Source organism: Mizuhopecten yessoensis, unplaced genomic scaffold, assembly GCF_002113885.1.
Source record: "Mizuhopecten yessoensis strain PY_sf001 unplaced genomic scaffold, ASM211388v2 scaffold10353, whole genome shotgun sequence".
In the NCBI taxonomy this organism is placed as follows: Eukaryota; Metazoa; Mollusca; class Bivalvia; order Pectinida; family Pectinidae; genus Mizuhopecten; species Mizuhopecten yessoensis.
In genome coordinates, this window is record NW_018408504.1 from 22,662 (window position 1) to 94,750 (window position 72,089).

Sequence of the window (72,089 nt, forward strand, 5' to 3'; positions counted from 1 at the left end):
AAATGAGACTTAAATAGCTTTTGTTGTTCACAGAACTAGGAAGGATTTAAGAATCACATACATACAATAATATAAATTCAAAATATTTAATTACTTAAATGTAAATTTAGCATGTCATTTTATTAAGATTGTTAGCTTTCTCAATCAATTCGTATTAAATACTTACCTTTAAATTTGTTTGCTTGTATATTAAGTGAATTGAACAGGGTTCACATACATGTAGGTCGCACAGGGTCAAAAAGGTCAAACAGGGTCAAACAGGGTCGCACAGGGTCATATTGGTCAAACAGAGTCATATATAGTCCACACATATTTGGTCACAGGTTTCACAGGGTCATTTAGATAACACAGGGTCATAAAGTGATATGGGGTCATAGGTCACAGGGCTAAAAATGTCAATAAGGACCAGAGGGTTATGAAATCTCACATAATCCTACCAAGCCACACAGAGTCCTACTGCATTAATTTGAGACACAGTAGCTGAGGAAGTCTAGTTGTAGGACGCCCTGCTCGTGACTGAAGGGTTGGAGGTTCGAGGCACGGAACTTTGTTGTATTCTTGAGCAAGATACTTTACTCTGCTTGTTCCAGTCTACTCAGGTGTGAATGAGTACGTTACATGGTTTGGTATACATATATAGTTCTAGAATTGTTGAATGCTAGCTGTGAGCGCTTGAATGGCAGCACCGGCTGAATGCTCCCTATGGAGTTGAGAAAGGTATTGGCTCGTCGCAAAGGCCCTATAACAACAGATAATAATTTGTGAACTGCTTTGAGATGATTGACCTACAAACTAGGTTGTGATAAAGTGATATATATATAAGAACCTTGAAATATTAATTATTTTTATTAACACATATAGGGTATTACGAGGCTACACAGCTGTGTCACACTGGGTCAAGTAAGTTCATACATTAAGGTGAAATTTCAGTTTATCAATTTTATTAACATGGTGTCCATTTCAGATTTTCTAAGCATATAAAGCCCCGGTCAGTACTGGAGAGTGAATTAGCCACTCTGAAGGAGCACCTGGGAGCCATGGAGTGTCCTATTGTTTATGCACACAATGACCTTCTGGTCGGAAATATCATATACAACGAAAAATCAGGTACTACACTTTCACATTTCAATGTTGTATTGTGTTGCTCATAGGTATTTCTGCTGGAATTAGCTATTCAATGAAGTGTTTTACGATATTTCTTTTTGTCATTTTCAATAATGCACTCAAATAACATGTGGTTTGTGAATGCAACACTTAGAAATGTCCATGCCCTTTGTCAGTGTTCTTGTCCTGACAATGTTTTCCTGTACAATATCTCTTGATATCATACTATAATTTTCTTAAAAAATCAATATATGACTGCCAATAGCCGTCTTTTATTTTATACAGATACATTTCCAGGCAATTCATTTTGAAGAAATTATTGGATATTAATAAATCTTGCCTTTTATACAAACTACCTATACCCAAGTCTGTTACTCAGGTGATCATTGCTCGAATGAATTTGTGCATATTTAATTAATCTGCTGCACTCTGATTGGATAATGTCTCTTGAAACAACTTTTAGACTCGTAACAAAATCCTGTACTAACTACCCATGTCCATTGCCTAAGCTTGGTGTCTGACAAAAATTTATTCCCAAATATTTGATTGGACTTATGTGACCTTATCCAAAATACTACAAAGAAGAGTTTCACTCTCTTCTTCCATCGTAAGTAATTTGAAATCTATCAGCCTTTTACCCTAAGCTGGTTCACACAACATCTGCTTTTGTGGAATTTAATAATCATTTAGTTTCAGGTAATTTGTTAATTTAGATGTTTTTAGAGGCAGAGTTTTTTGAAATGATTGTTACAAATAGTCATTAATTATGTTCCTGATAATATACAGTACCAAACATGCTCACACAGCGTATCGGGGAAAACAATAGCACAGGATCTTCATACACATGACAATCGATCGTTCCTTTTTAAGATTTTCTGATTGCGTTTATATATATTATTATTAACAGACAAAGTGACCTTCATAGACCACGAGTATGGGATGTTCAACTACCAGCCGTTTGACATCGGAAATCACTTCTGTGAATTTGCAGGTTTTGTATTTTTTAATATACTTGACGACACTTTGCATATATTTCAGTTTTTTTAGCTGACCATCATCATATAGTGGGCTGTTCAAATCGCCCTTCGTCCATGGTCAGTTATTCGTCTGTCCTTAAAAAATTCCTGTTATTGCTATTTATCAAAGTCATGGTACTAGACATATGTTTCCTTAACTTTATATGCAGATTCCCTTGGTCCATAGTTTTATATATAAGATAAAGATTATTTGTAAGATATAGCTAACAGGCAGCCATCTTGGATTTTGATTGTTCAAGTTTGTTTTTGCTATTTCTCAAGAAGCACTGATCTTTCTCAAATTTTAAATGTAGGCTCCAGTAAATATGTCAGATGACAACCTCGCTTTAAAAGACACAGCAGAATGAAGGTTTGATTTGAAAATTACCACAAGGTGCATCTATAGTGTTTACACAACTCAATCCAACAGATAAATATAAAGGAGAAAAGATAAATCTTGCATAGAACCTATGAAGATGGAAGGCTCAAGTGAGCAACATTTTAGGTCTCTCTGGGATCACTTTTTTTTTTGTAAGTTATAAGTTTATTGCAGGCCAATTACATGATTTACATACAACTTACACACAGAAACAGTTAACTTGTTCATTGCATTTGTTAAGCGACATATTTCACAAACATTAATACATTTAGCACACCACACTCGCTCAAACAAATTAACTTCCAAATATTTAATGAAATTATATTTATAATAATACTTTAATTAACTAAACTCTGGGGGTATTGAGAGAAGCAACTAGACTCTGAAAATGTCTTCAGCCATGTTACAAAAGAACCATGATTCTTGTGAAATCATTGATATTTTTTCATTATCCCTGTTTGCATCTATAGCATAAAAGACTTTTATCTATAAATGGTTCTTGGTACTTGACACTGCAGGGTTAGATGAAGTGGATTACAACCTATACCCAGACAAGGAGTTCCAGATGGGATGGCTGAGAACCTATTTAAAGGAGTGGAACAAGGCGAACGGCAAATCAGCCGATATACTACAGGCAGAAGTAGAAACACTATATGTTTACGTCAATAAATGTGCCTTGGTAAGGCTTTTTTTGTGTAAAACAATGCCAGTGGATCACTGAAAAAGAAGTGGAATATAAAAAGTATAATGAGAGTCAAATTAATGATCTTCATATCGTAATCTGAGATCACTCATAATATACTAATTATACCTGCCAAATGTATTATTTATCCTGAAAGATGAGTCATTCCATTACTACAGAACCTGTCTAGACTGACTGCTCATTCACCCAGTACAACAGAACATGTCTAAACTGACTGCTCATTCATCCAATACAACAGAACCTGTCTAGACTGACTGCTCATTCACCCAGTATAACATAATCTGTCTAGACTGACTGCTCATTCACCCAGTACAACAGAGCCTGTCTAGACTGACTGCTCATTCACCCATTACAACAGAACCTGTCTAGACCGACTGCTCATTCACCCAGTACAACAGAACATGTCTAAACTGACTGCTCATTCACCCAGTACAACAGAACTTGTCTAGACTATATGCTCATTCACCCAGTACAACAGAACTTGTCTAGACTGAATGCTCATTCACCCAGTACAACAGAACTTGTCTAGACTGACTGCTCATTCACCCAGTATAACACAACCTGTCTAGACTGTATGCTCATTCACCCAGTACAACATAACCTGTCTAGACTGACTGCTCATTCACCCAGTACAACAGAACATCTCTAAACTGACTGCTCATTCATCCAATACAGTAAAATCAAATAATAACTCAAAACAATAAAGTGTCATGATAGACCAAACTGTGATAGTTGTCATATAGTTTTGTTCCCCTATGAAATATTCAATAGATTTAGAATAGATTTTTCTTATTTTGAAAATTTACCTAACTCATTCACCCCTGAAGTTTCATAATGAACTATTCCAACCTATGAATTGGAAGAGTTCAAATGTGTCTTCAGGGGTGAATGAGTTAAATTCAGGTTATTTATTGATATCAAAGTTTTACTTTCTACACAGACAATGTACAATTGTCATATTAAATGTGTCGCGACGTTTCAAGACCGACTGGTCCCTTTGTCAAGATATATGCCATAGCTTGTCAAAGGGACCAGTCGATCTTGAAACGTTGCGACACTTTTAATACGTACATTGTTTGTGTAGAAAGTAAAGTAAAACTTTGATATGAAATTATGAATTATGAATTTGATATATTTCCAAACTGATGAATCTTATTGAAGGTTATTTATTATATTGTTACTTTGTGTTGCAGACTGCTCATTTCTTCTGGGGAGTATGGGCCCTTATACAAGCCAAGTACTCCACCATTGACTTTGATTACCTTGAGTAAGTGGAATTAAAAAGATAGCTTCTCGGTTTTCAATAAGCTTGAAACCTGCTCAACTCATTCACCCCTGAAATTTCATAATGAACTATTCCAACCTTTGAATAGGAAGAGTTCAAATGTGTCTTAAGGGGTGAATGAGTTAATTATGGAAATTACATTTTATCGATGTAACGAGTTCCCAAATTGAAAGATTTTCCTGTGATATACTCTGAACTGAAGTAAATACGTTATTTCTGAATCAAGATACTGCCGTATTTTCAATAATTTGATTTAATGAATTAATATTTGGTTTTAATGTTTTATTGCTAACCAGCAGTTTCTGTTGTCATCTTTATATACTGATATTGAGCTCAAACATTTTTATTTTGTTTTACATTAATTACCTAATTGCTCAATGTAAATTTGTCCTTCTCGCACTATGTTTTTACTAGGTATGGTGTTATAAGATTTGGTGAATACTTCAGACGAAAAGAAGAATTTCTGTCTTTACAAGTACCTAGCAAATAAATTACCCTGAAGGTGAGAATTTGTCACGAATCAATGGTGATTTTATTGTGGCCAACTCGTACATATTTTACACCTTGATGTCATTGTTTACATTTTGCTGGTCATTTGTCCCATGAAGGTAACAGTCAGGACATATCATGCTAGTCATTGAAACGTCACACATAAACATTTCACTGGTTATGCTGTATGAACCTACTGTAACAATAATTGATACTTACCAACGCAAAGAAACTGTTTAGAAATATTTATCTGAATATGTTACAAAATATCGATTGGGCCAGTGGTTTCTATTTTACATATAGGAAGGCTGTATTCTGCCACCCTTGTGGCATGACCTTAAAGGCGGAAAGGGTTTAAATCATTACTAACGATGTGATAAACTCAATATATATTATTGGACACAACTGGGCCATATCATTTGGGAAACAAGCCAGTTTATAGAATAACTACTAATGTTAAAGAAGATTTACCCCAGGATAAAATAATTTGGCCGGTTACACAATAATCCGGTTTGGACAGAGTCCACTGTAGAATCCATTGGCAGAGGGGATTCAGTTAAAGGAGGAAATTTGTAGAAACCCAAATCTGAGGTTGTGAAAATGTAACTGTTATTACATTTTAATCTACAATGTCTAGAAAACCAACAGTTTATCTGATAGCTCATTTAGTTGATAAAAAAATATAACATTTTCTTTGTGTTTATAGCTATTGTTGGTGCGTTCTTCTGAAGAACTGAAAGGTATAGAATCTTTTTATTTGGCTGGTGGCTTCCTGGGATAGAGCCCGACTAAGTTAAAAAACGAAAATGACCTTGACCTACTTTCAAGGTCACAGGAGTCAGATATGTCTAACGCTTAGAACAACTTCTTCTGAAGAACTGGACGGTATAGAACCTTAATATTTGGCTAGTTATTTCCTGGGAAAGAGCCCAACAAAGATTGCGAAAGAAAATGACCTTGACTTACTTTCAAGGTAACAGCATTCAAATATGTCAAATGGTTCAAATTACTTCTTCTGAAGAATTAAAATTCCTAAAATTATAATATTTGGCTGGTGACTTCCTGGGATAGAGCTCACCAAAGTTTGCGAATGAAAATGACCTCAACAACATTTTAAAGGATTTGTTCTCAAGAACTAAAAAGAATGGATTCATAAGATTTGGCTGGTAGCATTTTGGAATAGAGCTAACCAATTTGAGAAGGAAAATGACATTAGCCTACTTACAATGTCACAGGGAAAAATATGTCAAGCAACTTCTGAAGAAGAATAAAAAAGCATAGAATCTTATTTTGCTGGTTGTTTCAACAGATGGAGCCAACAAAGTTTGCGAGGGAAATATTTTTAGTGCAATATAATATTTAATGAGAATATTTTGCTATGACTGCTTAAATATTCAGGTGAGCAATACAGGCCCTCTTGGGCCTCTTGTTTTAATTCATAAGAATAGTTTGGGGTTTTTTTTCAAATTTTTATGTACAATAGGAGTAAAGGACTATTTTGAACTCAGGGTGATCTTTCAAACAGTGAGTGCGACATGGTGCATGCAACCATTCAATAAATAGAATATGACGTCATTTCGTAAATTTTATCACATCCCGCATCATGCTGCAATCGTCAACCAGGATATATGACTCTATGTTGTAATTTCTTTATCACATCCCGCATCAATCGTCTACCAGAATAAATGACTTTATGTCGTAATTTATTTATCATATCACACATCAATTCTCAACCAGGATATATGACTTTATGTCGTAATTTATTTATCATATCTTACATCAATTGTCAACCAGGATATATGACTCTATGTTGTAATTTATTTATCACATCCCACAGCAATTGTCAACCAGGATAAATGACTATGTCGTGATTTATTTATCATATCACACATCAATTGTCAACCAGGATATATGACTTTATGTTGTACTTTATTTATCACATCCCACATCAATTGTCAACCAGGATATATATCTTTATGTCGTAATTTATTTATCACATTCCGCATTATATCTTCAACCAGAATAAATGACTTTATGTCGTAATTTATTTATCATATCACACATCAATTATCAACCAGGATATGATGTCACTGCGTAATATTCTATGACATCCCACATCAATCCTCGACCAATATGAGCTCTGTCAAACGCTCCAGCACAGTGTGTGATATTGAAGATACAATGTACTTTTCTTTTTATATTTAAGGTAGGCTTTCTTTGCTGACATCGGATGTGAATTTCTCTGTTTTGCAGAATAGCTTGATGGATTTGTTGAGAGGCTTTGGGACGGAATGCTGATGTAGTGCCTAAAGTGTTCAAAACGGACATTTGAAGGAGACATGACATTTTATAACAAGATATTCGTATTCACTGTATTTTCAAATCTATATTTTTATTTGACACAAAATTATTTTTATGAATTATATTGTGTATGGAGACAGGAACATTTTTAAAATTTTGTGCTTGGTGCAGGACTTGTTTTATATTTTAGACTCGTATTGAGGGTACACTCGCATAAGCCATCTTCTGGTGAAGGAAAGTGATATAAATGTCAAAACAGATTTTTGTTTTAAAATTGATATGATATTGCTTAGGGTAAGTCCAACATTCAGGTTGTGCTTACAATTATACTCAGGTTTTAGAATTACTTAAATTTTCCAAAGGGTACACTACAAATATATTTTAGTTAAAATACCAAAACCTATGGGACCAAGGCATACGGATGGAGAAAAACTAATGCTGAGCTCAAAATGATCCCATGCCAAGAAAATATCCGCTAATTGCTTATAAATATATATATATATGAAATTGTATAAAGAAAATATAAACATTTCAAAAACTATCTTCGAGAAATAATACCGTGGTTTATAATATTTACATATTTATAAAATGTTAATAGATTTATTGTTGCAATAAAATAATAAAAAAAAGTCTTATCTGTTATTTGCATCCTTTTTTCTGTTAGCAGCTGGTATCATTTACTTTCATACACTTAAAAAGATTTTAAAGTAAAGTTTATGATTTGAGATAACCTGTGTGATAGGGTATCACAATTTCAACGCTAAAACGATTATAATGGGCTTCCCAAAATGACCAATATCTATGAAAAAAGTAAGTATTTAAGATCGACCAACATATTCATGTCCGACACAATTGGAGCTCTACACTGAACGCCAAATCTGCATTTACCTGCAGCAATCTGACACCGTTCGATTCACAAACCTTCAAACCGAGGGTAAGACATTCTGGAAGCTCACACAAAGGTTTGAGATTCCTTGGGCATACCTTCCCTGGGTGATGATTTCCTATCAAGAATATCTTACAAATCAATGGATATCGGTTTCTGTCTCGCCACCACGAAGTGAAAGCGATACTAAGGTGCCGCTTTTCCGGCGGCGTTTAAGTTAGTTTCTCTGAAACCATATGGGCTACACCAACCAAACTTGACTTGTGCATTGATGGTCAAAGTGGGGCATAGGCGAGACATATAAATCCAAGTGGCTTGTTGTAATCTGTTTTCTCTGGAAAACTGATTGGGACGTCATCTTATTGTTCCTTTGAGTTATGACATCACGTCTGTCATATATTTTGTGACAGAAATTGTTCCCCTACCTTGAGGGTGTAATCGAGGACACTGTTACACGTTTAAGGCAGGGAATTATTTTCCCCATCCTGTTATTTCAGTCACATCTTCATCGAAAGTAGTTTCACATGTTGGTCAATAAGAAAAGCATTTGTATGCATATCGCTTTTCACTTATGACCTTACAATTGCAATTTAGTATATTGTATGATGTCATAGTTTAGCGTTTTCTATATTTTGCTCGAGAATATCCCCCTAAGGGATGACAAGTTAATATTTCCCATCTAAATGGGGTAGCACAGGGAATGTGTCTGGCCATGTCTCGGCTGATGAACATAACTTTATGACTTTCACAGTGTATATTAAAATTATCTCTGGTTGAAAACCGTGGTTAATTCATTCATTGAAAAGAATCAAATATAGCTCCTCTGGTCAGGGAAAGTGGGGTGTATCTACCGTTTATACAACGCTGAAAACTGGGTAGTCATCTGGGGGCTCAGGAATGCACCAGAATAACCTCTGTCTCTGATCCCGAAGAAACAGTTTAGTGTCAACCAAAGCGTCTACATGACGATATGAACAGCTATATCATCGTTACGGTTTAGATATTGTTTTATTGATAATGTGAGCTTTGTTCTCGTGGATGCATTTCTCGAATCGAGTGCACAAATCAATGTCGTTATATCTAACTACAGGAAGTAAGGGATGCGACTGCTAAGATCTTGGCATAACGATATTGATCCTGTATGCTAGATGGTTGTCTGACGAAGAGGTTATGAGTGCAAGCTATGTCGATAGAATCGTTATGAATGGAGATACCCTCGTTAAGTCCGAAAAGAAGCGTTATCTGAAATTAAACAATATCAAAGAGAGCTCACTTTGGGTATGGCGGCATGATGTTAAAAGCTTACTACAATGTAGAGGTCTGTGATGTCAGTTGAAGTGTAGCACATTGGGCATAAAAACAAACCAAGAAGTGAAACCGAAGACAAATCCATCGACAATATGAAGTTGGTGATAAGCCCTGGCAGAAGAAACGTGTTTTTTTAAATGAGCGATGAACATTATTTATTACACTGTACCTTCCAACTCTTTTACTATCTTTCTTGAAATGGACCATCCTCGATACTTCAAGGGTTACCTCACTTACGTTCTTGCACCCCTGGAACTTGTCATAGCAAAATCGAAGGCTCAGTATGGATGAGACAGGAGATACGTTTGATCTTCTGATGTGAATCAAAATAATCTCGCGGTTGTCTAATGGTAACATTGACTGGCTTTGAAGTCAGCTGGTGTCGCTCCACTGCAACCTTCAAAGGCCAGGAAAATATGAAGTTGTAGCTAGAAATGTACCACACAATCTGCAATGCACCAGCCGTCAAACTGAAGAGCTATAAAGATAAGCATTAATTTCACAGTAAAAAAAAACGGGAATCAGAAAATTATCTGTGTGAGGCAATCTTAGAGCAACACAAACACAACTTTACGCACAATATATTGGACTCGGTCCGCTCAGATGAAGTCTAACCTTAAAAGCCAGCTCACTTATTCCTGTTTTGGGTTATGGGGCCAATGTGGAAAAGAAGGGAAAGATATAGAAATTATCTCTAAATATACGGGAAAACATGTTCACATAAGATCCATCGATATTACAGCGATAATTGTGACCAAATGATAGCAACACACCAACATTTACCACGCGAGTGGTTTGGTTTTGGGTTTTTAGGGTTTAACGTCCTATCAACAGCTAAGGTAATTGAAAGACGTGCCTCCATGTGTAAAATGTATATCTGCATGTGCTCCGGAGACGGGATGTGTTGGTGTAGTTGCCTCCCTGTGATAGCACGGATCTGATGCCGACTTTATAGTGCTATCTTACTGAAATACCATGCCAAAGGCAACCAGCACAAGATTCCGCCCGGTCACAAAATACTGACAACGTGTTAACCTGTTGTTGCCGTTACCCTAAATACTAAGCAGGGAATAACACCTACAATTTTTAAGGACTTAAGTATGTCCCGGCCTAGCTATAGGGACAGAACCAAATGCCTACCCCACTTGGGCGAACGTTCAATATTAAAGCCAGAAGTGAGATGTTGCAAAGCAAAGAGATAGGAAATAAAAGGAAGTTAGAAAGAAATAGGGAGAAATAGAAAAATCCTAAATGTTGCAGATTCATTTTGGTCGCTTTTGTGTCCTCAAGTAGATTGCAAAAAAGCAAATCCCCATTTCTGCAGGCTGTTACTACATAAGTCGCCTCTTACGTTACTTGCCGTGGACAACAGATGGTGTATTCTTTCTGATGTCCGATCTGCAGGGGTGTCCGCAAGTGGTACGTTTTTGAGAACCACTTGCGGACACCCCGGCAGGTCGGGGATACTAAAGTTGTTGAGAACCTTAAAAATTCGTGTCACGAAAATAATCAAGCTCGAGCAGAAAAATCACAACCTTTGAGCCGCGGAGAACCACTACCAAACATTTGTGTAAGATCAAGAAAACTGACAAGATTACCGATGCTATAAACACGAGTTTGAAATTGTGTTTAGTGTGACTTTAGATACACAACTAGTAAGCTGGAAATAGTACAGTAATTTTAGTGTTGCCTGTATCTGAAACAGTGTAAAACTTGAACGCGTGTTTTTCTAGAGTGAAATAACTCGTACTAGAATACCGTATTCATTTCTTAAGGAGGGTTGTTGCCAATAGATAGCCAATATTAGCTTTGTGTTCCGTTGTTTTAGTTGATGCACTCAGAAACATTGAAACAACGCGTATGTACCATTCTCTTTTGATAATAAGCCTTTCACAGAACAGCTATTTGGCATAATAATCCATACCTGCATTGATGATTGTCAATTATAAATTATATTCGGAAGAAATATAAGAATGCTGTTCCTATTTCATAAGCCTTTTGAAAAAACGTACCCTACAGTAACTCTTTGTCTCTAAGAAAGGTTGAGACTTTACCCATGTCGACGTTGTTTTTGCAACAGGAATGTGTCCGGTTTTATTGTCATAATATCACTCAACAACCAATTCACCCGTAATTAACAATTTATTTGTTTTTCTTTCTTCATACGTTTGAACATTTCATACAAATTTTGATGACAATTTGAATAAATTTGCAAGTTTGATCTTCAAGCCTTTTTTGGAGCAACGGTGAGATGTATAGCTCTTCTTTTTCAAAATCCTCCAGATGACGAGCTTTTTACAGATAGGAATGTCATTTAGATTATACTTCCTGACAGAGCACTTTCGCATTGTGACCGGAAGTCGCTATGGCACATGCAACAGTTGGCAAATGATAGTTGCCCGAACATATCCGCGCACTGCATACACGTCGGCAACAACAGTTTAATATCGTTCATGGAGATATCCCTGTAGTCACAAGGGTAACACGGCATGTCACCATCAGTGTCAATGACGACCTTGCAGAAAGTGTTCTGTATTATGACAGTGAAACAAACCACCGCCAAAATGCTCGATACTTTGCTGTTCATCTTTGGCTTGTGATCTTGTGATGTGATCTTGAGTATCTGAAAAGAAAGCAAAAAATATTAACAACTTTCTCAAGTATTGAGCTCGTCAGATATAAGTACGTGTTGCTTTAGACACCCGTCTGGTTACCAGAACTTAAAGCACACGATAAATGTGTTGAGCTTGTTTCTTCGGTAATGTTTTCTGCTCTTCAAAATGTCATAATTTGCACTACCATTTCAGAATAATTTAGGAAATTAATTTTATAACAATTTGTTGCGATGCGGGTGAAAGTCGGTTCAATAACTAGAATGTAAGATAGGTCTTCCACACGTGAAGGTTTGAGACATTATCTATACTTAAATATACATCTGTATATACGCTACATGACCATTCTTTCAAAAAAGTACATCGGAAATCATTAAAGCCGCCACGGCCGTCATTTATTTATATAGAGAGAATCTTGAATGAGTGTCCATGTCATATTGAATTTATTAAACAAGTTCAATGATTGTATATGACACGAGCCTCATATAAAATCATTGAACGAGTTTAATAAATTTGATAAATGAAACATGACAATGACACGAGTATAAGATTATATTTATTACATGACATTCATAATTTGAAAAAAAACTTTCAACACAATTATGTGTTATCCGCTGTCTCTATAGTGATCAAAACCAAAGTAAAGTACTCCGATCACAGTCTTGTAGTTCCGCGCAGTGCAAAGAAGTGCAACATTTTTATAATAATGATAAGTGTTACGTGCAATGAAAAAAGTGGCAATGCTCGCGCCAATGTGTGGATGCCACTAACACTATCTGCAAGTCGCGTCCTCTTCTTATAATGCTAACATTATCAAATTGTGGTAACTAACAATCTATGTACATGTATTTAGGGTATGGAAATAATTGAAACTGATTATCGTTGTAATTGTTATGTTTCACGGGTGTTAAGTAAATAAACATCCCCAGTGTATGTTTCTCGAAGGCATTACTGATACAAACATATAAATGCCTTTGTTAGATCCTTACCTAAACAACATTAGCAATAAACATTTCCAACAAGAACTACTGCATGTGAAAGTTTGTCAACCGGATTTTTGGTCAGGTCCTTCCAACATAATGCTAGAATCATTGGGGACCAATCATGGCCTGACGTCAAATTCAAATTCCTGACGAAAATTATCAAATAGATTTCGATTGATATTTGTTGGCAAACAGAGCTGGAGGCACGGCTAGCACGACTTTGTTCCTGCAATAACGGCCTTACCCCGATTAGTAAAACAACGTACATAAAGGAATTTAAATGGATCGTTTTAACATGAATTTATAATGGTATTCAACACAGTTACATTTAAACATATTCTCAAAGAAACGTTACTACGAATCCTGGAAAATGTGTTGTAAAAGATAATTAATATTAAAATGTTATATTACAATCCTTAGAAAGAGCACACTATTGATGATGACACGTTATGTGATGAAACAGGTCTACTTCAATGTTTTTGTAATGATTGTTCATTTAACGCATTGATCAGATCAACTGGAACGATCTTCAGAATCATAAATAATTGTGTTTCGTGTTGTTTATACTTTCGCCTTAAGTATCATGTTTGTTTCATAACAAAATCAAAGGAAATATAAATTGGACCTCATTTATATTCTCCACAAACAGAAAATTGTGGTGTCATTTACTATGAATGCTTATATGATCATATTTCATATGTAACGTGCAACATTAAAAGGCTGCAATATAACTATGTTCGATTGTGATTTGTTGAAATGAAGATGTCTATATGACTGGTGTCAAACAACGGAAACAGCGAAGACAATACAGAACTTCTCATTGTACAACACCCCAGCTGTTCGGTAATAATTAGAGAGATTTTGAGAAACCTTGGACTATATCTAAATTATGTGTGTGTGGTTGACAAACTAACTATGTTGTTAAATTATCTTTAAACAATACACAATAATCTTCTATGTAAACAATGCAGCCCTTCACATTCTGGTTGAAAATAATAGGGTTCATTACTGTTGTTTGCTAAAGAGAACAAAAACGTCACCGCCTCCCTTTTAGTGTCTTACTTGTCAAATATTTGTTTTAAGATAACAATTCATTTTTTTTAAAAGCATTATTATGTTGTTGTTGTTTTTATTTAATATTTATTAAAAGATACATTTAAAGAAATTATAATGGTAACTCAGATGAGAGTATATGATAACCTAGTCCGAGTTTCCTCTGGCCCTGACACCAGACTTAGACATTTTGACAGATAAATGTCTGTTCACCAGACATGTATCTGTCAAAATGTCTAAGTCTGGTGTCAGGGCCAAAGGAAACACGGCCTAATGAGTACCCTCCTATAGAGGTGGCGTTACACCTGTATCATTCGTTGTTGCACTATAGTATTACGAATGAAAAAGCAGTAGTTGTGTTTTTTCACAGTGTACAAATAGGCAAGCCAAATGTACAAACATTTAACATAAGCGATGAAAACTGCGACAGTCAACATACAATGTATTTTATGTTGTACGTACCTGCTGAAGTTGTTTCCTTGCTCGGTTCCGTCCTGTGTGAGTCCCAGAGGAAGACTGTGTGTTCGTAATGGTGTTTTATACTTTCGACAGCATCACCTACATGTAAGTTGGCAGTGCCCTTAGACCGCGCCTCAGTCACCTTACGTCAGTCACAGAGAACGTAGGAAGCCTGTCACGTGTTTGGTTTCGCTGGATGACAGCGACAGACTTCTAGATCCCCCTCTAATGGCTAACAATAGCGATGAGCACCCATTCGGCGGATATTGAGCAAGGGACTCGGAACTGTTGACAACCTCTTCAAATACGTCGTATTAAATGAAGACTTATTACTGATTCATATTATCACTCATATTTACATATTCATCTAAGCCTGTGCTTTAGTCTCTTTTTAAGGTTTCCATCGCCTTCCGATGTTTTATTTTTCACCGATGCAAGGTATTTTTAATATGCAAATGTCAAACTCAGACGTAAAACCTATTATCGCTGAAAACAAAAAAAAACTAAAAATAGTGAGAATAAATATTTCTTGCATCATAATATTTTGAAAACATAACACAACAACACAATAATTGAATACAAATACACTTATTCCCTTTGGTATATAATTGTGTTTGAACATGGATGACACGAAAGTGATATCTATGTATTTACCAAGCTCAGACAAAGTGAAAACGTACACAATAGCTACATTGTAGGTGGGTTGATGCACGAACTGTATTAAAGGTCAATTTGACACCTACGAGAGAATTAATAAATGCCTAAATCCCTTACAACACTTTTCATTTGGTATAAAACGTCATGTATTTGTGTCGCTAATATCAGTGATCATATATCTGAAAACAGTTGTGCATTTTTGAAATAAGAATTAGTTTTACATCCTTGGTTGTAAGACTCAATATATGTGGTCTTCAGAATTGGTCAGATTGATGAACATCCAGCAATGGAAACTAAGAAAAACATGAAACATATTTTAGCATAGTTTACCGCTGTTTTTGAAAGCTTAATTCACGTGTCATATAGTTATACACCACTACTTAAGCCAAATTTTACATTCTTTTGACAAATAAAATGATTGTTGTTAATAATACTAATGGTTCGCGCCTAATTCATTTTACAAACTTCATCTATTAACCGATCTTAACCGTCTCGTAACAACAAAGGATGACCCACTGGCACTAAAGACCGTTATGCAGTCGAGAGTGTACCAGTGCCACACAGTCATCCGTAGCTAGCGTCATCGATCTGTTCCCATAAAAATAGAAGACTTCAATGCATGAATGTTTTGTGATAATATCAAACTAACAAATAGTGAATAGTACATAGATTGTATTTCACATATACATCCAAGACTGCATTTTGTATAAACTAGAACCCTCTCCGCACGGTGTCAACTGACACAAAGGAAATCCCAAAACGATATTAAAACGGCGGCTTTGCCGAGGAAAAATTCATAAAATTCGATCTAATCCACAACAATGCATAGTCCATGCTTTTTACAGACTATGGTAAACATATACATCTTTTATTTAAGTACGAAACAAAATTACAACTTTTGCAATTTCGTAATGACACCCTGCGAAACCAATCAATATATAAGTAAAGAAACTACACTTTTTCTGTATGCTTAATGCGACCTTGAGAAAACAAATTCAAATTTCGCTGAAATGAACATATAAATCTTGAAAAATAATGAAAATAGTCCGTTGTTCGTGTATCTGTTTTTGCCCCGAAAAAAATTGTAAACAAATGCACAGGACAAGCGAAGATATTTGTGAATCCACGAGAACACATGCAAGGCTTGCTTTGTTTGTGCTTTGAAATGTCACACCAGGAGGCTTTCTGTCCCTTTAAGATGCATCAGTACACTGAATACGTTTGAAGACATACGAACATAGCCTGTAATCAATAAATCATTTCAGCAGAGATATTCTTTTGTTTGTATGATAGATATTTTGATTCCCAACAGAAAAAAAAAAGATATCTTTAACCGGTTTCATATGTCTTTTTATGTTTTAACGATGAGCGTTACACTCACAAACGCATTGCACCCCTAATATTGATCATGAATGACACTGCACCTTTCAGCTGTTTTGTCTTTCTAGGACTGGTTGGCAATGTAAGGGGCCGAAAATTGGTCAAACCACTTTTCAAAGAGCTAAATAAGTGTCCCTTTATTTCATAAACATAAAAAAATAGTTAAGTTAATGATGACTAAAACTATCACTACTCAAATTTGTTTTCGCTATCAAAGATACAACAAACCCTGGGGACTAATAAATCCATCAGCAGGTTCTACCACTTTGTATCTTGAAAGATGAGCGTAACATACATACACATGCTTGTATGTCTATAATTTGGTATAGCACACATCCATACAGCTGTTTTGTCCTTTTAGAACTCATTGGTGATGATACTAGGGGCCAATTGAAAAGCTGGATATCCAAACTGGTCTAAACGACTGTTGAAACAAAATGGGAGAGGCGTAATATTAATTTCAGTGTAGATTCTATAACAAGTAGTGACATCGGTGGATGGGATCATAGCTGATTACAAGCCTTTTGTTTATTTCGCATATATTTCTCAGTTCAAGTGTCCTCACAACGCCAATGAGAACAAAGTAGTCGATAACAGTTTTTATTCTGGCTATTTATGAGACGTGAATCAACATAAAATACAATACGCATTATTCGTCTCGTCTGGGAAATAAGATGAATGGTTATGACAAACGTAATTATAGAATACTACTGAATCCTGTTAAAGTCAATGGACTGTCATCAATATTGACAGACGTCCACATTCACCATCGAGACATTCACATCAACAATTAACTAGGCAAACCCAATGCTAATATTTCTAGAGCTTTCAAATCATCGAATTAAGTTGACAATACTTTAAACAACTTAGACTTAAACACCGGTAAGAATTCTGGTCAATAAACTGTATGGTCAGTATGCCGTCATCTGTACACAACTGAAACACTAGCTGAGCTTATGATGACAATATCGATAACTATCCTATCATACATGCATATTAGTTACGACAGTAGTTGATCATCCGATCCGAAATGATGAGCGCTATATCGGCACGTAATCCACTCGGCTACTGCAACGCAAACTATCGTTATTTGAACACATGGCAACATCTGACAACAAAATGTCAATACAGAACGATACGATCTATCGGCATTCAACCATAACCAACTAGCATTTAATACAAAACGTAATTATTATCATTTGAACATGTAAAAGTCCTAGTCCTTACGATGTGATTAATAATATTTAAACAAATTTGAACTGAATTATTTATTAGCAGTTACCTGGTATTTGCTAAAATTATAGCATAAACGATAATAACAATAAGCAGACGGAAAAGTGTTCATCTGGAACGCTAATGGTTTGACTCCAGTAGTCCGGACAACTAAACCTGTGATGGTCTGACTTCAATAATCCGGACAACTAAACCTGTGATGGTCTGACATCAGTAGTCCGGACAACTAAATATCTGATGGTCTGACTCCAATAGTCCAGACAACCAAAATCTCTGATGGTCTGACTTTAATGGTCCGGAAAACTAAATATCTGATGGTATGACTTCAAACGTATAGACAACTTAACCTCTGATGGTCAGACTTCAAAAGTCCGGATAACTAAAACTTTAATGGTCTGACTTCAATAGTCCAGACAACTAAACCTCTGGTGGTCTGACATCAATAGTACGTACAACTCAACCCCTGAAAGACTGACATCAATAGTCCGTACAACTCAACCTCTGATAGTCTGACATCAATATAGTCGGTAACTGAAACTCCAATAGTCAGAAAATTTTACTTGCCTAGCACTACCGTTAACTTCTGATGAAAACCTTACCGGTACGTGTACTTACGTGCCCAATGGTAAGTGTGCTGACGTCGTGCTTCAGCTTTCTTTGTTATTCTTTTAACTTCCCATCATATTACACGAGATATATATCACATTCATAGTGTGTCATATGACTGTCGTGTCACATTACTTCCATGTGACATCAATGTATATCTATAATATGATTACAGATTTGTTTAGTTAATACACCATTTTTGTGGCGTATACTTTGTGTAATAACACCAATTGTGACGTCCAACTGAAAACAACAGTCATGAAGTCAGAATGTTGGTATAAATGATGTGACTTTGGTAAGCAAGAATTCTCCGGGTACTCCGGCTTTCCTCCACCACCAAAACCTTGCACGCAAAAAACAAACAAACCAAACCAAACTAAACAATGAACTGGAGCACAAATAACGCAGTCAAATTCATCGAATATGGAAAGGGTGAGTGGAGGTGTTTGAACAATTTACTTAGACAGTGGTCTTTATTTCAGTTTATTTAACTATGACTTGCAAGACTAATCATTAGTTCAGAAGAGGAGGATGAATGGTATGATACACTGTGTCCAAACACAATGAACAGTTTACCACAGCGTCAACACAAATGGACAAAATATACCACAGCGTCAACACAAGGACAAAATATACCACAGCGTCAACACAAGGACAAAATATACCACATCGTCAACACAAATGGACAAAATATACCACAGTGTCAACACAAGGACAAAATATACCACAGCGTCAACACAAATGGACAAAATATACAATATCGTCAACACAAAGACAAAATATACCATAGCGTCAACACAAGGACAAAATATACCACAGCGTCAATGCAAATTGACAAAATATACCACAGCGTCAACGTAAATGGACAAATATACAATAACGTCAACACAAATGGATAAAATATATCACAGCGTCAACACAAATGGACAAAATGTACCACAGCGTTAACACGAGAACAACATATACCACAGCGTCAACGTAAATGGACAAAATAAACCAAATCGTCAACACAAATGGACAAAATATACCACAGCGTCAACACAAGAACAAAATATACCACAGCGTCAACACAAGGACAAAATATACCACAACGTCAAAGCAAATGGACAAAATATACCACATCGTCAACACAAATGGACAAAATGTATCACAGCGTCAACACAAGGACAAAGTATACCACAGTGTCAACGCAAATGGACAAAATATACAATAACGTCAACACAAATGGACAAAATATACCACATCGCCAACACAAGGACAAAATATACCACAGCGTCGACACAAGGACAAATCATACCACAGCGTCAACGCAAATGGACAAATTATACCACATCGTCAACACAAATGGACAAAATGTACCACAGCGTCAACGCAAATGGACAAAATATACAATAACGTCAACACAAATTGACAAAATATATCACAGCGTCACCACAAATGGACAAAATATACCACAGCGCGAATACATGTACATATGAACACAATATACCACAGCGTCAACACACATGGACAACATATATCACAGCGTCAACACAAATTGACAATAATACCACAGCGTCAACACAAGGACAAATTATACCACAGCGTCAACGCAAATGGACAAAATATACCACACCGTCAACACAAACGGATAAAATATACCCCATCGTCAAACACAACGACTTAATCTTAACTTTAAGTCGACATGAAAAACGATACTGAGGAGAAATCAAAAGAAGGAAAGACATGCTGATTATTGATTATATTCTGCAGGATCTTTCCAGGGCAAGGACGTCCTGCATTTGGAGTTTTTGCAGTCACTGATGTGACCTAAAAGGATAAACAAAGGTACACACAAGTGAATACACCTTTAAAATTTAGCAACAGTTTCAGTCTGCCAAAAAACGACTTAGACTGCACCATACAGCTGTTTCGTCTTTCTAAGACTCATCGTTGACGACCAAAAAGGTGTACCTAAACTACTATCGAAACAGACAGGGAAGCACGTGAAACCCTTTTAATATATGAATTGCAAAATGAGAGGGGATTGGTCAGTAATTTCAAAGAGTAAGGTGTGCATCTATCATCCGTGTCACTACTCAAAAGAAATAAGTTGAGTTAAAACCACCCATGAGCAACTTTGAGAAGGCACAAGGAAGAACTTCTTTTTTTTGACGGTTTTCAACGATATGGGTTTTACGATCTGTTGAAAATGGTCATGGCTAATACACATGCATATACAATCAATATACTACATACGATAATTACAGGTGAGATTATTATGGATACCTAACGTAACTTGCATTATTTGATCAAATTGATCAAACTGTCCATTTGTTAGGTGTACTTAAATGTCGTTTTAAACATTCAAATATGTATAAAAATATCATATAAAGAGTACCATGTTAGTTTACGCGTACATTTTTCTTAAAAGATATTACAATTATTTACACAAAATATTGAGCTCAACACGTTTCGAGGATGGCATTGCTATTACTATTGTGCACTATGAAACTAACACTTCTAAATGTTATCATATATACTTCTAAGTGAACTATTTTTAACATTTATAATTGTTTAATCATTCATCCGTTTAAGTTTAGTAGTTTCTCATTGATCTAGTTCAGTTTAAACACGACTCGTTCATCTGTTTATGTTCAGTAAGGACTGGTAATCTGTTTATGTTCAGTAGGGACTGGTAACCTGTTTCTGTTCAGTAAGAACTGTTTATGTGTTTATGTTCAGTAGGGACTGGTAATCTGTTTCTCTTCAGTAGGAACTGTTAATCTGTTTCAGTTCAGTAGGAACTGTTAATCAGTTTCAGTTCAGTAGGAACTGTTAATCTGTTTCTGTTTCAGTAGGGACTGTTAATCTGTGTCTGTTCAGTATCAAATGTTAATCTGTTTCAGTTCAGTAGAGACTGTTAATCTGTTTCAGTTTAGTATGAACTGTTAATCTGTTTCTGTTTAGTAGGAACTGTTGATCTGTTTCTGTTTAGTATGAACTGTTAATCTGTTTCTGTTCAGTATGAACTGTTAATCTGTTTCAGTTCAGTATGAACTATTAATCTGTTTTTGTTCAGTATGAACTGTTAATCTGTTTCTGTTCAGTAGGAACTGTTAATCTGTTTCTGTTTAGTAGGAACTGGTAATCTGTTTCAGTTCAATAGAAACTGCTAATCTAAAATTTCTTTTCACATTCAAAGCTGCTGATTTTCTGTTCAGGTGCAGATGAAGCTATGACAAAATAAGTGGTTATGTTTGTAAATCTTCGCTACCTACACAAAGATGTTTTCTTACCTACACAGCTGATAACATTGATAAAGTAATTCTGACCAGATAACTTTTGCTGAAAAAACAGTTGAGTTGCGTTGAGTCAACCAACCAAAACGACATGCTGTCTTGTCAAGCATGACGTCATTTAATAGAAGATAGTGCCAAAGTTGTTTTTACAGCAACTTTCAAAATATGCAGCAGGTAATCTGATATATCTCAAAACAAGACAAGAGACCATTTCTTAAGAAACAATTTAACATCTGATTAACAAGTTAATATTCGAGAACAATTGCATAGAGATTCCTTACAAAAAACAACACCAGATGAAAACATCTAGAATATGTAAAACAGTTTCTGATTTGATGACTTAAACGTTGTTCGTAGCTTAAGAATAAAATATAGAAATGTCATGGTGATTAGTGTACTTTGAAGTAGAAACACTGTCTGCCAGTCGTAGAGTTTAGCGATGTAGCTGAGGGGTAGTCCCGAGATGAACACACCGGCTACAACAAAACAAATATATAATTTAGAGATATTTTATTAGAGCACAACGTTCTGTATACCAGTTTTGTGTTGATTTAAATGGAATTTCACATAGAAATACTTTTAGTGATTCTTTTTTTAAATGGGTATTCTTGTGGAAGGATAGATTCCATTTCTATTTTCATAAGTTCTCTGAGCTGTCAGTACAACACTGCTGCTGCTGCTGCTGCCCTTGATTGCACTATTCTTTCCTATGTCACCATTTTATCAAATAACACAATTAAATATGCAAATTTAAACTTTTGACTTCAGGAATATAGTGACGTAATCCCCTGATCACTAGACTATTAAGAAGGTGCATTGTTACTTTAGTTCCCCATTAATACAGTTCTTTACAAATACTCAGTGTTTAATTGACCATACTGACCAAAAAATATCTCAGCAGAGAGGGAGAGTGAATAAAAAAGTCTCTTAGAAGAATACGCCCTGATAAACTCTATCTAAAATCTTTACACTGAAATTTCATCAATATAAAGATATGCTATCCATTTGTGCAACTTATTTTAAAATGTTTAAAAAATTAATGTTTTCAAACTAATTTCCAATGATTGATATAATCTTGAAAACAATACTTCATGAATACTTACCATTTGAGAAAAGTCCAAATATTGCATGTAAAGTCCCTGCCCTATTTTCTGGTCCACTCTCTAGGGCTATAACACCAAATATGGCTACAGGCCCATAGACACCAAATCCGGTACAAAATCCCATAATAGTTACCATCAACTGAAAGGACAACAAAAGGTTACTCAGTAAACTTCCATCTTCCTCTAAATAACATAACTGCATAGTTGCTAATATTCACATGGTTTAAAATTTCAGAATGTGTCAAAATTTATGAAATTAAAACCCTCATGAATATTTTGAGAACTTTGCCATATCATCTAGGTGAGATTTACCTGTGAGGTGGAAGAAGATAAGCTGTATGTGATCTAGTGGAGGTTTACCTGTTAGGGGGAGGAAGATAAGTTGTGTGTGATCTAGTGGAGGTTTACCTGTGAGGTGGAAGACGATAAACTGTATGTGATCTAGTGGGGGTTTACCTGTGAGGTAGGGGAAGATAAGTTGTATGTGATCTAGGGGAGGTTTACCTGTGAGGAGGACGAAGATAGGTTTTAAATGATCTAATGGAGGTTTACCTGTGAGGAGGACGAAGATAGGTTTTAAATGATCCAGTGGAGGTTTACCTGTGGGGTAGAGGAAGATAAGTTGTATGTGACCTAGAGGAGGTTTACCTGTGAGGAGGACGAAGATAGGTTTTAAATGATCTAATGGAGGTTTACCTGTGAGGTGGAAGAAGATAAGCTGTATGTGCTCTAGTGGAGGCTGACCTGTGAGGTGGAGGAAGATAAGTTGTATGTGATCTTGTGGAGGTTGACCTGTGAGGGGGAGGAAGATAAGTTGTGTGAGATCTAGTGGAGGTTTACCTGTGAGGAGGAGGAAGATAGGTTTTAAATGATCTAGTGGAGGTTGACCTGTGAGGTGGAGGAAGATAAGTTGTATGTGATCTTGTGGAGGTTTACCTGTGAGGTGGAGGAAGATAAGTTGTATGTGATCTTGTGGAGGTTTACCTGTGAGGTGGAGGAAGATAAATTGTATGTGATCTAGTGGAGGTTTACCTGTGAGGTGGAGAAAGATAAGCTGTATTTGATCTAGTGGAGGTTTACCTGTGAGGTAGAGGAAGATAAACTGTATGTGATCTAGTGGAGGTTTGCCTGTGAGGTGGAGGAAGATAAACTGTATGTGATCTAGAGGAGGTTTACCTGTGAGGTGGAGGAAGATAAGTTGTATGTGATCTAGTGGAGGTTTACCTGTGAGGTGGAGAAAGATAAGCTGTATTTGATCTAGTGGAGGCTTACCTGTGAGGTAGAGGAAGATAAACTGTATGTGATCTAGTGGAGGTTTACCTGTGAGGTGGAGGAAGATTAACTGTATGTGATCTAGAGGAGGTTTACCTGTGAGGTTGAGGAAGATAAACTGTATGTGATCTAGAGGAGGTTTACCTGTGAGGTGGAGGAATATAAGTTGTATGTGATCTAGAGGAGGTTTACCTGTGAGGTGGAAGAGGATAAACTGTATGTGATCCAGTACAATACCCCAGTCAGGAACAGCATAAAATACATAACCACCACCTGCCTCATCAAATGTCTAGCCACGCCTGGGTTCTGGAATGTAAGAGATTGATACATTTATATTATTTCACAGTAGAAAAAATGTTGACTTTCGAAGGCAGACAGGGGATATCAAATATAAAATATATGAAAACAATCATGATGTTTCATCTCAAAGTATGAAATAAAATTATCAAATTTAAAACCAGATGTATTCTTCTCCCCGGTTAGGAAGGCTATGGGTTCTGTCCCCATGCCGGGACATACCAAAGTCCTTAAAAATGGTGTTGTTATTCCCTGCTTAACGTTTAGCACTTGGGGGAATGACAAAAACTTGTTCAAACATTTTCAAAAGAAAGAATAATATTTTAAGCTATTATGTTTTTTTCGTAACTACAAGACATTATATTTTGTGTGTGACATACCTTGCTGATAAGGAAGTCAGACAAGAACCCAGCCACACAGGACCCCACAATCCCTCCTAGTTCTTCACTGCTTACAAAGGCACTGCCTATACAGACAAAACATCACATTTATGTAAAGAAAAGAAGTTTCTTGAGAGAAGCAAGAAAATTATGTCCCCCATCTTAACATGTGTTTCTATGACCAATAAAGTCCATTGTGTAAGGAGTCAATACGTTATTGCAGCTTCCTTGATAAATTCTAAAACGTGAGCAATTTGCCCTATAAATTACATGCTGGGAGGTACTATTTACACACCTACTAGCTAGTCCTACCACATATTTTCAAGTGAAAGATTCTAAAAGGTCCATCACTTCGGAAAGACAAGATTACCTCCCTTTAGATACAAAACCTAAACGCTGCAGAAAAACGTTTGAAAAAAAAGAGTTTTATTAGCTGTTGTATGGGGTAAAAGAATATCAATGTAATACAATAAATTTGAAATTTCTATTATCTAATATAGAAAGAAATAGTGAGTACATACAAATGTGACATGCCATATATGATGACACACTGACATCACCAGTCAACACAGTGACACATGTCACAGCTATAACAACACATTGACATACCTTGTCAACACAATGTGACTTACCTGACATAGGGGTCAGCCCTCTCTCCTGTACCATGTATAGCTGTGTCCAGTTCAATGTGCCGTACTGGACAACAGATGTGGCCATCATACTCAGGCAAACTCCCAGGAAGCCGGGTAGGAACAGGAGCTGCCACCTAGAAAGGTCCTCACCTGTATATCATACACAAAGGGTGTTACATTCGCAAAAATAAATTGGGCAAAACATGTACAATGTTAAAGATAATTTTCAGTCGTTGCATTCGTCAAAGTTACTAACTGACTTTAAGACTGTTGAATTTATAATAATCTTTCTCAGAAAGCATATAGCTGAATTGAGTCGTTTCGGTACATATGACAACTAATTGTACATACGCTTACTGCATAGCCAGATCGACATTGATTTGTGGACAACTCGTACATATATTTTACACCTTTGTGTACATACGCTTCACTGGTTATTTATCTGGTGACAGAATACATACCGTACTAGTCATCGAAACGTGACATAGAAACACACTTTGGTTGTGTTACACAAATCTTTTCACAATATTTCTAATAATTTATTGAAGTGTGAAAACTGAAGTACTTGTATGGTGTTGGGTAACTTTTGCACCCGGGATAGTTTCTGTACACTAATTTTCCAAAATATGTGCAAACTGCACATGGCTCGATCACCCCTTCACTATCTTTTGATCATCGGCATTGAAAGGTGACAAAGGATCATTCATCGATCCCTGTCAATCATCGTCCCATCACTACTGTTACCTGTAACCTACCTTCATTTGGTGACGACTTGTCACGGTTTGGTGAAGTTGGTGTCGTGGAGTTGCTTTTTGGATCAGTCTTCACCAAGAAAAATGTAATACACCCGAAACTGATTGATACAAATCCTGCAGAGAAAAAAAATCAATATTTAGGACTGGTATGCCTAAAACTTATTTTTTAATATACTCGTTACCAAATTAAAATAAGGACTGTCACTTTAATTGTCAGCTGGTCAATCAGGTACTCAATTGAAAGAAAAAGACAAGTAACAAAATTCATTAACCTAAAATCAGACCCATAGCGAGCTCCATCCCAACTTGGGTTGACTCAGCTCCTTTCACTTTTATCCATTGATGAGCAGATGAACAATAATCAATGTACCTTAATTTGTAAATATTTAAATTCTTGTCAAGAAAACAGTAAGATGTTAATGTTACAAAGAGATTTTGTCAACACAATCTAATTAGTCTAGATAGAGAGAGTTAACAAAAGGGAGTTAGAGAGTAAAGGTTTAAATGTCAACTTTTCAAGATAGAACTTAGATTTATGTGGGTATATGAAATATCTAAAGAAATCACCTAAAGATCATACTTTTGAATGATTTCTGTGAAACGATGAAGAAAATGCAAGCACCGATGATTTATTTTGTTTATCAAACTTCCTACAATAATGTTGCTACGTGTGATTTTGATGAGTGATGCTGGCATTGTTTTAGTTATATTTCGTAACATGTTTCATTTTGTTTTGACCATTGTGGTCCAAAAAATATATTAACTTGGGTTACATACACACTTCAGGTGCTGACTGTGTTGGGAGTTTCACTGATGTGAGTAAACTTTTATATTTGTGACAGATTTTAATTGTACATGGGACTACAGTCGCCTACCAACTTTACGCTAGAAGGAATTTCCCATTCGGTAGATTGGTTGGTTAAAGTATACAATTCAATTCAATTCAATTTTATTACCAAATGCACATTGCATATAGGCATATAGAAATATACATATTGAACAATAGTTCATAAATGTCTTGTACAATGGTGGAGAACATATATGCAATATAATCCATTCCAGATATAACAATTACAAATTCATGAAATAGTTGTAAGTTTGGAAAATGTTTGAGCTTTTCCGAAGGAAACTAGCAAACTCTAAAGCATAACTTAATTGTGTTCAAAATTATCAAATAAGCCTTTAGTTAACCAAAATTCTAAGGAAATAACAAAACTTTAAAATTAATCACACAACCTCAACCTGAAGGTAAAATGATTACTATATATTATATAATGAAATTGAGATAATAAACTCTTTGTTAAGTATAAGACATAGATCTCAATCCCATTATACTGTAGCCGAACTGGACTGGGTGATCATCGGCAAACAGGTATGTAGCTCAATTGGTAGAGCTTCCGTCTAGAGTTCGGAGGGTCCTAGGTTTGAAACCCGGTCTGGCCGTTACATCTTTCTCCTGTTACAAAATTGGCAAGCTTAAGCTTGCTAACTCTTGTTTCAAGCATTGGGAGTACACTTAACAAGGGGATACTCAAATTTGGGTTGTAAACAGTTGTGTCTTCAGGGGCGAAGACTTAGAAATAGGAGGGTGGTATATGTAGTGTAAGTGAACTGGGTCATACATCGGTGACAAGGTAGCTCAATTGGTAGAGCGTCCGTCTAGAGTTCGGAGAGTCCAGTGTTCGAGACCCGGTCTGGCCGTTACATTTTCTCTTTCTCCTGTTACGATACAGTAACAAGACGTTTATAACCAAAGATTAATCATAATTAAGGGTTAATTAATCCCAACACTATTTACCAGGCATATCTTATCATTTTGTTTAAAATGTTTAACCCTTTCACCACTGTGGACCATAATTGACTCATCCAGATCAAGGCATGGTAGAGCTTACTTAAGTTACATTGGGTTGAAAGAGTTACAGATTAATTAACAAACTCTGGCTGTGATCAACACTCCTAATGGTGTTATAACTCTGTGTAAACTGATTCACACTCTTTAGTAAATAACATTAAAACAGTTAGGAGTAGGCTTGGGTACTAGAGAAATGGCTAGGATATAAAACGTACATGTGAACAGAAAATATTACTTACTATACTCGTAAATCTGAGAAACACTAGAAAACTATTTCTATTTGATGTTTTAATATTACCAGTATATACATATATGATTAATTGGGTATATTTCCTTTTTTTTATTTGATTTTTTTTACTTCTTGAATTAATTACTGAAAGACAGTAACATTGATGGTTACCACAACTTTCTAGATATTTGCAAAAACAATCATCATTTAAGAATCAAACTTTTGAAAAATCAATCCTTATCTCTTCAAACTTCACTTTTTTTTAAATTGTGGAATCCCGTGATTCTAGATACTAAAGTTTCTGATCAAAAATTTAGAATTGAAAAATTTGGATACAAGGAATGTATACGGTAATTACTTAAAGAATTACTTAAAGAATTTTCTAATGTTTCATTAACAATTTCAGTGGGTCATGTTAACATTTTTATATTAAGATGTCCAGTGAATCATAAACTAGAACAAATTCAAATCTAAAAATAAAACATGTTTTTAATATCCAAACATTTTCTTCAGGTTGGTAAATATAAACATGTAGTATACAAATTCATAATCATATCAAAATCAGTGAAACGTTTTACCAGTAGTGTGATGTTTCACTGACTGGATACTGTATGATATGCTTTCTGTTATCCTTATGAACACTATGGTGTTAAAATGAATCGTGATGAGGGGGCCCATTGACTCTTGTACATCTACAGGTGCTCCAAACCATCAATTTGTTATTTTGTACATTGTATAAATTTGTCATTTTTCTGATGAAGGTGAAAGAATATACATCCTTTACGTCAATGAAACATCGTTCATACTCTTTTCACTGGTTTTGCTATATGAACTTGGATACATAAGAATCTTTTGTCATGTTTTTTTGTTGTTCACAGCAAAAAATACTTTGAATCCAATACATTTATTAGGTGGCATTAGAATTTAAGAGGATATAAAAACCCGAAACAAATGAACTTGGGAATATACTCTGTAAATTGAATTTAATAATAATTTATTGAAACAGAAATGGGTTCAAATATGTATTCCTAACTTATCTCTTTTATTTGATCTATACAGACAAGAAATTATTAAATTTTCAAAAATCAAACTTTCCAAAAGCATTTAAAATGTTCTCTTATCCTTAATACTAGCCAACTAAATTCTTTTGTAATTTTTATTTTTTATACATCTTTACATTATGCAATGTAAGCTATAGAAATAAAACCACTGTCAATGTTCTGGTTACCTGCAAGTTGAATACAAGTCTGCCAGTTTGACTGGGCAATCAGCACTGTGGTCAGCAGAGGCCCAACCATACCGGCCACATTCATTGACGTGGACACCACACTCCACGCTGACCCGAACTGTTCCGGGGCACACAACTACATCAACAGAAAGGTTTTAACTTGAGCAAGAGTAAATCCCCTTAAACGATTTAGATTTTGAATTCAATGTGTATTGGTGTATTACAGATACATCTAAATGCAATATGTTAATTGAGGTTTTATTTCAATAACGAAATGTTAAAACAAATTTAAATTACATAACCTACAAATTACATAATATACAAATTACATAATATACAATGTCATACTCAANCAATAAAAAAGGAAATAAAAACAAAAAATATGTACTGTACATCACTAGAAAGTAACGGTGAGTCCTTATACAAGATGAAAACATTATGACAGGAGTTACAACTGTGATCCTGTAACTAATTTGCGTACATCTGCATAGTGCACATGAGCATTCAAAGGCAAAGAGCTAAATCCCATTTGAAAAATATGGTTTGGAGGATGCAACAGTAAATATATTTAATAAAAAATTGTTTACTGTTGCTAGATATAGTATTTGTATTCTCCTTGATAGCAATTAGATTATATATATACTATGACTCCTGTCTCAAAGTGCTGAACTCTTTAGTAAAGGAGATAATAAAGGTGACATAAACCCTTAAATCATTTATAGGAAACCGCTTACAAGTAAAGGAATGTGTATATGTTTGCTAAAACAAAAGTGGTGGAAGATATTGCAATTGTCTTTAAAGCCTTTTCACCATTTTTTATTAGAAAAGTAAATTTCAATAATCTGTAATTACATGTTTAAGGCAGACAGCTATCGCTGGCCAACCTGGTCCCTGGGCGAGACCATTCAGGAACCATATCGCACTCATTATCACTGCAGATGTGGTTGCTGAAAATTAACAAAATCAGAGTTATTTCAATAATTGCATTTATTGTATTGATAATTAAACCTATATTTTTATAATTCCTGTATATTGCCATAGTGATTCTTGTATATCTTTTACTGATATATATTTTGCACTATGATACATTGAATGACGTTACGATACGTACCACAATACTGTGGTTGCGATAGGATATCTATTACGATACATAATATAGTAACAGTAAAAGCAAAGAGAAAAGATATGTTGTAATTTTTTAATGACACTATTACAACTGGGAATATAAGACTTTATTAAGTTTCTCACAAATCACGTCCTTTGACGCGCATACTGAGCTGGAGGTTTCATTCCCCATGTTGCAACCCATATGATTAAACTAAATTTAGAAACAACAAAATTCTGAAAATATCGTAAGTGTATCGTAACCTCCCGAAACAATGTAGTGTATCGTACCATAATCAAAATATTGTGATATATCGTTGCAGCCCGAATTTGTACCTGTGTTCATTCCATTTTTCATTATAATTATATCAATACCTGCCTTTACTTGCCTTTATTTTTTTGCAATTTACAAATTTGAATATGAATACTTACTTGTGAAACATACTGCTGTTAGTCCGGATAAGATCAAGCCACCTGACAGCAAAATGTTGGGGCTGACAATGTCGGCTAGAATACCACACCCAAACTTACTGATGGTGTAGGCCAGTGACTGACTGCTCAGAATCATACCTGATAAAGTAAATATGTTAATTTTACAAGGATGTAGTTGTTGGTGATTGTTTTTTTTTGTGTTACATTACAATACATTAGCGACCTCTCATGATCATGATATTGATTAGGATTTCTATTTTTAGAATTACCAAGTGAGTTTAAATAACTCTCATATTTGAATTTCGAGCACGTGGATCAAATTTGATGACAAACTAACTGTAATTATACTCCAGTAAATAAAAAGTGGAATTATACTCCAGTAATAAGAAAGTGTAATTATACTCCAGTAAAGAGAAAGTGTAATTATACTTCACTAAATAGAAAGTGTAATTATACTCCAGTAAATAAAAAGTGTAATTATACTACACTAAATAGAAAGTGTAATTTTACTCCAGTAAATAGAAAGTGTAATTATACTCCAGTAAATAAAAAGTGTAATTATACTACACTAAATAGAAAGTGTAACTTTACTCCAGTAAATAGAAAGTGTAATTATACTACACTAAATAAAAAGTGTAATTATACTACACTAAATAGAAAGTGTAATTATACTACACTAAATAGATAGTGTAATTACACTCCAGTAAATAGAAAGTGTAATTATACTACACTAAATAGAAAGTGTAATTATACTACACTAAATAGAAAGTGTAATTATACTCCATTAAATAGAAAGTGTAATTATACTACACGTAATAGAAAGTGTAATTATACTACACTAAATAGAAAGTGTAATTATACTACACTAAATAGAAAGTGTAATTATACTAGGATGCGACAGGTTTTGGTGGTGGAGAAAACAGGATTGCCCAGAAAAAAGCAACTAACATGTGGCCATGCAGTTACCTGGCAACTGCCCTATATAGGCCCTCAACCTGTGACCCAGTCACCAAGGGCTAGCGATCATAGACCGTCAGACGCCTTAACCACACATTACCACCACGTCTCAGCATCAGAACATAGAAGTTCTCCAATGTTTCTAAAGCCTAACTTTTTACATTGAAGGAACCAATAGGCTACTGGTACATATATTTAATGTACATTTTACTTACCTAATTGACTCTTGTCCAGATTAGCAGTCTCCGATACCGTAGGCATGGCAAAGGAGAATGACCGTCGCACGTAAACATAGAGGGCATAGCTCACATACAAGTTGGTCAGCACCACAATCTGTTTCCCAGTCAACACCATGGCTGGTCACTTCTATTCCTAAAATTGATTGATAGTTGCTGGTTATCAACAGTTTTAATGTAATAATACTATTATGTATCTCATATAAATCTGTTCATTATTAAGACTTCATTTTTTATTTCATTTGAGAGATTTCATAATTTAGAGCCAGGACCGTATTAATTAATTAATTTCTCTTTCAATAAACTACATTTAAACCGACTTTTTTTCTTATGTTGTGGCAAAAGAGAATTAATGCTCCTACAAGAGGAATCTGACTGCCATGTTGGAGCTTTGTATACGTAGCTACTGGTTGTAATTTGATATTAATTAATAATTAGACAATTACTTATGAATTTTAGTGAAAAAAAAGGTTGCAGGAATATTAACTACTGTAGAATATTTGTTAATTTATATAAGGCATTTTAAATAATTCCATAAAAATAGCCTTTCTTTGATAAAAAAAAATATTTGGAAATTATTGGATATATATAGTATAGCAACGTTACCTGGATTTATTAAGTTGAGTTTTGATTGTCTTTAACATAGAATAGTCTCTTCTCTAATTCTCTTAACAGTTGCCCTATGTCAGTATGACATCACACGTAAGATCTCTCTAGTCTATGAACATAGAAAAAAAAATTAACAGAGTCATGTAGAATGTTTTTTAATTTAGTCATGAAAGGTACATGTTTTCTTTTAGATTGGTTAACACTAATAATGACCAATTCAGAAATTAATTCTTTCCTATGACTATTAGAACATGGAATTCACTACCTGAACATATAGCATTCAAAACAACTCTGTCTGACTATCAACCCATAACTACCCCCTTCTGCTAGAGCCAAATCTTGTCCGAGCTGTACATAATTTTATCCCCCATTCCCTTCCCTAATACTGGTAGACGACTGTGTAGGTATTGTCGGTGGGGGTTGCCCACTCACTTGCCTTGCCTGCACAAAAATTGCCTTTTGCCAGTATAAAACATATACTTTCTTTTAACCTACATTTGTTGCCATGTATCATTTTCATTTCCAAACAAATCTTTTTAAAAATGTGTTATTTCATAAATGCCACCTCCAAGAACACCTGATTACGGCAATTGCACTGTAACCTATGAGTTCTGTCGCATTTATCAGAAGAAGGAGAAGAAGAACACAGAGTGAGAGATGTATTCTAGACGTATAGATTCATGTAATTTTAAAACTAGATTTTTATGTAAGTAGTTTCATATATGTTTATTGATAACCAGAGACAAATATATCATTATCTAACTGAATAATTATGTTGAAGTTCTAATTTAGTTTTAAAATTACATGAATTATGATCAAATGAATTGATACTATTTGGAACGTACATCTCAAAATAGTGTTGATATCCTGAATTTTATTATATGTTTAATCATCTTGTTTTACACTAAAGTAGTATATCTAATGTTACCTTACGCAAATGGTATCAATTCATATTTATTCGACTTTTAGCTGTCAGTGTAGAATTACAAAGAGATACAACACAACATTTTGCTTGATAATAGAGAGTAAGTGGTGAAATGCACATCAAACCTATCAGAAACATACACTATTTTTATAAACAAACAATTGCCTCCTGTTCTATAAATAATAACAGTTTTCCTATAGTTAAGTCGTATATGAGTGCAGTTACCTTTTTGCAATTATCAATTCTTAGATGCAACTTCATGGGAATGTTCATGTAAATACAGTTACTGTATGTCGGACTTATGTAATAGGATGAGGAATAGTGATAAAGATAGTGCCATTCCTGGGGCTTGACCCGCGACCATTGGCTCTCCAGCCCGATGCTTTACCGCTGAGCTTATAAGGGAATTCCCTACAGCTGACGCACGTACTTGGCAACCTAATTAATCCACATCTTTTACACTTATTACCACAAAAATCTACGATTAAAAAAAATCTTATTTAACTTAAATATACGTATTGTTGTATTTTAGGAACATTTTGTATTTTGCCAGTCACTGCAACATGAATGACATTTCATTATTGACACCGATACCGGACAGGCCCCATTTTTAGAGTAACTACGGTATACACAAACTGATTCTTTTCTTCGAATTGATAACAGTTAGTATCTAGTTATGGCAATAACATGGATCTACAGTTATACATCTTGTAACTTACTAAATCAACATGTTGGCAAGCAGTGGAAAAGCATTCTAACACGTTCATAGCCTGCAAGGAGGATATCGTGTACCGGAAAGGATACGTGCCGTATGTAGATTAACCGGATGTAGAATTAATCGAACGCACCGGAAACTGTTAGCCTGAGATTTTAGGCGCGTATATTTGATTCAGATAATTTGTTCCGTTCAAACACGTCATTTCGTTGAACATTACCAATCTAGTAGACGTGTTACACTTACGAAAATTAGAGGTGAGAGACGTGTATTATACGTCTCTGATTTAACCTAACAACTAGGAATTCCTATGATGTTTGCAGTCCATGGACAGGTGACTGTGGTTGGTATTTCGGTTTTGATTAGCATTACTTTGTATTGCTGATAATTGTAGTCTGAAAGTATTTTTTCACAAGTTTATCGGTTGATCGTAATAAAAAAATTTAATGTTTGATTTTCTTTTTAACCTGGCGTTGTTCTCATTTCATGAAAAGAAAGACATGTTATAATGTTCCAGGTTACGATGTGTACCATGGGTAGATCCGGTATTAAGGAGGGGGGGGGGGGTAGTCTAATCAAGACATGTCGACTTCCACTGCTGTTTACTTACTCGCGTTCGTGTGCGTCTTTGCAATTAGAATACTAGTTAATGTATCCAGTACAATAATGAGGATGGCCAAGAATCATCTTTAAAAAGGATAAACGGTAGAATTTTGATGTAGGCCCTATGTGGTTATAAGTCTAAAAAAGCTGTGTACCTGTAACACTTATTAGGCCTAAAACATATCAAGAGCCGAACGAATATCAAAGAAATTAATAATTACATCATAAAGAAAAACATGCCTTTTATTATTTACTTTTCGAAAACCCTGTTGCTCGTTCAACAATAGATAACTCGAAAGTGAGTGTTTATCACAAATTTCTAATTGTATGTTGCCACTTACTCAAATATCGAGCAGAATTATTGTATAAATATGTTGCATCTGTGTTACTCTTGTGCAAAGCTAGAGATCATGTACTGAACCATTACCTAGACAAGACAAAAATTATATGTATTTCCTGTAACATGTTGGAAAAAATATGGTAGATAGGAAGTAGATCTACTTGTAGGTAACAAGTTTTGGTCTTTTAAATACTTTTATGTGGTTTATATATATAGGAGATTGGTCAGGACTTTAACTGTGCTTCTTTGAAAATTGCCTTAAAAAGTTTAGGATAAGCACAAAAAAATAGAGTAGTTACCAGGGAAAATCCTGGAGTTTGAGAGCAGTTGGCCATTTTCAGCCATTTTTAGACAATATCAAATTTAAGAGGGGCCGGGCCATTCTATGCCGTAAAATTAAAAGAAAATTGAAACAAGGAGGGTCCATTTCAGTTTTGAGGTGTCAAAGGCCCCATGGCCCCTTCCAGGATTATCCCTGAGGTAGTATAGGTTTACCAGAAACACCAAATATTTTAAGTTTGGCCTTATAAGAGATGAAATACATAAGATACCATGACACGTGACATTATTTTGTATTTAGATAGGTGTTTACATACGAGGCGCGTGGCCTGGTGCCATTTTGATACGTAACTGTTAACTGTTAAAGGTACCAAATAGTTACGTTCATAGTAAGGTTTGGTTCGAATCTAAAACCAAGTTTATTATTGGTTCTGCCAAACAAAAGAGAGAACATATCTGACTTTAAAAGTGAGTTGGAAAATATTACACGTTTCCCTGAAATGATGCGAGTTTAATGTTATTATCATACACCAAACATCTCTACATACCAAACCATTTCATTTATATGCACACGAAAAAGTGCAGGGATAATCCTGGAGGGGGCTATGGGGCCACTGATGGGGCCACTGAACCCTCAAAACTGAAACTGACCCCTCCATTTCCCAGTATTCTTTTAATTATACATAGAATGGCCCCTCTTAATTTTGATGTTTACCAAAAATTGCTGAAATGACTCAAATTCTAGGATTGTCCCTGATTAACATAAGTGGATGTAGGTTCTGCGACGCATGCAGACTAAAATTAAACGGTTTAAAAGAAAACGTAGCAAAGCGTCGAATGAATCGACTTATTCCCTGTTAATTATTTAGTTGTTAGAATTGAAAAGCAGGGACGTTCTGCTACCACTAGCCCTCCACCATTGGGTCGCGGGTTCGAGGACAGTTGCCAGGTTCTGGCCGTGGTAGGTCTGTGGGGGGTTTTCCGGGAATTCCGGCTTTCTTTCACCACCAAAACCTGGCAGGTCCTTAAATGACCACAGCTGTTAATAGAACGTAAAACATAAACAAACCAAAACCAAACGAAAAGAAGATTTTTTTTTCAAAATGTACTCGTTAAAAACGTCGTTTCTAAACATCACTAAAACATTAACTAACATTCATCTGTAGAGAAGCTGTTATAAGAATGCCATACTCTTTGTTACCACGAATAATACAAATGTTAGCCGTGTTACAATACACTGTGTAAATATTGTGTAGGAAGCGATATCTGTTTCCGTGACGTGCAACCTATATATACATAGGTCGCATTCGCGTATCCCGGTTGAAACGGATTAGTTGGCGCAGGAATACTCCACTATAAATGAACGAATTTGGACCGAACTGTAGACAGAGCTAAAATTACACAATTTCGGAGAATAAATATCAATACATCAAGATTAATATGTCCTTCTTCCACACGTCCACTAAATTATAAAACGTTTCTTAAAAATCTACATGTGGATTGACCTGGTTTCACAAAGAAATAACGCAAACTAGCAATAGTTAGCATTTTTTTTCGATTAGACATGTCTGGACCCTGCGATCTACACGTGCTGAATATTCCTGACGTCAGCCTCGGTTTATATCACCGCCTGTCGTTTTCTTTCAGGTTAAACCGTTTCAACTGGTTGAACCGATACATGAAAGGGACCCTAGTTGAGTATAGATCGCGGGAGAGCAGACACGGTTCGTCTGGAGTATCCGTGTAAGTTTCCTCAGACACGGTTCGTCTGGAGTATCTGTGTACATTTCCTCGGACCAAGCGTAGTGTTACACCGTACTCAGTGCTAGGTAAGATACCATGTTGTCACAAAATACAAAATGTACTGTTTAATACCATCTAGTCGCTGTTTACTAAATGTACTTCCGCTTTGAGGTAGCCAGGTGCTTGCTCTTATCTATGTACTTTTAATAAATTCTCTCATACTTAGCAATAGTAGTTTTATATCTTTGTTACCTTGCTGTGATATTTTTTCTGATGTTTTGTCGTAATAATAGCTCTTCAGGGCTAATGTTTCTGCTTTCATATACCTGTACGACTATAAATAAAATTTCTTGTATCTTGTACGACCCCGTTGACTATAGCCTGTATTTCTCTCTAGCTGTCAGAGTGTTATAGTGCGTAGTAAACGTGAACTTAACATAGACAGTCCTCGCCGAAATGCTAGCAACAGAAAAAGTATTTGTATACGTACAAACGCCTAGGTGGACATGTAGTATATTGTTTCCAAGTACACCAATGAAGCTTGCCAAGAAGATTGGCTACCAGCCCCTAAGATTTTACTACTAGATTATCTCCCCTTAGTTTAGAACTTAGACCTATAGAATTAGACATTCAAGTGATCAAAATTACTACAGTTATTCTTTCTCTAAATAATTAAACATCTAAATAATATTCTAGAGACGGGGGCCAGTCTACTTACCAGGGTGAAGGGCTATTATATGTGTTCACTTGAACGACCTTGATCAAAATTCAACGTCACATACTCCCCCGAATGTTTGCCAGAGGCATGCTGGGATGAACGGCTACCAAGTTGATTCAAATGCACTTTTAAGGTCACGCGTGTCCAAAGTCATGTTTTAATACTTAGCGGCACTTTAGGACTTCTAGTCTTAATACTTTTCCTGTAACATACTGGGATGAAAGGTTATCAATCGTATGTTTAACATAACGTGATAAAACGGTATCAATTTTTTCTACAACAAAATTATTCTAACCCACTTTAAAGGTCACAGGAGTTATTTATGGGTTAAAGCATTTTCAAAGTCTCCTTGTTAATCAATAGACAGGGTTATGATATCATGACTATAGAATACTGGAGCGTAGACTTGAACAATTTGGAAAGGATTATATATGCATATGCCTCGTAACTTAAGGATTTATCAAAAACATACGAGAGTTGATAAGAACCAAATACGCATGCACCCGCTGCCTGAGCGTGATCCCTAACCCAGAGCAGGTCGAGCGATTTTTATTGCTAGAGAAAGTCAACAACTTGGCACAACTCGCCTTGAAGAAAAACCATGTCTACAATTATGGGTCTGAAATACAATAAGTCTCATTTACAGTCGCCATTTAGTTTTTCGACCTGGCAAAACAAACACTAACGTCGTGATTCGTTTAATATCTTTAATTTTGAATCAAACAAAACCAATCAATCAATATTCTATCGATATCGCTCGTCAAAACATGAAATCTTTCAAGTCATGATACATTTGGCTGAACATTTTTTATTGTGAGCTCAACAGGTTTTCAGTTGATCTTTAGGTAAATCGGAACTTCTTTGTTCATTAGCAAATGTGTAATATGCTAAACACATGCTTGCACTCTTACTCAACAAAGGAAACCAGTCCCATGACTCAGTCGTTTACATTAGTTATACTGGGAGGTTTTGGAAGAGCTTGGCATGACATGTTTTATTGTCCAATTAAACATGGTTAGTTTAAAACAATAACGGTCCTTACATTGCAGATGTGATAGAATCAGTGTTTGTGATTTGCCAGTTTGTTATTGCCCACAGTATTGTTATAGCTTTTCTTGCTCTAGCTCCTATAACATACGAAACAGCTGTATCATGGTGTATATGTAAAGGAACTATTACATGTGTGTGTTATGTTCTTCTTTCCGGACTGACGACACAGAGACTGGTCTTTGATAACTTCATGAGAACCTTTGTGATATGTCCACTGAATTGCTACAGAAATTAAGGAATTGCACGCTTGTTTATGTAAATATGAGAGGAAAATGTATTTGGAATGTTAACTGATTTTATTCTCTGTTTGCATGTATTTACCTATTTTATTATTCATGCTGCGTCATATTTTGTTATCGAAATATAAGGTGAAGTGTGCATTTCTTATGTAACTAAAAGCTGTCTTTTTATCGTGCCTTTAAATAAAGCAGAAAATTAAAAATTAATGAAATGCAACAGTATTAGCTACATTCGATATAATACTACCTTTGTTTGGCATGAAAGATGCAATTCAATGTTCATTGTTTTCAGAATACACTTGACTCATCATGACAGAGAAAGCAGCAGTATTGGAAAAACTAAAGCAGATTGGGAAAAGTGTGGGTAAAGAAAACGTCACCGATGGCCTAGCTCAGATACTGGTAAACGAGTCGGTAAATGGAGGCAATTTGCAAACAGTGCTTATTCAAATTGGCCGTATCGGACTTGGTGTCAAGGATATGTTTGACCCGAACTATGCGAAAAAATTGACAGGACTGATTTCCGTCCTGTCTGCCATTCGTGAGTTAGTTCCCATTTTTGGACCCCCCGCGAGGGAATTTGCTAAGTGTATTACTTCCATTTTAGTGTCTTCAGATCGAGACACACCGTCTGGTAATGTAAGGGGTCCTGACGGTTTTAAGGGGACGAACACCGTTGGTATGTTGGCTAAGGTAATATCGGACGCCCTAGATGCTCACGAAGATGCCATCATCAAAACCAATGCTGACAGTACGTGCCGAGTGTTTGCATTTGCTCACAACGTTCTTATTGGTGTGAATTCTGATTCGGAGAATCGCCCGAACAGAAGTGAAATTTCTGATTTAATTCATCTCATTGACATTAATGCCGGCGTGAAAGCCCTAGGGAAATTAGAGTCAAGGATTTTGGTTTTGATGGAAAACGATCTGGAAACATTGTCAGAGGAAGCTCTTTCCACACACAGCCGGAGAATTATCCAATACATAGACATGTACTGTCACCTGGCTATTCTCCGTGACGCCGTTATGTTGGAACTTTACGCCATGCTCAGATATTCTGGACATTCTGACCGCCTGGCAGAAGGTATCAGAACAGGACTGGAAGGCGAGCACGAGCGAGATAGGAACTTGGTTAAATCTTTGGTGCTTCCTAACCAGACCCAGGTCCGGTTCGCTTCGTTCTTTGACCCTGACCACTGGCCTTTCACCTGCAAATTCATGGAAGATTGCACCAATTTCCACGCACCCGAAAACCTAGATAAAGTGCCGGTAGCCATGAATACTATGAAATGGATGAACTGGTTTGCAACACACGACACAAAACCAGCTGTATGTCTTCGTGCCTCGAAATCCCCTTCAGAAAGATCACTGAACAAAACCAAACACAACTTTGTGTTACTAAAGAAGGCGGATTCCACGTGTTACTATATAAGCCCCCAAGGCCAGAAGGATATGTATGTTGTGATGAGAGGTGGCGATAAGAAGTGGGTGGAAGTGAGGCCGGGCAGGCCTGGTAAGGAAGGCGAGTGGAACATCTTCAATGTCGAGGACAAAGACGCTGTGTATATGCTCTCCACTAGACGGTGGCCAGTCCACTTCATGAGCATGTCAGACACGTGGTTTGGCTGGATACAGGGACGGACAGTGTCTGTCTCAGATCCTTCAGCACATTGGGTCATTCAGTACAACGGATCTAAGGCATAAGATGATGTTTGCAAGTCACGGGTCATATTGATCAACTTGTAAATTATTCTGGTCACTGTATATTATAAAGGATGAATGGTCACAAACCGTCATATGACGGGTGTTCGTGCTAAGGGTCAGAAATGTAATGACATACTGTGCGTTTTGTATGTCAAACCTGTCTTTGTGATAGATGCAGGATTACACCAACTATTCGTATTACTGCTACAGAATAAGCATTGTTTTATCGCAAACTGTGATTCAATACTACAAAAGAACGCTTATTTATCTGCTCAAAGAATGTCGCTATAGAATTTCATTTTGCTAATACTGCTTGACAATATTACTAATATGTTTAAAAAATATTAAACTTTGCAGTACAAACAAGTGTATTGCACTCCATGTTTGCCAAAATGAAAATTAAAACAATTTGCATTACACCTACTAATAAAACAGTTTTATGTTATCTTAATTGCCATTCGCCATACCGTTATTGTGCTTATTATTTCTGGGGGGAGAAAAGAAGAGAGTCAGGACAAAATATATATCATAAGTCCATTACGGTACAAACAATAAAACAAGATTAAATTTGGGGAAAAAATGCACAAGAAATCGCGTTTTTCAAAGTATGGGAAGCTTAATGAGACTTCCAAATTAATTTTCAAAATGTGATTTTTGAGATTTATTCAGACAAAATGCGAAACAAAACTGCAAGTCTTTTTTATGATTCTTGTCATAAAATAATCATGAATCGTTATACATACAATTTTTTTTTAATTTAATATATTGGAAGTATAACTTATTTAAAATTTTGCGTTTAGTTGATGTTAGGCTAACTATACTTTGAACAGCTTGGCCCTAGTACATATACATTGTGTTTCCGTTGACACTGAATTTATCATGATCATGTTCGTTCAAATTCGTAGGTTTTACACCCTTGGGATACAAAGTCTTGGCTTTTGTTAATCAGTTCTCAGAACAAATATATATTTTATCCAATTGAGAAGAAACGAATGAACATTATTGTCAAGATCTAAAGCTGATGAATAGCAGTCTGAAGTTTGTTAGATGCAGTACGCTTTAACATTCATTGTTTTTCAATTGAGAATACGATCGAAACAATTGAAAAAAACCTTGGTTTTTATTTAATGTCACATGGATAACATTTGTTTTCAGACGATTTCTGTAATGTTCCGTCAATTGTAGTTAAATGTATGGTTATGTGTTTCAAAGCAGGGAAGAGCTATCTAGCCTGTTCAAATAAATGAAATAATCCAACATCAATCCAACAGCTTTTTCATTCCCAAAGGACTTTTTTAATCCTTTAACCATTACGTATTTACGAAAGCAACCGATACAGACCTTTGGGCATCTTAATAATATACATTATTGACAAAATTTAATTTTACTTAGTCATCTGTAAAAATATAAACTGTATTCTACCACAATTTTTTTCAACTTATATTACTTAATCTTGTTGGCCTGGTAAGAGTGCACAGAGTGTGTTAATGCAATTGGTTGGTTGTTTGTGTTTACGTCCTATTAACAGCTATGGTCATTTACGGACGTGCCAGGTGGTGGTGGTGGTGGTGGTGGTGGTGGTGGAGGAAAGTCGGAGTTCCCGGAGAAAAAACACCGACGTACGGCCAGTAGCTGGCGACTGCCCTACGTAGGTCTCGAACTCGCGACCCAGTGATGGAGGGCAAGTGGTAGCAGAATGTCAGACGCCTTAACCACGGCCCCTCTATGTTGCAACGAAAATAATATATATATATTTATATTATGTCTCAAATATGAATATGTGAGCCAATCAAATCACACTCTAAACTTTTTATTTTTTCTTAAATCATACCTCATGTATAAAGATTTGTCTTTACTTACAATGAATATAGTAAAATCAATTTCCATCGAGAGACTACATGTTTTAATAGGTGCTTTCTTACTTCGCTTTTCTAGTAATCATTATAATAATGATATCATTGTTATGTTTTAATTATAATATGTGATTTATTTACAAAATACACAACATTTTCCTTGCATATACACGTGTGCCTACGGTATTATTTTTTTTCGTTTCAAATTCATTGTGTGCTATTTGTAAAGTAAAAGTTTTTGTCAACGTTGTGAAGTCTTTATTGTTTTTATGAGCATCAACTGTATCGAGTGTAAGGTTAACTCGCACAAGGCCCTGTATACCGAAGTACAATGTATGCGTGACATATATTTCATAGGTTTGGCCTGATATTACGAACAACAAGTCAACTATACGTTTTATTGTACTAATCAGTAGAGATAGAAATCACAGAGATAAATAACTTTTTCAGTGCGATATTACAACTTATATTAAATACCTATATCGAAGGCAATGTTCTGAATAAATTAAGAAACCAAAAGTTGTATACACATGAAACAATTGTGTAGTTTATACAACATGATCAATAAAAATATATAAAATAAACATATTTTACCACAGGTACAAAATCAACAAGCTTAGCGTCTCGTAAATATCGCTGATAGTGTTCCATCAAATTGAAAAAAAGTTCATAACATACCTTGAGATTCCTTTCTATTAGGTATTAATACCCTTTTAATGAAGGCGATATTTCAATGACAATGCCATGGGCTGATAGAATGGAATTTTATCAAAATACTCTTCATTTTATTTTTTATCGTACGTTATTCGCAGATTGACCATGCTACTAAAAACACAAGGGAGTAATATAATATTATATTTACCACTAGTCTAGGTCCAAAAATATATCCTTGTTGTTTTTTTGTCTTTATAATTGATCATTATATTCTGTTCACATGGTAATACTGTTTACTTAATAATCAGTGTTCTGATTGTCAGTCCAGGTTCAAGGACATGATTCTAAACAAACGTCATGTCATTTATTATTCATTGTTGCCTCATGTGACATATATATGTGCACACAATGTTACCATATATATCCCAAGATACACTAGTTCTTTTATGAAACGGAACATAAACAAGACATACAGGGAAGTATAATCACATCACAAAGTGATTATATAATCACATTGTAACACATGAACCGGAAACATACAGTTTACCACTGGGCTATAATTAGTATGCACATCCTCTTCCGTTTCAGTAGTAGATCATATGACTTTCGATTTCGAACATTTTGGGCCCTTGCATCATCGGCGTGTCTTCAAAAGACGAAGCAACTTTACGGTGCAATGTAATTCATTATTGGCGTAATGTACCTTTTACCAATTTTGATAGGTGCAGTATCACATGGATGCATTACGTTCATATTCAATTTTCCACTAAAAATGTTAACCGGACAATGGCGGGCGTTGAGGATAGAATATCGCCTACTCGGTAACAGAAATACTCACGTTTTAGCATAGGTCATTCCTGTAGATTTTTCACAATATTTACACATGTGGAGTACAAAAATAGACAACATGAAAAGCCAGCTTTTGTTGTGTAGAAACAGATTTGTAAATGCCCAAAACTGTAGTCTCAAACCAAAATCGATTTTTTAAAATTATATTACAGGGGTTATTCATTGGTTAAAAATATCACAAAAAACGAAAGCAAATTTCATTTGGAGATGGGTTTACGCAGTCGCATTGTCATCGATATATATAGCATATCTATAATCGTACACGAAAATGATACGTGCACGTCCAAAGGTAGGCCGTATTTACGATATAGACTTTTTTAATCTTATCGACGATAATAGGACTAGAACTGGTTCAAGGCTGAGCTTTCGAGTGTTTTCATTTAAAGGTGAAGAAAAGAAGGGGAGCCCTTGTTCCAATACAGAAACATACAGTAAGTATATGACATTGTTTAACGGGTGGGCTGTGCTAGATATTTTTTAAGGAAATCATGTATAGTGAAACATACACATTTCAGGGAGGTGTGCACCCCTCCGTCTCGCCCTAGAACACTCGCCTAATATCGAATGCATCAATAGAGAAGTGACAGGCAATTATTTAACAATCTATACACTTAATCCAGACCGGAGAGTTTCTGAGATAAGGCATTGTCATTGTAGTTCACAGTAGTTGTTAAATAGGAAATGGGGGTTCAACGCCACCTTGTCCCTCCTTCTATAGTTAAAGTGAATCCCTCCATGGCGGGATGGATACTTGAGGGATGATGGACTGACCTCATAATAGGTCAGTTGACAGGTGATCTTTCCCATAATATCGTAGGATAGGGTATCCCTTAATAGGAATACGTGACATGATTGAGGGACGAACGGCCATATGTAAAGCGAGTGTTTACGTGAGGTTTATTTTTAGCACAACCAGTCGTAGCCAGTCATGGTGTATATAAAAATGTGCGTAGTAAATTATTGATTCACGTCAACAGCATTTCACATCATCAAACCTTTACATAACTCTTACATGCAGGTTTATACATATTGTTCAGATACAATGTTCGGACACATTGTTTAAATGGATGCAGTATATTTTCATAAGTTGTACAACCTGCTACATAAATACGGGTAGCGTAGTCAATACTGAACGGTTTATAGTCTAACCAATCCTAATAATATGAATCTATTCGTTTTTGTTTGTGTACAATACAATTGATTTTCTTCAGGTTGGTAAGTATGGATTATGAAATGTTCTTTTTTACACAACCAATGAAAATGTTCTTTTTTACACAACCAATGAAATTTTCTATGTGACGTTTCGATGACTAGTACGATATGTACACTGTCACCTTCATCAAACAAATGACAAGTAAAGCGTATATACACAAAGGTGTAAAATGTGTACGAGTTGTCCATAAAATCGATGTTGATTTCGTCTGTGTACACTTCTTGTTATACATGTACCGAAATGACTCGATCCAGCTACGCTTTGTTTAATACTTGGTCATAGATATGAGAAAGTCTTTGAGCCCCCTGGATTGGATTTAGAACTGGCCCACTGCGGCGTATCCAGATGGCTTCCTTTAAGAACTTTCATAAAACAAATGATTTAAATACCTATGTTTGGTCATTTTTATAATTTCCTTTTAAAAATAAATAAAAAATGCATTGATTCATACTGCCCTATTCTATTTCTTTCAGTCATGTTATCTGAATCATACATACAATATTTTCATAATGAGAAGGTTCCGGGTTCGTAACCCGGTTTGTGTGAGTGTTCCACTTCATATTTACACTAAAATACTTATGTAACTAGCTTTCACAAAGGAACCCACCCGTTTAAATTTCCGTTTTGTTCTTTGAGTGTAAAGGTTGTCCTATTAATTCCCAGGACCAGGCGTTTTAAAGATAAGCTACATATATCGACTATTAAATGATTGACTAGTAGTGATTTGTAAATAGTCATTCTACACGGCTTTTTATCGTTGACATGGTCGCTGCATTTAATAAGCATGAGACAGCATTGATGATTATAATTCAAACATCTAAGTCATCTTAGTGACCCAGTAGACTGCTTGTGACGATCAGAGACTTTCCGAAAGAGTAGACTGCATGTGACGACCAGAGACTTTCCGAAAGAGTCGACTGCTTGTGACGTCCAGAGACTTTCCGAAAGAGTCGACTGCTTGTGACGACCAGAGACTTTCCGAAATAGTCGACTGCATGTGACGACCAGAGACTTTCCGAAAGAGTAGACTGCTCGTGACGACCAGAGACTTCCCGAAATTATTGACTGGCTGTGTCGACCAACAACGTTCCGAAAGAAGAGACTGGCACTGCCTTTACCTTAAAGTACTTATCATTCATATATGTGGGACAAAACCTTTCCCAAATTTTAATATTCGAACAATAAACCGAAGACGGAAACCAGTTTCATACCTTTTTAAAATGAGCTTTCACGTTAGTTAGTACCTCTATGTGTTGCTCTTCTTCATCCATATCTATCGCTGTCGGTGAATTCAATTACAGCTGCCGTTACGTTCTTCCGCTGCCAGTTTGTTTGGTAGGTCAGTGGGATATGGTTATGAACTAGGGATCTCCCACGTTAAAACCAAGAGAAGAAGTCTTAAGGGACGTGGCGGAATCACGGGAAATTACTTTAGCACAGATGTATATGTCCTTATATGACTATGATATGTAGTTTTTTATAGAATAGAAATTAAGTAGATCTGCGATGCAATACAGCTTAATTTGGCGTTTGGAAGAGTCAAGCCCCCGAAGTAACACCAACTTCATTAATTTGAAACCTCAATATATCATATTAAATATTGCGACAATTCAATATTGCCAAGAGTATGCAAGAGAACAAGTTCAAGGAAAAACCCAAAATACTGATTTTCGGCTCAATCACACTTGCCTTAGGGGAGGCACACTCTTTTTTCATACAACATAAAATCCTTTCGTCCAAGGATGCTCCAGTACAAAATTAAATTTCTTCCCTCTGGTTCTCCTCTTGGTCTTTCCCATTTTCCTCCAGCGGTCAAACCTTTTTTCTGTACAACAATAAATCTTCTTGGCACAGGGATGCCCTATATTAATTTTAGTTATCCTCCATTCATTCATTCATTCATTCATAAGCAAGGAGAAGGTTTTGAGAAAAAAATGGACATAATCATTTGACACCGCTTCTTGCCTTAAGATGGTGATATTATCTTTTTAAACAACACTAAAGGTTAACATTTATTTTATCCACACGTTTTTTAAATTAGCCTTTATTTTCCCTAATGCGGCCCGTTCTAGTGCCCGAAAGGGAGCTTAATCCCCCATCCATGACAATTAAGTCCAGTTGGCCTTGGTAATGAAGATTTTAAAAATAAATAGTTAATTGGACCTTCAAGGATGGCGGCCGCTGCGCAACGGCATAAGCTTCCTGGGCCCTTTTTTCAGTTTCAGTAGCAAATGAATGATTCAAGCATTTTACCTTTTTCAGGAATCGACATGGAGAACGGACAGACGCTTTCGAATACATTACACGACATCGGCCAAAAACTACAAATAGGAAATGTCACCGATGCGGTATCGAAGAAACTAGCAAACCCTTCTACAAATGTAGGTCAGTTAGGGGAAGTAGCTTTACAAGTACAGAATATTTTAAGAGGTGTCATTGACATAACAAGTGGTAACCAATTGGCAGGCAGTTTAAGGATTGTGTGTGCCGTCCGTGTTTTAGTTCCGATTGTTGGACCACTCGGAACGGAATTTGCACGGTTCGTTTTCTCTGTATTAGGATTTGCCGGAAGCGGTCAGAAAAGTAGTCATAGTGCTAACCAGACTGTAGATAGACGGAACACGACTGGCATGATGGCAACCAATATATCAAACGCTCTTAATAAAATAGCGGACGCGTCACTTCAATCCCATGCTAACGGCGCATGTAGAGCATTGTCATTTGCCCATGAGACCATCGTCGGTGAAAGTGATGATTCAAAGAAGGATCTGAGTGGGGAAGATGTTAATGGTTTACTGCAGCTGATAAACATACCATCATGTGTGGAAACATTGGGAAAGATAGAGTCAAGAATTTTGACATTGATGCAAGACGAGCCGGAAACACTGTCAGAGGAAGCTCTTTCCACACACTGCCGGAGAATTATCCAATACATAGACATGTACTGTCACCTGGCTATTCTCCGTGACGCCGTTATGTTGGAACTTTACGCCATGCTCAGATACTCTGGACATTCTGACCGCCTGGCAGAAGGTATCAGAACAGGACTTGAAGGCGAGCACAAGCGAAACAGGAACTTGGTCAAATCTTTGGTGCTTCCTAACCAAAGTCATATCCGGTTCGCTGCGTTCTTTGACCCTGACCACTGGCCGTTCACTTGCAAATTCATGGAAGATTGCACCAATTTCCACGCACCTGAAAACCTAGATAAAGTACCGGTAGCCATGCATACTATGAAATGGATGAGCTGGTTTGCAAACCACGACATCAAATCAGAAGTATGTCTTCGTGCCTCGGAATCCCCTTCAGAAAGATCACCGGACAAGACCAAACACAACTTTGTGTTACTGAAGAAGGAGGGTTCAACGTGTTACTATATAAGCCCCCAAGGTCAGAAGGGTAAGTATGTTGTGATGAGAGGTGGCGATAAGAAGTGGGTGGAAGTGAGGCCGGGCAGGCCTGGTAAGGAAGGGGAGTGGAACATCTTCAATGTCGAGGACAAGGACGGTGTGTATATGCTCTCCACTAGACGGTGGCCAGTCCACTTCATGACCATGTCAGACACGTGGTTTGGCTGGATACAGGGACGGACAGTATCTCTCTCGGATCCTTCAGCACATTGGGTCATTCAGTACAACGGATCTAAGGCATAAGATAATGTGTGCAAGTCACGGGTCATCTGGATCAACTTGTAAATTATTCTGGCCATTATATATTACAAAGAAGGNTGAAAACGCAAAATCTGTCAACTGAAACGCTGACACCCCTGTATTACACATGTGTAATAAAACCTAAAGGTGCTGGGATTGGTCAAAACTGTGGGAACATATTCTTACGCCACTAAATGTACTAGCTACTTCTATTTACTACACCGTAGCAAAAAGAATGGCTGAGCAGATAAACATTGGCGACACGGTTACAATTGACAACAAAGAAACAGGTACATGTACTGCAAAGGATATTGTTCCAAGGGGTTTTGCAACATTGTATAGTGTAGAAGATTCTGGAATTGATTTAAAGTTGAACTTGAACGAGATCGTATTGAGAAGGTCACTGTTACACAGGCCCGGTCAGAACAGCGACCGGAGCAGACGACAAACTTGGATGCTGGGCCTGGGGATGACAATTCCGTAATGACTTCACCGTAAATGAAGATGAAGTGGGAAATTTTGTCCTTAACCAATCTAACAAAAGCACTCTAAGCAAAACATTCTACGATGTGAAACTTTTGTATCAATTTTTCAAGTTGCCTGAAGTCAATGAAAGTAGACAAATCATCGATATCCCAGTAATTGAAGTGTGTCCTTTGCTGTGTAGATTTTTTATTGGTATCAGGAAAACGGATGGTTCTGAATATGAACCAACCAGTTTACTGGGGATGATGTCAAATTTTGATCGGCAATTACGTCGCAACAACTACGGTCACACAATTGTTAGCAGCCCTATGTTTGCCCAAGTGCGCAAAGTTATGAAAAGTAAGCAGCGTCAGTTGAAACGCGACGGAAAAGGCAATTTAGCACTCAGAAGTGATCCAATAAATGACACTGAAATAGACATGCTGTGGAATTCTGGTCCACTAGGTTCAAACACACCCGACAACTTACTACAAACTTTGGTGTATTTTCTAAAAAAAAAAACGTTCACATTTTGGTCTCCGGGGCTTGGCAGAACATAGGGACATGTGTTGGCGTGACGTAACTCTAGGAAAAGATTAGGATGGGCATGAATTTCTGGAATTAACTGAACGTCAAACAAAAACAAGAACCAGCGAAAATCCTCGCGCTATTAGAGCTGTTAAACCGAAACTGTGGGCAAATTTGGAAAACCCTGACAGGTGCCCTGTGATAAAATTTCTAAACTTTACCGTGAAAAACGTCCGACAGGCTACGGTGGCCCATCTGATCCTGTTTACGCAGCAACCAAACAAATATCATCACCTAATATTCCAATTTGGTTCAGGAAAGAGCCAGTAGGAGTCAATAAATTGTGCACCACGATGCAAAGAATGATAAAGTTGTCCCGAATCGAAACTGAAAAACATCTGTCAAATCACAGTGCTCGGAATTATCTCGTTCAAAAACTCAGTGACAGTAACGTTCCCCCCACCCAAATTATGCAAAGTTCAGGACACAAGAATATTTCATCAATAAACAACTATAGCCATATCAACACAGACCAACACAAGCAGATTTCACGAATCCTGAGGTCCGGAAAATCCGTTATCTCACCTGCCAACATGTCAACGCCGTCAAGAAGGCGTATTTCCACGTGTTTCACAAAATCGTCATCTTCATCATCGATGTCAGAGGTAAGTGGCGGATTTGAATCAATTTTCAGTGGTCCGGTTAGTGGACGGAACATTAAAGTTAATATTTACCAAGGTGGTCACTTAGAACCAACACGAAAACGTATCCGAAAAGCCATCATTGAAAGTGACAGCGACTCTCAGAAGGCCTGTTGTGACTGCTTGAAACGACATATGACTCATATGAGGGGTGACGTCACAAAATTTTGAACTTAATAAAGTGCATTTTTTCTGATTAATTTAAATTTCTCAGCTATTTAATGTTTATTTTCATCATTGTTACTTTCAGTGCATTCAAAACTGTTCATAATTTAAATAAACAAATATGGAACTACTTTACATTGCGCGGAACGTCAATACTATGATCGGAGTACTTTGGATTTTTACCTATATCGAGCAGCTGATAATGCATAGTTGTGTGGTGGTTTTTTTTTAAATTCAAATAATGATTGTTATGTGATAAATAGAATCTTACACTCGTGTCCATGTCATATTGAATTAATTAAACTCGTTCAATAAATTCAATATGACATGGACACTCATGTAAGATCCTCTATATACTGTCGTCAGTGCGCAATACATATTTTTTTAATAGCTAAGGCCATGAAAATCGAGCCGATACTGAAAATGTATGTCTCCTAACGAAAGTTTACGTAGTTGATTATGACATGACCCAAAGCCAACGTCCAGTGTTGTCAGTTTGATCTTTTGCGAAAGGCAGCGGTAAAAATAGCTTCGACCGAAATAGCGCAATATCCGGGCCTTTTAGTGAGAAGTAAATATGTACAGTATTACGCTGTCGACAACACATTGTCAGTAATGAGTCTGAGTTTATACACAATTCATTCTTACACAATACGTGTACATCGCAAGCAAGTATTATAAGTATCATAATACATAAAAATCTAATCAGATATTTCTGTCTGGATTTGAATTAAAACGAACAGGTTCAGTTAGAGCGTGAACGCACTGAGATGGTACAGTAGGGAGAAATTTAAACCAGAGAGTGTACGATATCAATAGATTACTCATTAATAACGATGTTTGAGATGTTTTTTGAAGCTCCTTTTTATTCAGAATAAATGCCTGTACTTATACTTAAAAGAGGCTCGGTGAATAAAGCGAGAAGTTTCCTTCTCTCCTCGGCTGGAAGGACATATTGTTAGCTAAAATTTCACCGTCTGCTTCCGCCAAAACGTACGGCTGTACAGTTAAGGATTTCTTCATTACTGATTAAAACGCCAATAAAACATTGTCTCTTGTCGGTTTCCCGACATGAATTGTTCATAAGGAGAATCAAATTATATTATCATGAAGAATTTTATGACAAGATTATAGATTAAAGCTTACTAAATTGTCCCTTTAAGACGGATACCCTGGGCGACACAGTAAACAGTAGCAAACAATAGCAAGCCGTTTGTATAAAGATATTTGTTATATGTGACAACATGATTCATCCACTTAAGTCATACTACCTATTGTTTAATGGAATACAATTGTGTTAATTTTCTGTACAACAGTCGTGTTAGTCACATTAGTGCTCTACCCTTCAGTGGACTTTTGTTCCATGATCAAATGCAGGTATATGCAGACACCGTGTAGGCCTATATTATACCCACAGCGGTAGATACTGCTTTAGAATTATAATTAAATGTCGTTAAGGATTATGGCTTTAGAACAAGATATTTAAATGTGACCGTCTGTCTTGTTATGTCATGATTTATTTTTTGCTGACGCATACACAAAAATGACGTACCCAAGAAGAAAATATCCTTCACTTCAAAATTGCAAAAGATAGTTTTGGGCATTAACACCTACTTATAATAACTTAAACGTGCTTGCATATCAGTAAAACTATCACAATAATTTTCAGTTATTTTCCCCAATGTTTGCTTGGGATTTTTCTATACTCGTTTGACAAATATAAATGAATTTCATTGAAGGTAATCTACAATATAAATTTGATGTGAATATATACACCAGGGCTATGAAATTAAAACCAATGCCGTAGGTTGATAGATTGGAATTATATCAAATTACTCATGGTGTTTTTATCGCACGTTTTTCGCAGATTGAGCATTTTACTAGAAACACAAGGGAGTAATATAATAAATGTATACCACTAGTCTAGATCCAAAAATATATCCTTGTTTTATATTTTTATAATTGATCATTATATTATGTTTACTTTATATTCAGTGTTCTGATTGTCAGTCCAAGTTCAAGGACATGATTCTAAGCAAACATCATATCATTAATTATTGTTGCCTCACGTGACGTACATATGTAAACACAATGTTACCATATGTATCCCAAGATACAATAGTTCTTTTGTTTCAATGTTAGAAAGGTTGAAATCATTGTAGTATGGTTTACCAAAGAACAATCGGGAGTCAGTAAAATAATGCAGACCCCTATCCTTATACACGGTGTTAATGGTAGCCGAACATACACGTGGAATGTCCGTGCACTGAGGTCACCTGTCAATTGTTCAATCGTCCGGTGAAGTACACAAACAGATACGGCTTACGGACACGCCCACATACATTTATGAAACAAACATAAACAAGATATATAACGAAGAATAATCACGTCACAAAGTTATTACATAACTACATTGTAACACATGAACCGGAATCATACAGTTTAAACCTGGACTTAATTTAGTATGCACATGCCCCTCCATTTCATCAGTAGATTCTATCACTTTTGATTTCCACCTTTTTGGCCCCTTGCATCATCGATGAGACTTAAAAGAACGAAACAACTTAACAGTACAGTGTAATTCATTATTGGCGTATTATATATTTTTTACCAATTTTGATAGGTCAAATCTCATATGCATGTGTTATGTTCGTCTTCGATATAATTCTTAAAACGTTAACCGAACATCAATGACGGACAAAGTAAAGTTGAGGATATAATAATGACGTAACGTTCCGATAGTAGAAATTGGCGCAAAATTTTCGGAACTTATAATCGTTTCAACCTTTTTCGATTCGATAAATTGATAACAAACGACTCGTCGATCAAACACGGAGTTCTGCCTACCGGGGATATAAAACTTCTTTTTATAACAGTATAACATACACGGCATTGTATTGTATGTACTAAAACTAACGTCACACAATCCTTAACATTAACAGTTACAATATATTATCATGTTAATTTATGATTAATGGAATAAAGCAGTCACACTGCATACCCTTGGCTGTCTGATACACACATATCTTAATCATGCATACATAGTATTGAATGATTGGTCAGCTTGCTGGCACACTCATACACTTTCCCATAACGGGCTGCTCCATTTTCATCCATTTACTTCAGATTCACCCATGGTTAACACATAACGTTTTGGTTATTTAACATCTACTCAGTAGCATACGTTTCAGTCTACTATAGGCCCTGGAATGGAAACAGAGGTTAGCTTGTTTGGCTATTACTATGAATCCAATTTCTGAACGTGGTCTGGCTCTATGAGAATATCAGGACAAATGACCTCCATGAAATTATGCTGTTCTTGGTAATATACCTACTTCTGGGTATGTATGCTATTTTACTAATTGCGTGTAACGTTTATTTTGGAATTAGCAAATTTCATTTGGAGACGGGTTTGCGCAGTCACATTGTCATCGATATATGTAGTAGTACATGGAAAAATAATACACACTTCCAAAAGGTAGACCACATTGACGGAATAGACTATTTGAATATAATCATCAAAATGGGATTAGTATCGAAACAGATATAGCGGGTGTTATCAACGATTATAGGACTAGTAGTGGTTCAAGACAGAGCTTTCGAGTTTTTTGGTTAAAATTGAAGAAAAGAAGGCGAGCCCCTGTTCCAATACAGAAATATACAGTAAGTATATGATTAACGGGAGAGCTGTGCTAATATCTATTAAGGCCTGTCTCGGTGACCCCGTGTTGGAAATGACTATGTGGAACCTGTCGACCCAAAAGGTAGAATGTGTGAACAGACGGCTGAATCAGTCTCTACCATCAAGTGTGAACTTTACTCGTAACTTTTCAGGGAGAGCTCATAGGGCGGTGTATCCTGTGGACCATGGACCGGGGACTGCCATTAAAAAACTATGTAGTAGGGTTGGGTCTCCAATCACTGCGGGAGCTCTGTGTCCAAGGACCTAGATAAAGAACAAAAAGACATCATTGTGGTGTAAAATTCAGAAGAGAATTAAGAGCCATACAATATTTAAATTACAGTCAAATGACTGTAAATTTGATGAAGAAATGTATGTGAAAGACAGAGTTATGATTGAGAAAAAGAAATGAAACATTAAAATATTGAGAACTTGAAAAATGGTCTTTGTTATTTGTTGATATATATCTTACAAGAAATCAAGAAATCAAGAAAGATGGGTGTATATTTCGATCATAGTATCCTCCTGCAGCTAATTTTCCCTCTAAATTCTGCCAAAACACATCCATGATTAGATTCACAACCAGAAACATGCTGGTGGGTCCCATCATTTGGTGTCCAGGGACACTTAATGGTGTAAAGCGTCATATCCTGTGTCTTCCTATAGGGACTGCAGAACCAAATGATTTTCACTAGACGATAGTGTTAACGTTTACCACTGTCCTGGTTAAATGGGGTTATCCACACTAGTTCACCTGCCCTCATTTTGAAGAATGTCATCTCACACACCTGTAAAAAAAGAAGTTTATAAAAATTCTACTTGTTTGGACTTTTTTTATATGGGGGCCGCCATTTTGTATTGAACTCGGTACCAAAAATTGACCAAAACTCACAACAAATTACACACTTAATAAACTCCAACAGACAAAGACAGCCTTGATTTTTTTTATATATATATATTTCACATCTATATATATTGCTCAACCCACACATACAATTTTTGGAACTTCTGCCACATAAATATCCAACCAGCAGGCCCCAAGGCATTCACCTTCCTATCAAATCTTCTGCCCAAAAGGGAAAAAAAACACAATCTATTTTTGATTTGGTTCCTTGTCCCTATAGGATCCCAGATTTTTTTCAAATTTACCATTTTTGGGAAAAGTCTGGACCATAGAGTATGCTACCAAAATGGGAAGTGGCTGGCGCCAAGGCTTGGGCTGGTAGGTCAAGTCTTCTACTGGTACTGAAGATGGAGATTCCTGCAAAAAAAGACATGAAAATTGAATCAATTTCGAAATGTAAATTTAAATATCTTAATAAAATTTATACTTAAGACTTGTGGTTTTGAGTTTTTATTAAAGTGCAGGTACTGTACAGGAAACATAAACAAATAACATATTGTCTGAAAATCAGGGGAGATAACTCAATTTTAAGACCTATACTCGCTTAATTTTTGACTTTATGTTAAACAATTCAGGACGTTCATGAAATATATAGTATGGATAATTATCCAGGAGTTCGTTAGTTTAGAATATTGAAAGCGTTTTTTTGCTAATAAGTACTAAATTTGTTTTGTCAATATCTGACTTGTGACTGCCAAAGAAATGTTCTTACTTTTTATGCCAATCCGAAAATCCAAAAATACCACCCTTGCCTTTCAGTTGTGGAGAATTATTCTCAGCTTTTAAAAACATTTGTAGTATTTGACTCTTAATCGAAGTTATTCACCTGAGCGTTAAGGCCCGTTGAGCGTATTGTTATTTCGAAACGAGGTTGATCCTTCGTTTCCATTTTACTTTGATGTGATCGCCCAGCACTGCGTCTAGTAGTTAAAAACAGGTAATTTTCATCTCATTTCGTGATGTATCTATGAATCAACAACAGTAGTGGCTCGTCTGACTTAATTGTTCCTTCACCTGATTTTCTCAGTCATATCAATTCTCCTGACCAGATAATGAACCTTCATATCTTAAGGATATGCATTGATAGCCCACCGTTTTCAGATTTTCTTCAAGACCCTTTTAATCCTTTGTCCTGTTAAGAATATCTCTTGTTATACATTATATAGCTAGCATATATAAATACCACATGTACGTGTACATGCATGCTCAATTTCACAAACGGTTGTATCCTACAAAAATGTGCATTGTCGTTGCCTCTGATTAAACAATACTTCTATAGGTAAATCAAAACAAATGTTTAAACTGAAGGAAAGTCACTCTACTATTTAAAAATCATTAAGTGGATTAATATTAAAATGTCAACAGTATTTCACACATTAATAACCCTTACATAACTATTACACATTGTTCAGATACACTGTTCGGACACATTGTTCAAATGAATGCAGTAGAATTGTATAAGTTGTACAACTTGCTACAAAAATACGGGTAGCATAGTCAATACTGAACGGTTTATAGTCTATAACAAATCCTTATAACATGAGTCTATTCGTTTTTGCCATGACTAGCCATTGTATATAAGGTAATAGAATGGCGATCTCTACTTCTTTCATGAAAGGATCCATGGAGTTTTAAGTCACTATAGGGACGTTGCTGATCTAGGACTCAATCCTTATAGCATGTTTGTGTTCATCTCCTCATGAAGAATTGATTATAGGTCGGAGGACCATTTATAGGTATTGACCCAAGTACTAGCCCTTTGGTGTGCGGAAAGGCTCTGAAGTAAATTCTGGTAACGTGACGGTTTTTACTTTATTAATGCTTGCATAGTGTTGTATGGTTAAAATATGGGAATCTTAACTGTTTTCATGTAACAAGGGGGCGAGCTAGACTCTGGTCGATCTTAGTAGTATGATCGTGTTTGTCTCTTCATGCCAAACCATTGAATGTACGTCTATCAAAACGATCTTGAAGCAGAAGAATGAATCAGAATCTACTATTGCAGGCACCGATAACTGCAAATATAGACGTAAAGAAACAATACAGAAAACTTTGCGATAGTAATAATACTCAATGGACAAATTATAAGAACACAGATTTATATATGTTTCAGGTACTCTGACCGACTGTAGATTTTTCCTCCGACCCTAACAATTTCATCTCACTTGAATGCACTTAAACATCCCATTTGAACGCGTCGAAAACTGTAAAGCATCTATATGAATCCCGTATTATTATTTCAATAACAATACCTACACATTCGATGAAATATTATGAATACAATTCGTTAAAATAAGAATGTTTGGTGATTTTAGTATTTCCTAATAAAAAAATAGAAAAAATACAAAGATACCTTCTGGTCTATCCTATTTCTTTCAGTCATGTTACCTGAAGTATACATGCATAGTTTTCATTATGAGAAGGTCCCGGGTTCGTAACTCGGTTTGTGTGAGTGTTCCACTTCTTATTTAGAATACGTGTGTAACAAAAGAAACACATCCGTTTAAATTCTGTTTTGCTCTAAGAGTGTTAAGGTTGTCCTTTTAATTCCCAGGACCAGGTGTTTTAAAGATAAGCTGCATATATCGACTATTAAACGATTGACTGGTAGTGACTTGTAAATAGTCATTCTACACGGCTTTTTATTGTTGACATGGTCCCTGCATTTAATCAGCATGAGACAGCATTGATGATTATAATTCAAACATCTAAGTCATCTTAGTGACCGAGTAGACAGCTTGTGACGACCAGAAACTTTCCGAAAGAGTCGACTGCTTGTGACGACCAGAGACTTTCCGAAAGAGTCGACTGCTAGTGATAACCTGAGACTTTCCGAAAGAGTCGACTGCTTGTGACGACCAGAGACTTTCCGAAAGAGTCGACTGCTTGTGATAACCTGAGACTTTCCGAAAGAGTCCACTGCTTATGACGACCAGAGATTTTCCGAAAGAGGTGACTGCTCGTGACGACTAGAGCCTCTGAAATAGTCGACTGGTTGTGATGACCAGAGACTTGCCGAAATAGTCGACTGCTTGTGACGACTACAGACTCTGAAAGAGTCGGGACCAGATACTTTCCGAAAGAGTCGACTGCTTGTGACGACCAGAGACTTTCCGATAAAGTCGACTGCTAGTGACTACTCGAGCCCCTGATAGAGTCCATTGATTGTGACTAACAGAGACTTTCCGAAAGAGTCGACTGCTTGTGATGACCAAAGACTTACCGAAAGAGTCGTCTGCCTGTGACGACTAGAGCCTCTGAAAGAGTCCACTGCTTGTGACGACCAGAGACTTTCCGAACTAATCGACTGCTTGGGACGACCAGAGTCTTTCCGAAAGAGTCGACTGCTCGTGACGACCAGAGACTTTCTGAACTTATCGACTGCTTGTATCGATCAAATACTTTCCGAAATAATAGATTGGCTCTGCATTTATCGTAAAATTCAATTGCAGCCGCCGTTACGTTCTTCCGCTGCCAGTTTGTTTTGGTTTGTCAGTGGGATATGGTTATGAACTAGGGATCTGCCACGTTAACACAAAGAGAAGAAGTTATCAGGGGCGGGACATAACCACGGGAAATTATTTTAGCATAGATGTATATGTCCTTATATGACTATGATATGTAATTTTTTATAGAATGCAAATTAAGTAGATCTGCGATGCAATACATCTTAATATGGCATTTGGAAGAGTCAAGCCCCAGAAGTCACACCAATTTCATTCATATGAAACCTCAATATTTCATACCAAATATTGCGACATTTAAATATTGCAAGAGTATACAAGAGTACAACTTCAAGACAAAACCCAAAATAATGATTTTAGGCTCAATCACAATTGCCTTAGGAGAGGCACACTCTTTTTTCATACAATATAAAACCCCTTTGTCCAAGAATGCTCCAGTACAAATTGATGTTTCTTACTCGTTTATTATGAAGAATTTAAAGATTGGTTCTCCTTTTGGTCTTTCTAATTTGCCTCAAGTGGTCAAACCTTTTTCTGTGCAACAATAAATCGCACAGGGATGCTCTATATTAAATTAAGTTATCCTCCATTCATTCATAAACAAGGAGGAGTTTTGGAAAAGAAATGGGCATAATCATTTGACACCGCTTCTTGCCTGAAGAGGGTCATATTATCTTTTTAACCAACACTAAACGTCACTGATGCGGTATCGGAGAGATTAGCAAACCCTCCAACAAATGTATAGGTTAGTTGGGGGAAGTAGTTATACAAGTACAGAACATGTTAAGAGGTGTCAATAAGAAGTGGTAACCATTCGGCAGGCGGTTTAAGGATTGTGTGTGCCGTTCGTGTTTGAGTTCCTATTATTGGACCATTCGGAATGGAATTTGCACGGTTCGTTTTTCTCTGTATCAGGTCAAGTCATAGTGCTAACCAGACTGTAAATAGACGAGACACGACTGGCGTGATGGCAACCAATATCTCAAATGCTCTTAATAAAATAGCAGACGCGTCACTAAAATTCCATGCTAACAGCGCGTGCCGAGCACTCTGGACAGATACTCTGGACATTCTGACCGCCTGGCAGAAGGTATCGGAACGGGCCGGAAGGCGAGCACGAGCGAGACTGAAATTGGTCAAATATTTGGTGTTTCCCAACCAAAATCATATCCGGTTCGCTGCGTTCTTTGACCCTGACCACTGGCCATTCACATGCAAATTAATAGAAGACTGCGCCAATTTCCACAAACTCGAAACCTAGATAAATTACCGGTTGTCATGACTACTATATGAAATGGATAAACTGGTTTAACACGACACAAAACAAGTAGTAGGCCTGGTCAGGAAGGCGAGTTGAACATTTTCAATGTCCAGGACAAAGACGCTGTGTATATGCTCTCCACTAGACGATGGCCAGTCCACTTCATGAGCATGTCAGACACGTGGTTTGGCCGGATACAGGGAAGGACAGTGTTTATCACTCAGGCATCGCTGACAGATAGTTAAGTAATATTAGTCGTTGGTTAGTATAAAAAGGACAGTGCAGGACAAAAATGATCACGATCTTCGAAGGGGGAACCACATATACAAGCAAGGCTATCATTTAGATGTGCATTGAATAAATCTGAATTTAAATAACTAGCAGAATTTCTTAACTGACATAATGTTATGTTAATTTTTCTATCACCTTGATATTTACAAATGTTACTACATATTGGGTGAACATCCATATGGGATGAACGTAAACATTCCTTTTTCAGAGATCCAAGAGATGTCATAGTGGGAAACAGACAGGCTGGATTGTTTCATTCTGACATCAGTTTTGGAAAATAACTAGAGTTATATAAATGCGTTCTTGGTACTGGAATGTCAAATAACCTATTGTGTCAAAAATTGTAATGTTCAAAGTTATTAAAAAGGGCAGTATCAGGTCTGAGACATGAGATGGACACTTGTTATTAAAGAATTTAAAAAATGCAATATTTTGATGTAACTGTCTTCTTTTACTAAGTGTAACAAAGCCGGTCTCTCTATATAAAATGTTATGGCTCGTTCTTCGTCTTAAACCAGAAATAATGCGTGCTGCTTCAAGTTGGATTGACTCTAAGATGTTGCACTCTCTCTGGGAACAGTTAGCCCATACATTATCAGCATATTCGAGGATTGGACGAACACATGATATATATATTTTTCAATGGATTTTTTTATCAATCTTAAATTTTAACATTCTAAGAATATTCAGTCTTTTATATGCTTTTTCATAAATATAATTTATATGAGTTGACCAGTTGGCTTTGCCATTGAAAATAAGACCAAGGTGTTTATGATCATGAGCGTTATTAAAAACTGCATTGTTAATAAATAGGTTAGGATGCAACGTCTCAGAGTCGACCCGCCTTGAGAAAAGTAGAGCCTCCGTTTTATCCGGATTGAAGATGATACATGTACCCCATTTATCAGCCCAGATAGAGATTTTACGTACATCTTAAATTTTCTCCGATATCATTTATGTACAGTAAAAATAAAAATGGCCCTTAAACTGACCCCTGTGGTACCCCCGCCTTTAACGTTTTCCAGTTAGATTTTAAATCATTCAAAGAACACCCTCTGTCTCCTATCAATTAAATACGATGAAAACCATTTCAAAATATTACTGCAAAACCCATATTTTTTTAATTTGAAAATTAAACCATCATGCCAGACCCTGTCGAAAGCTTTGCTGATGTCACAAAATATCATTCTAGTTTCTTTACCTTTATCCAAGTGCTTTACAATTGCATCATATATAACTAATAATTGGTAGACAGTTGAATCTTTAGGTAGAAACCCTGATTGATTCTTAAAAACAATATTATATCTTGAGAGATAATTAAACAATTATTTAAAAACAATTTTTTCAAGAAGTTTACTAAAAATAGAAGTAAGAGAGATTGGTCTATAATTACATGGGTTACTTCTTGCACCCTTGCACTTGTACTCGGGTGTAACATGAGCATTTGTCCATGCAGAAGGGAGAATACTGGAGGAAATAGATTCATTGAAGATTAGTAACAGAGGTCTTAATATGGATTGAGATACCCCTTTAATAAATTTTGGAGGGATAGAATCAGGGCCTTGGGGTTTATTAGTATTGAGTTGGTGAAACTGGTCAATAATATCCTGTTCTGTAATGTCAAATGTCGAGAAGCTGTGCTCTGGCCGGTTACATTTGGTTGGTAAATCATCAGCAGTCTTTCCGGTTTCAGATATTGATGAAAAAGATTCGTTAAAAGATTCAGCTTTGTCGACGAGATGTATTTTGAGTATGCCATTAATAATCAAAGGAGAGTCAATTTCACATTTATTTCAACAGATTTTGCAACACGCCACCATGTCCTCGGGGGTATGGATTTGTCTATTAGAGAAGATTGTAATTTTGAAAGATATTTTTCTTTGGCCTCACGTATTGATAACATTACTTCATTCCGAATAGTTCTAACTTTGTTCCAGGAGGCTGGAGTATTGTATAATTTGGATTTAGAATGCTGACGATTTCGTTGTCTTATTTTCAGTCTTATGTCATTAGTCATCCAAATTTTATCGCTAGGCCTAATAGTTACAAAAAAAATCATGTTTTCAATATCCCCATGTAGTTCAACATCCCAGTTAATTGAGTTTAGATAAGCATTGGCTCCGTCAAAGTCAGTATTATTAAAGTAAAGTTTTTTTTTCTTGTATGCACGTTTCTTTAAGGTTTTGAAGTTTAGGTCAGCACTGACAGGACAGTGATCACTGCAGGAAGTAGGAAGGACTGTGCTGTTAGTTACAAAGTTTATGTTATTAGTTATTATGATATCGAGTGATGTTGAAGATAAAGGAGTAATCCTGGTAGGTTCAGAGACAGTATTTTCAAAACCATATTTTAATAATAGTCGATGGAAATGAGAGTTTAGATTAAGATTTAACATGCTAACATTTATATCTCCTACCAGGACAACTTCTTTTTGCAGATCAACAATACTGTCAAGATTGTTGTCAAGTCTATCTCAAAAGCCTACGAGAGAGTTAGGGGGTCTGTATATACAACCAAGAAGAAAGGGTTTATTATTAGTGGTTACTTCAATCCATATTAGTTCAAGATCATCTGATTCTAAATCAACTCTACGTTTAATATTTGTTATATTTAGTATAAATAAGTACCCCGCCTCCACCATTATTAATCCTATCCTTTCTAAAACATTACCGAAATTTTCGAGAGAGATATCGCTGGCAGAGATGGAATTATTAAGATGGGTTTAGGTAACACAAAGAATATCATATTCATAAAATTCAGCATCAAGAATGTGGGCTTTGTTCCTTAAAGAACAGATATTAATATGACAGACAGATCTATTATTAAGACGGATGTTAGTGTTTTCTTGTGGACACGGTCCAGGGTTCGGATGAATATCATCACATACCAATAATATGTAGAGTATTAGTAAATGAAAATGCAAATTGATTGAAGACGAGTTCAGCGAAACACCAGAGACACGAATACAAAGTAATTTGCCATTCACTTCTCCCTCTATACCAGGATAAATCACTTGTTTAGCCATTGTCAAAAAATATATACATGAGAAGTGGATGAGTACTGGTAGAGAAAGTGATGTGAATGACAAAGGAATTCATAATGTAGAACAATTGGCATTGAGATGAATAAAGATATTGTAAATAATATGGACATGTATAACAGTTATTATTCTGAAAACAGGCATGGCATTTGATCAATAAACACAATATAAAACAAATGTGACAAAACGGCATATATACACATAAAGACAATTGACATTACTTTATTATTCAAAGATGTATGTTTGGTATAAAACATCATAGATTAGTTCAAGTCAATAAGTTTATCAACATAAGAATCCATTCTCAATCTGATATAGAAAAGAAATTAACTTATGGATGATTATATATTAGTTTTTTCCGAGATTATAATAATATTGTGTGCAAAAAAAAAACAATAAAACAAAAACAATATTGAGTGCAAAATTAAGTCAAACGTAACTATATCAGAACTCATCATCACTAAAACTATAAAATTATGACGATGCCAAAACTAAATGCATTTAACTACAATAACACCTATTTTTTGCAATTAAAACACATTCCTTCTGCTCGTGATATAGTGTGCATATCATTATCATATGTATCAAAGCCATCTTTTTAATAGAATCATATTTTTCTTAGTACCCAGAACACACTAAGGTGTGTAAACCTTAATGGTTTTTTTTATTATATAACATTTCATATCACCACTGATTACAAATACATGATTGTATTGGATCTGGTAAAATATATAGCTCTGTGTTCATGCTAATAACATATTCTCGTTTTGCATTACTGCTTATAATATTTACATAAAATAAATCATGGTGAACCATTAATTTAATTAAGAGGAGCTATATAGAATAATGCGAAAACAGTTACTCAAACAAAAAGAGAAGTCACATTAAAATAAAGCTATACTAATTTATAGAAAGATTAAAAAAAAAAAAACACTGAAAAACAAATGTATAGATAGCTAGAGATCGCATGGGAATATATTTGCTACTACAGAGTGAGTCATGTAGGCCCATAGCTGGTGCACGGACGAAAAAACCCCAAAACAAAACGTGCCCGCAACACCACTACTGCTGACCTCACCTGTACAGGTACAAAAGTTACAAACACCTCACAGGGTAGCGTCACTCTATGGGACCGTATACTACTAAAGTTCAATGTAACATGGAGTGCATGAAAGATCTAAAATCAAAAGTTAACCACAAAAATGTTAGAGAAATTCGATGATTTTTATATTTGTAAACAATATTCATCCAATATCAACTAGCAGTTATGCAAACGTTTTAAATAGTTTACACAGCACAAACACTAGCATTGGATAATACAAACGTAACTAAATATATCAGAATGCTTCACACCAGACTATGGAATTATGAAAATAATCTAACTGAATGAATTCGATAACAGTGATACCTGTATTTCACGATTGACACATATTTTTACCGTTCATGACATAATGTTCATATCTCCATTAAGAGTGGCAATGCTTGTTATGATTTTTATTACAATTGCATATATTATTAAGGTTGGAAAATTCAAAATGTGTACGCATAATGATATGTAAAATTCGCATCAATTGCATGCTATAACTAATTTTAATTTACTTATTATGTGGAAATAATGCGTTTTACGTTCATGCTTATACACGTTTTCTATTCATGCATTTATATATAAAGGATTGTTTTGAACGTAAATGTTATCATGATATGTTTTAATCTGTATTTTGTAAAAACGCTATTGAATATTGAGGGAAATTGTAAACAATAACCATAGGGACATTTGCACTCGTATGGGACAAAAATGATTGACTGATATTAGTTATCATAAATTTAAAAAAAAAAATAAAAAAAAATAAAAAAAAAATAACTGTTTAACATTTAATCAAATTCGACTTTTTGTCAGCACACCGTAACACCAATGCTTGAAAACTGTCATTACTGTTCAGACATGGTCGTCACCAAATGTCAGTTCCTTTCCACCAATTTCAAAAATGGATGAGTCTTTAGATACATCAGTTTAGTCCTCCTTCGCTGGCCCTCAGGGAGACTCCTCCTCTTCCCAAGCAGTTCGTACCGTAGTATGTTGGGGGTAGGTCTGGAACTACAGCAAAACTGGATCCATGTTTATTCTTAAAACCAAGGCTCAACACCTTATCACGGTCCTGTAGACTTACAAAACGCACTATAATGTTCCTCTTTTCCTCGGCACCATTTGTCAGCCTATGAATTGCCTGGAACAGCATGGCGTCTGCAATATGAGCAGGAGTATTCTTAAAGAAGCCACGGACTGCAAACTGAGTGTTAGGAGGGAGTTCCTTTGTATTACCGGGGATACCGCGCAACACCAAATTCCACTTTCTGCCCCACAATTCTAGTGCGATACTAATTTTTCTCGGATTTAAGTCTGTTTTCTAAATTTAGGATGGTTTCCTCATGCAAAACTTTCATTTCCCCCATCACATATTCTATAGTAGCTTCATGTGTATCAACCTTCTTTTCCACCACGTTTGTAATTGATCTTTCAATGATGCTATTTCACCAGATATTTTAGAGTCAAGTTTATCGAAGCATTTACTGATGTTTGAAAAGTCTTTACACGGATAAGTTGATTTCTCTCGTTTAGATGGGCCCATGTTTACGACGTACCGGCTCCCTAAGTGTGATGTTTATGCTTGGCTGAACAGTCCGTCAACACTCTCGATAGATTTGAATTATAGTATTCAAAACACACTTTTAAGACACAAGAACACTTCCTGGCTTATCCGAAAGTCGTCTTAAACACAAGTGATGATCATAAGTTCGAAACTTTAGAAGATAGTGATGGGGGAATAGTGTAAAAGTGACTTACTTTTTCTGAGCCGTAATACAATGTCCGTGCTTATCCATACCGGAAGTTACAGGACTGACAGGTATATTATAGCAATGAACTCTAGTGTGATACAGGACTGACAGGTATAGTATAGTGATGAGGTCTAGTGTGATACAGGACTGACAGGTATAGTATAGTGATGAGGTAAAGTGTAATACAGGACTGACAGGTTTAGTATAGTGATGAGGTCTAGTGTGATACAGGACTGACAGGTATAGTATAGTGATGAGGTATAGTGTAATACAGGACTGACAGGTATATTATAGTGATGAAGTCTAGTGTGATACAGGACTGACAGGTATAGTATAGTGATGAGGTCTAGTATGATACAGGACTGACCGGTTTAGTATAGTGGTGAGGTCTAGTGAGATACAGGACTGACAGAAATAGTATTGTGTAATTCAGGACTGACAGGTATTGTATAGTGATGATCGAGGTCTAGTACTAGTGTAATAAACGACCGTTAGGTATATATTATAGTGTAAAACAGGACTGACAGGTATATTAATGTGATATGGTCTATAGTGGAATACAGGACTTACAGGTATAGTAAAGTGATATGGGCTATAGTGTAATACAAAACTGACAGGTATATTAATGTGATATGGTCTATAGTGTAATACGGGACTGACAGCTATAGCAGAGTATAATACAGGACTGACCGGTTTAGTATAGTGGTGAGGTCTAGTGAGATACAGGACTGACAATTACAGTATGGGGATGAGATCTGGAGTAATACAGGGCTTACAGGAATAGTAGGGTGTAATACAGGACTGACAGGGATAGTATAGTGATGAGTTACAGTGTGATACAGGACTAACAGGTATAGTATAGGATAATACAGGACTGACAGCTATTGCAGAGTATAATACAGGACTGGCAGGAATAGTATAGTGAATACAGGACTGACATGTATAGAATAGTGTAATACTGGACTGACAGGTAAGGTACAGGACTGACAGGGATAGTATAGTGATGACGTAAAGTGTAATACAGGACGGACAGGTATAGCATAGTGATGAGGAATAGTGTAATACAGGCCTGACAATTATAGTATGGTGATGAGATCTAGCATAATACATGACTTACAGCTATAGTATAGTATAATACAGGACTGACAGTTATAGTAAATTGATATGGTCTATAGTGTAATAGAGGACTGACAGGTTTAATATAGTGATGAGGTCAAGTGTGATACAGGACTTACAGGTATAGTAAAGAGATATGGTCTATAGTGTAATAGAGGACTGACAGGTATTGTATAGTGATGATCGAGGTCTAGTACTAGTGTAATAAACGACCGTTAGGTATATATTATAGTGTAAAACAGGACTTTAAATTATAATATCGTGATGAGGTCTAGTATGATACAGGACTGACCGGTTTAGTATAGTGGTGAGGTCTAGTGTGATATAGGACTGACAGGTATTGTATAGTGATGATCGAGGTCTAGTACTAGTGTAATAAACGACCGTTAGGTATATATTATAGTGTAAAACAGGACGGACATGTATAGTATAGTGAATACAGGACTGACATGTATAGTGTATAGTATAGTGAATACAGGGCTGACAGGTTTGGTATAGTGATGAGGTCAAGTGTGATACAGGACTGACAGGTATTGTATAGTGATGGTCGAGGTCTAGTACTAGTGTAATAAACGACCGTTAGGTATATATTATAGTGTAAAACAGGACTTAAAATTATAATATCGTGATGAGGTCTAGTGGGATACAGGACTGACAGAAATAGTATTGTGTAATTCAGGACTGACAGGAATAGCATTGCGTAATACAGGGCTGACCGGAATAGTATAGTGTAAAACAGGACTGACAGGTATTGTATAGTGATGGTCGAGGTCTAGTACTAGTGTAATAAACGCCCGTTAGGTATATATTATAGTGTAAAGCAGGACTTTAAATTATAATATCGTGATGAGGTCTAGTGGGATACAGGACTGACAGGAATAGTATAGTGAATACAGGACTGACAATTATAGCATGGTGATGAGATCTAGTGGAATACAGGACGTACAGGAATAGTATTGTGGAATACAGGACTGACATGTATAGTAAAGTGATATGGGCTATAGTGTAATACACGACTGACAGGTATAGTAAAGAGATATGGTCTATAGTGGAATACAGGACTTACAGGAATAGTATTGTGTAATTCAGGACTGACAGGAATAGCATTGCGTAATACAGGGCTGACCGGAATAGTATAGTGTAATACGGGACTCACACAGGTATATAGTATAGAGTGATAAAGGACTGACATATATAGGCTAGTGTAATACAGAACTGACAGGTATAGTGTAGTGATGAGGTCTAGTGGGATACAGGACTGACAGGGTTAGTATAGTGATGAGTTACAGTGTGATACAGGACTAACAGGTTTAGTATAGTGATGAGATATAGTGTAATACAGGACTGACAGGTATAGTAAAGTGTAATAAAGGACTGACAGGTATAGTATAGTATAATACAGGACTGACANTGTCAGTCCTGTATTAAACTATACTATTCCTGTCAGTCCTGTATTACACAATACTATTCCTGTAAGTCATGTATTACACTAGATCTCATCACCATACTATAATTGTCAGTCCTGTATTATACTATACTATAGCTGTCAGTCCTGTATTCACTATACTATTCCTGTCAGTCCTGTATTACACTATACTATACCTGACAGGTATAGCAAAGTGATATGGTCTTTAGTGTAATACAGGACTGACAGGTATAGTATAGTGATGAGGTCTAGTGTAATACTGGACTGACAGGTAAGGTATAGTCTGATACAGGACTGACAGGTATATAATAGTGATATGGTCTATAGTGTGATACCCTTGAATTATTTCTGCAGTTTTGGCAAGGAGAAACCCGTTGGTGATGAGACAATGTCATGTTAACAGCTATAGAGTTTTTGTAAGAGAACGACTGATCCTTGCCGAATTGTGAATGTGTTTGGAGCCTTCCTAGTGGTTAAACATTCTATGTTAATCATGTCATATATTCCTATACCTGTTAACTGACCAAATTGTGTTTGCATTGTCACACTGGATAATTCAGTTTATGTCCAAAAAGAACATGATAATTGTTTTAGACATTCAGCAACACAGCCATATATAACTAAATCTGATAAAAAAATCATTCAGACCCCTTTTTGTGGAGTTGTTGCCCTTTGTTGAAAAACCCTTGTCCTGACTGACAACTTTCCAAAACCTTTGGGCCAATGTAAATGAAAATGTTCAGATACGATAATTACCAATTGATGATGTACATCCAGATGTTTGCTTTTTGTTCTGACCCGTTATGGAGTGTAGGACCTTTGTTGAAAAAGCCTTGTCCATTCAGCTTCTCCTAAGCTACTGGGTCGATTACCACAAAAGTTCACAGATGTGTTAATTACCCCTGACATTGTGCATCTAGGAAGTAGTATTTTTACATTCCAACCTTTTTTCACCCTTGTAGAAAAATCCTTGTACAGGTATCAGTATCTGTGTATTTGTATGTCAAAGGGATTACAACTTTTTTTGTATTTTATTTTCAATTATTCACCAACAGAATGATTGCTTGCTGTTTCTTTGCATTTTTGAGAGTAAAACCTATGACTCATATATATGTTTCTGTTTTCAATGTATAAAGTGGATGAATAAATTAGTATGAGTTATATATAAACTGGAAGCACAACGTAACTAAAATCCAATCAATTTAAGAAACAATAATTTATCAATCAAACTATCCATTATAACTGCTTTACTTTGAATAAGTTAAGAAACCTGCCACAGTCTTTGCTGTCAGTATAAGTGTGAAAGCTGTTGTTTTGTGTGTATTTATATTTATAGTAGAACGAATACCAAAGTATAAGTGTGAAAGCTGTTGTTTTGTGTATAATTATATTTATTGTGGAATGAATACCAAAGTATAAGTGTGAAAGCTGTTGTTTTGTGTATATTTATATTTAAAGTAGAATGAATACAAAAGTATAAGAGTGAAAGCTGTTGTTTTTTGTGTATTTATATCTATAGTAGAATGAATACCAAAGTATAAGTGTGAAAGCTGTTGTTTTGTGTATAATTATATTTATTGTGGAATGAATACCAAAGTATAAGTGTGAAAGCTGTTGTTTTGTGTGTATTTATATTTATTGTGGAATGAATCCCAAAGTATAAGTGTGAAAGCTGTTGTTTTGTGTGTATTTATATTTATAGTAGAATTAATACCAAAGTATAAGTGTGAAAGCTGTTGTTTTGTGTGTATTTATATTTATAGTAGAATTAATACCAAAGTATAAGTGTGAAAGCTGTTGTTTTGTGTGTATTTACATTTATAGTAGAATGAATCCCAAAGTATAAGTGTGAAAGCTGTTGTTTTGTGTATATTTATATTTAACGTAGAATGAATACAAAAGTATAAGAGTGAAAGCTGTTGTTTTTTGTGTATTTATATCTATAGTAGAATGAATACCAAAGTATAAGTGTGAAAGCTGTTGTTCATTTCAGTAATAATTACCATAACTTTAGTATGCATATACAATACCTAAACCCATCTTTGTAGCCCAAAAACAAAAGATTCCAAAATCCCTACCTCCCTACCGTGACGTTACCTATATCTCGATGACAGAGCCACGGAGTGATCTCCCTTCCTCTTCCTTTTACGGCGCCTGCTGCCTGCTGACGCCCGGAGCTTGCTCCATTTCAAAACATTGTTTTGTCGGTTTGGTTGGAGTGTCAACTCATATTTACGCGCAGTTTGTGTGCCTTTTACCCATCTGCCCTTGTTGATATTACTAATTGTTGTTGAAAATTATTTTTGTGCCTTTTACGGCCGGTTATTTCACTCCACGTGTGCCGGTGGTGTGCCACGGTCCGCCATTATCGTGGGTTAATTTCCGACATCTGTTTATTTCGGTGACGGTTGTTTGTTTAGGCAAACGTTATTTATTTTAACCGTTTTCTGATTTATATTACGGGTGAAATTCTTTCTACGTTGCGTACTTTGTACTATCGTATTTTATCATTATTTTCCCGTGTTTTTCTGCATGGGTGTTCCCATTTCTTTGTGGAACGGGACCCTCATGATGCCTGTCCCAGGTGTCGTCCTTGCAGTGAGGTTTCGCCTTGTGAACTTTGTTCACAGTCAAAATCTCAGGGCAAGGACTTCATTGTTCCAAAGCTACCCTCAACTTACCGTAAGACAGATTCGTCTGTTTCTTCCGGTAAGCGAGGGAAGCAGAGAGGTAGGGGTCGTGCCACCAGCTCTCTGGGGTCTGGTGGTACTGTCTCTGTTCCTGTCTCGGGGGGTCTTGCTTCGGCAAGTCCCTCTCGTGAGCAGGGGGTGGCCCTTCCTGTCCAGGAACTCCCT

The 72,089-nt window shown here is 36.1% G+C and overlaps 4 protein-coding genes across 8 annotated transcripts in view; 3 read left to right on the forward strand and 1 right to left on the reverse strand.

Annotated features, from left to right (window-relative positions):
• Window positions 1-7,901, forward strand: part of LOC110460302 (ethanolamine kinase 1-like) — a 17,435-nt gene extending 9,534 nt beyond the window's left edge. Inside the window, exons 4-9 of one of the 3 annotated variants that reach the window (XM_021513128.1) lie at window positions 965-1,107; window positions 2,012-2,095; window positions 3,018-3,178; window positions 4,396-4,469; window positions 4,902-4,989; window positions 7,183-7,901. In XM_021513128.1, coding sequence (XP_021368803.1) covers window positions 965-1,107; window positions 2,012-2,095; window positions 3,018-3,178; window positions 4,396-4,469; window positions 4,902-4,977 — 538 coding nt within the window. In that variant the 3' untranslated portion in view covers window positions 4,978-4,989; window positions 7,183-7,901. The remainder of the gene's footprint in view (window positions 1-964; window positions 1,108-2,011; window positions 2,096-3,017; window positions 3,179-4,395; window positions 4,470-4,901; window positions 4,990-7,182) is intronic. The other 2 variants (XM_021513130.1, XM_021513129.1) reach the window with 2 other exon arrangements.
• A 14,044-nt stretch (window positions 7,902-21,945) lies between these two features.
• LOC110460299 (glucose-6-phosphate exchanger SLC37A4-like) lies at window positions 21,946-34,567 on the reverse strand. Of its 3 annotated transcripts, none has more exons than XM_021513125.1 (12): window positions 34,466-34,567; window positions 32,819-32,930; window positions 32,192-32,348; window positions 31,020-31,157; window positions 30,336-30,430; window positions 29,484-29,619; window positions 26,175-26,288; window positions 25,420-25,569; window positions 24,788-24,873; window positions 24,303-24,416; window positions 22,839-22,977; window positions 21,946-22,211 (listed from the first exon to the last, which is right to left on the reverse strand). In XM_021513125.1, exons 3-12 carry the CDS (start codon window positions 32,328-32,330, stop codon window positions 22,042-22,044), a joined length of 1,281 nt encoding a protein of 426 aa, XP_021368800.1. In that variant the 5' UTR covers window positions 32,331-32,348; window positions 32,819-32,930; window positions 34,466-34,567; the 3' UTR covers window positions 21,946-22,041. The 3 variants fall into 3 exon arrangements, with proteins under 3 accessions (XP_021368800.1, XP_021368801.1, XP_021368799.1); XM_021513126.1 differs by lacking the exon at window positions 34,466-34,567 and adding an exon at window positions 33,972-34,138; XM_021513124.1 differs by lacking the exon at window positions 32,819-32,930.
• Window positions 34,568-34,647: 80 nt separating this feature from the next.
• Window positions 34,648-43,231, forward strand: LOC110460298 (toxin CrTX-A-like). Its single transcript, XM_021513123.1, has 3 exons — window positions 34,648-34,804; window positions 37,331-37,512; window positions 39,726-43,231. The coding sequence occupies exon 3, from the start codon at window positions 39,743-39,745 to the stop codon at window positions 41,135-41,137; it is 1,395 nt and encodes a 464-aa protein (XP_021368798.1). The 5' UTR covers window positions 34,648-34,804; window positions 37,331-37,512; window positions 39,726-39,742; the 3' UTR covers window positions 41,138-43,231.
• Window positions 43,232-44,695: 1,464 nt separating this feature from the next.
• On the forward strand, window positions 44,696-49,427 carry LOC110460301 (toxin CrTX-A-like). The gene is made up of 2 exons (XM_021513127.1): window positions 44,696-44,924; window positions 47,969-49,427. Exons 1-2 carry the CDS (start codon window positions 44,762-44,764, stop codon window positions 49,357-49,359), a joined length of 1,554 nt encoding a protein of 517 aa, XP_021368802.1. The 5' UTR covers window positions 44,696-44,761; the 3' UTR covers window positions 49,360-49,427.
• The last annotated feature ends 22,662 nt before the right edge of the window (window positions 49,428-72,089 follow it).

Bases quoted from the DNA above. Each gene is read 5' to 3' on its own strand.
- LOC110460299 (XM_021513124.1), bottom strand. From the start codon at position 32,330: ATGGTGTTGACTGGGAAACAGATTGTGGTGCTGACCAACTTGTATGTG. The intron at 29,620-30,335 runs GTAATTACAGAT...CTGTTGATGTAG, and splicing joins TAGCTGTCTGCCTTAAACAT to TTGTGTGCCCCGGAACAGTT. The intron at 22,212-22,838 runs GTAAGTATTCAT...GTTTTGTTGTAG, and splicing joins ATTTGGACTTTTCTCAAATG to CCGGTGTGTTCATCTCGGGA.
- LOC110460301 (XM_021513127.1), top strand. From the start codon at position 44,762: ATGATACGTGCACGTCCAAAGGTAGGCCGTATTTACGATATAGACTTT. The intron at 44,925-47,968 runs GTAAGTATATGA...TACCTTTTTCAG, and splicing joins TTCCAATACAGAAACATACA to GAATCGACATGGAGAACGGA.
- LOC110460298 (XM_021513123.1), top strand. From the start codon at position 39,743: ATGACAGAGAAAGCAGCAGTATTGGAAAAACTAAAGCAGATTGGGAAA.